Raw genomic sequence first — 60,948 nt, 5'->3', positions numbered from 1 at the left:
GAGAGGAGAAGAGATCCATGAAGGTTTTAGGGGAGAGGATGGTCCAGGTGAGGCTTCAATCCCACATCTGACCTCAGGAAACCATTTGGTGGCTCTGATTCACATGCTTCTGATGGAGATAACAGCACAGGGTTTCTCCCCTGAGCTGGGGGGCTCTGTGGCTCTCAGCATTCAATATTTTGATGATGTTTCCTCCAACTGGTCCAGGGATGTCCTTACCCAGGGCCAGGGAGGGTCACCGTGCCCACCTGGTGCCACCGATGCTCCTGCCTCCCCCCTGGCCCCTGCAGTGCCATGCTGCTGGACCCGGTGTGAACACTCATCCTCCCCGCAGTGCAATGCAGAAACCTGTCGTGGCAAAGCTGGGGCTGCTCCCACGTCGCTCCCTCCTCCAGAAATGCTGTTCTTTGACTCACCGAGGAGCTTTTGTGAGCAGCTCTGTTAGGGGCTGGGCATGCACAGAGCGCAGAAGGAGCTCTCTCCCTTGCTGTCCATCACATGTGAGGTTTTACAATGGATCCACGTAGGCACAGAGGTGAGGACGAGGGAGTGGACACTGCTCAGTGTGTCGGCTGCTTGGCCAAAGCCTAATCTGATGTCAGCAGGGACACAAGTCTTGTGGCCAGAGGCATCTGCTCAAGCTCATCTGGAAGCATTCAGGACCCTTTGGCCTCGTTGCACGAGGATCCTGGCAATGCAAACAGGAATCCACGGGGCCAGGGATGAGTCCCCAGGGATGACCCCAGTGCCAGAAGGAGATGCAGAGCCCCGTGTCCTCAGAAAACCTCTGAAGGCAGCAGGAGGGCCTCATGCTGCTGCTGAGCTGCCTCTCTCCTTGGTGGGCACGCTGCCCTCCTCCCCAGCTCTGGTGTGGGATGGAAGGACACTGAGCAAATGCTATAGAAGGTGGGAAAGCAAGGAAGAGACCTGGAAATGTCCTGAAAAAAGCTGGGAGACCGGCTCATCTGCTCCTCTCCCAGCTTCCGGCTGGATGGCAGCAGTGGGGAGAAGGGAAGTGGGGTGCCTTGTCCCCTCTCCACAGCTTAAAAGCCTCCCCAAGCTGCTCTGTGTCTCCTTTCCCCACTCTCAGCAGGGAAAAAGTTTTCTGGGCTGGATGTTGGTGGTGATGGCTGCACCCCATGGGCTAGAGAACTGCTGGGTCTGACCAAATTTCACTTCCCAAAATACCCACTGTCACCAAGGCAGCGATTTGAAGAATCAGTGGGGTGAATAGAAGGTCTTGAGGCTAAAGGCTACAGGGAGGGAGCCTGGCTCCATCCAGGCTGGTAAACAGCAGAGGATGGGGCTGGCCTCCAGGCTTGAGGGGTATGGGGTATGGCATGTCTGTGCCCAGATGGTTGACCCCTTTCCATCCCCAAACCTTTGGTGACTGTACCCAAATAGTCCATTGGGACTGGGCTGTCTCCTGCACAGGGTCTGGGAAGTGAAAATTTGGCCTCTGGGGTGCACTGATGGGCAATTTTGTGAGCCTGTGCCCTGTCCTTGATTTATTTTCTGGCGCAGAAGTAGGCTTGCAGCTATTTTTTTGTTGTCAGAGCACTTCAGTGGGCCAGCCAGGACCCTGCATCTCCGCTGTGAAAGCCATGCCTGAAGGAAGAAGGGTGAGGTTTTGTCTGCCAAATGGGTCTCCATTTCTGAGCCACCCCAGATCCACTTCTCTTGGCTTTTCCTTCATCCCAAACCCCTTTTTATAGGGAAAAAAAAGTGGGGTTTTCCTCCATGCAGGGAGGCAGGAAAGAGCAGCTGTGAGCAGAAGCTGGGCCTGGCACCAAGCGCCGTGTTTACAGCTCGGAAATGGGAGGGCACTGCTCTGTCCCGTGCTTTCAGAGAAACGAAAGCTTTGAGGGGCCTCTTTTCCCCAGATCAGAGATCCCAATTCCTTCCCCTCACCCTGCTCCTCCAGCAACTTCCTTTAGCGGCTGCGTTTGAGGAGTAAAAAGCCCCAGCTCTCCTGTGCCAGAGATTTTTTCTCAAGCTGGGAATGGGTCAACCCCCCAAAACTCAGTGCATGCAATCAAAGCGGGGGTGAGTTGTTCCAGCTATGCCCTTTCCTTGTCAAAGCAGAAGGGTGTCTGCAAACCCAGGGTGGTTTTCCACCCTGGTGTTGCTTCTTGGCTCTGTGTGGGTGGCTTTTGGTTCCCATGCCCTTCCCAGGCGGGTATCCACGAGGTTTTCAAGCCTTCGTGCTGTGTGGCTGGCGAGCTGGGCTTGCAGAGGGTTGTTGCCAACAGATGGGATCGATCAGGGCAAGGAAGCTCGCCATAGCCTGGAGCAACAGGGATGGGGTTAGAGGAGCCAAAACTTGGAGGGGGCTCCAAGCATCTGCAGCACCCAGGAGTGCTCTGGGGAGAGACCGATGCTTTTCCCTCTGCGTGACCACCAGCACAAACGTCCCCCAGCAAAACCACACCTTTATTTTTCCCCAACAATAACAATATTGAAAAACACACACACACACAGAGCTTTGAGTTTTTGGCTAGCCCTCCTGGGAAAATACCCTTTTTGCTCGCCCCGTGAGGAACACGATCGTGTTCCCAGATATCCTGTGTTTGTTCCCCTGCCCTGCCGAACACACCCATCAGCTGTGTTGGGTGGTTTCAGCCGGGATGTTTCCATCATCCACAGCTCCTCCGCCTGCTGTGGGCTCTCCTCCTCCTCCGGGGTGAGCCCCGCTCTCCGTACCCTCCTCGGTTGCCTTTGCTGGTGCGGTCGTGGAGGTTTCAGCCTGGCTGTTACCCAAGGTGTGATGAGTTTCTAGACGTAACCAAAGTGCCTGGTTCTCACCAAGCAGCTGGGGTTTTGGTGTCCTTCCTGGCTGGGTCAGCAGGAGCAGGTCAGGGGAGAAACCGGAGCATCCTGATCTCCCCACGCCTGTGCTGAGTTTTTCCACTCTCAGCCTGTAAAAATCCAGACCCAGAGCCCCTAAAAGCAATGAACAGAAGTGGGGTTGTCTGCGGAGCTCATCACAGCTTTTCCTCCACCAGAGATAAAGGAGGTTTTCTCATTTCACTCTCAGCTCTCACCTAACCTTGGAAATTTTAGCTATCGGGTTGCACAGCACAGGATATTTCCAGCCCTGAAATACCCATCACTCAAAAGCATCGGATGAGTCAAGAACCTAAAGCAAATTAAAAAAAAAAAAAAAAAAGAGCAATTTTGAAAATCATGACTCTTTCCTTGCCTTCTGGGGAAGGAGGGGGTGTGTGGCATGCTGGGAGCCTTTATAATGGGTAGATAAGGGAAATTATATTTCTTACAGAAGCAAAATGGATAAATACATTGAGACTTTCTTGGTGTCCCTGTGGACGGCTGCGGAGGCTCTCTCAAGGCCAGCTGCTCCCCCAGCTGTGTCACAGATGAGTTTCTCTCATATCCCTGGCCTGGCAGCTCCAGACATCTGCTTTCTACACCACCACGTGTCTCCAGGATCTGGAATTTCAATTGGAAAAATAAAAAAAAAAAAAAAAAAGACAAAAAACACAGGAATCAGAAAGACAGCAGTGATATCATGCATTCTCTTCCTGCAAAGGATCGCCAAAATTATCTGCGGCGAAGCTTTAGGTTGGCTTTTCCTTAGCATTTGCACTGGCACAGTTCATATGTTTATCACATCCCAGAACTTCCAAAGAAATACCAAAGCTCTGCTTGTTGGGACCAGCAGGAACATGCTGCGTGGAATGGCCCCATTTTGGTGCCAGCACCTTGACAGTTCACGTGAAGGAGAATCAGCAGGGCTGGCCCTGGGATGAGGGGAAATTTCCCACTTTCAAAGAAAAGGCAATGACAGATTTGGGAATTATCAACAGAGCCCTGGTACAATGGCAACTTCAGTAACCTGTGGGGGGGTCATTTCTCCCCAAATGTGGGTGTTCTCCTTGGAGAGGACTGACATTAATTCCTTAGGGGGTATCCTAAGAGGGTAACAGGATTTTCTCTTTCACCTCTTCTTCTTCCCAGCCCTTCTTCTTCACCATCCTTTTTCCTTTGGGCCCTGCAGGTCTCTAATATCCCCCCTCCTGGCTGCACAGACCCCGCCACAGACTAATAAACCTTCACCAAGGATCCAAGGAGGATGATTCACATCCATAACCTTTTCCCTCTGCAAACAGGGCGGTGCCCAGGAGCAATCCCATGTCAGGACATGCGACAAAGCTGGTTGGGGTGTGCCCAAGCCATGCTGATTGTCCGACCCGATGGCATGGGTGGCCTTGGGGCTGGGCTTGTGCCCTGTTTGGTGAGCTGGTTGGGATCTGACCCTTCAGCCAGGACATCGATGGGGTTGTGAATCAGAGTGTTTCACCCCATGATACGTTGTTTGGTGTCTCCCCAGGAGCCTCCAAGCTGACGGGGATGAATTACCTCTTAGGACCTTGGAGGTTAAGGGGATGTGGGAGGATGGATTTGGTAGCTTCTTGGTTGGAGCTGTGGCCCTGAAGGACTCAGGTTCGTCACCCCTGTTGAGGCAAGGCCTCTGTGATGGTCACAGCTGTCACACTGAGAAGAAAGTCTACCTGGATCTCCTTGTGTTTCAGCCTGATGTGGTGGATTTGGCCAGCCCTATGCTTCCTAGGGGAGGTTTGGAAGCCTCCATCATCTGCCACAAGGCTGCCTTGAGGAGCTCTGTCCTGTTTTGAGCCTTCCATGTCAGACGGAGTCCTACCTGTTCTTCAGGGAAAGGAAGAAGAGCACAGGAGGCCTGAAACAGAGAGAAAAGGCACAATCTCATGTGCAGGTCTCCCTCTTTCCTTGAGGTTTACAGCTCCCATGATCTTCTACTCTCCAATAACCCCATTGCCCAGATGAAGCACTCTCTGGCCTCCCAAAGAGGAAGGAGAGGGCATGACCAGACCAGCCTGTTGCTATTTGGGGCTGATATGTCCCTCTTGCCTCCTATGCTTCATATGAGTGACTCAGGCACACCAGGAGCACAACTCATGGCCGGTTCCTTCCCTTCTTGTCCCATGGTCTCTCCTTTCCCCCACCGAGGCTGCACTTTTTACATCCCCAAGCTGAAAGGGAGAATTTCCTCCCTGCTGTCCACGATCGAGGCCACCCTCCAGAAGGAAGAAGGGGGAGCTGACATTAAAAATTCCCCGGGCTTGGCAGCTTGTTCCACATAGCTGCTCCATCACGGGCTGAAAACCCTCTTTGTCTCACCCTGGTTACACAAAAGGGGACAAGCCTTGCACAATGTGCTCCCAAGGTCTGGCACAAACAGACACGCTGACCGTTGCCAAACGCAAAGGGAGTTAAAGTTTCTTCCTTCAGATTCCCATGCTCTGTTAACTCTTTAACACCCTCCTTGACCCCACCAGGTTTACACCCACCTTCCTGCAGGAAGCTTCACCCCGCTGCCCTCCTCTCTTTTTTTGATGTCCCTGGGTAGGTATTTTTCACACCTTCTCTATCTTCCCACCTTCCCTGAAGTCTTCTGCCACCATCTTCACTCCCCACTGCCCCAGTTGTCTTCTTCTCCCTGGCCTTTTTTTATTTTTTTTCCAGCCTTCTTCTTCCTTAGCTGAAAAACTGGGCTGCTCTGTGCTACACGGGACACCCGAGCCCTGGCAGTGGCCCTGGGCGTGACTGCAATATCAACAGCGTGCAAGAAAACTGTCCTTTGGGAGCTGGCCAGACCCTGGTAGACAAGACAGGACAAAATCGTTTGTAATTTTCTCCTTCAGGGACATGGGGATGGGGGCCAGCGGTGCCCTAGATGCCTTCTCCATCCAGGCTCCACAGGAGGCCCGGCAGTCTGACTCCAGCAGCTGGTTAAACTGGGATTTGTGGAGCTGTAGAAAATGCTCCTCAGACCTTGACAGGCTATGTTTAATACCTAAACAGCATCTGCATGCAAGAACATGTGCACTTTGCACCCTGATAAGTAATGCCATCACAGGGGACGTGGTGAAGGACCGATCCTTCCCTCCCATCCCATTTTCTTACCTTCCCCGTGCCTGTCTTTAATTATTTCCCTGCTCAAGCTTTGCCTGTTTGCTGTGATTTATTTTGCTTTGTACCAATAATTCTCAGCTCTTTCCTTCTCTCTTTCCAGTTCTGGGTTAAATATTAATCTTGTTTATTATTATTAACCTTCCCTCTCCCTAATCTATTTAAATGCTTTCTCACATTTCCACTTCCTACAGCCCATTTCTCACTTGTAGATTTTCTATTCAGCTGCACTTTGCTTTAACAGTGTCATTTATTTACTGCTCATTTATTTGTTTTAATTTCAAAGCCTTTCTCCTTTCTTATTGTGGGCTGTGTTCACACATTGCCCTCTTCTTCCTGCTGAGGAGCAGCATTTTTCTGCTCGGTTGGCTCCAAGATGAGCTGAATTCAGAGTAATAATTTAGTTTCTTTTCTGGATTTTCAAAGTGGATTGAAGGGAAATAAGTTTTGCTTTCTATTTCACCTGCTGGTCAATAAAAGTTAAACAAACTTGTCGAATATTTATTCTTTCCCTTCACATTCTAGCAGATTGTATTTCCTTCCTGATGTCATTTGAGGATGTATTAGTACAATGTCTTGTTCAGAGTATGGCTTTTTAGCAGATTATTTCCTAAGCATAATTGCTACATTAGCTGCCACGTGGGTCCATCACAACCTTGTTAAAAATGAGAATGATTAAAGATTCATGCACAAGGTCAGGGCAAATCTAGAGATCAGAGTGGAGGGGGTGAGCATCCAGTTTACCACCCTGGTACGGGCAAAGCAGAGATAGAAATCATTGGGGGCTGAAGTTGCTGTAGAAAATGAAGAATTGGGCAAAAGAAGAATGAGTAGAGGAAAATGAACAGTCACAGGGGTTGGGCAAGGAACCACCTGCCCAGGATCCTACAGATAGGGGACTGGAGGAAGAGCCCATGGACCAGCTTCTTGGGGAGCAATTTGGGGAAAAGAAAGAGCAATTGGAAATTCTTTATTCATTTTCCATGTGTTTTGTGACCTTGCAAACCTTGCTTATGAACTTGGTCTTTTCTCTCTTTAAAGATGAAGGGTCCTGGTCTGATGGGATCCCTTCTTGACCAGAAAATGTTTCATTTCTTTACCATTTTCTCTTCCTTCCATTCCCAGTTTAGCTCCTACAGCCATTCCCATGCGCTTGCTGCCTCTGCCGCAAGCTGAGCAGTTTGGCAAGAGACGGTGACATGGTGGTGGTGGGAGCAGAAGGAGGGAGCCCAGACAGACTGGGAAGGTCACCAGGGACTGGAAAAACCTGTCAGAGTTCAGAGCTGGCCCACAGGTAGCAACAAACATTGTTACCTGGAGACCTCGGTGGCTTTTGGAGGACAGAGAAGCAAAGCAAACAAAGGTGTTGGACCCCATCCATGCCTGGGCCCTTAGGAGCCCCTGTGACAGTCTCCAGGCACAAAGAAATGGAACGCTAAAATTCAATGATTTTCTGCTTAAAGCACTTAGTGCAAGTGAGTTAATTCTGAATGACTGTGGGCAATGCACTGATTTTTTTTTTCCCTCATAGAATTCTTTTTGGATTATAATAACCAAAACAATAGATTTTTTTTTTTCTTTTTTTTTTTTTTTTTTTTTTTGTAGTCCTCTCCCACTTTGCAGTATTACAGCTATGAAGCTTTATATCATGGTGGAGAGGAAGGATGGAGGGTGCCAGGTGATGCCTGCTGTTTTGGAAACGATGAGCCACACTGGACTGGCACAGCTGCCTCTGCCTTGCTCCAAGTTTCGTGGTTCAGCCCTGCCGAGTTAGAAGGGACTCCCGTGCTTGAGTCATAAATTGTTCCCCCAATTAGCCAGGCAGACGTTGTCAGCAGAAGTAGGTCTTGGAATAACAGATTGGATCTGAAGGAGAGGGAGAAGAAATTGCTACTTGTAATGGGCTAGATCCTACGCACAAACACACCCAGCGCTGATTCCATGTGATGGGCCGTCACTCCCCAAAACCTCAAATTGCTGTAATCAGAGGAAGGCAAAGGAAACACAGTCCCAGTATAAAACCTTCCGATGGTGCCCCGTCCCGCACCGTGCAGGCTCTGAGGGAGCACCGACCATGAAGGCTTTTCTCATTGCCCTGCTGGCGGCAGTCCTGTGTGCCGAGCGAGGTAAGATGCTACAGAGGCTGGGGAAGCCAGGATGAAAACACCAGAAGATCAGATAGAGATAACGCAGGAACAAGAAGGTTTGACTGCTTTTGCTGCAATCGCTGAAGCCTTGGTAGTGCAGTTTTTCTTTGGTATCGCTTGCTTCAAATGATAGTGAGGTTGGGTTTTAGCCTCTGCTTGAGCTCTACCAAGCAGCTCATAACCCAAAGAAGATGAATTCACCACCCTGCTTTCTCACACCCTGGAGTACCGTGCTCCGAGCATCTGAAGACAGACACACGAACTGAAAAACACTAACAGTCGAGGAATAGAACTGGGCTCATGGTTTTGCCTTCGGTTTTACTTTTGTTCCTGAATGAAACTGCTGGAGTTGTTGATAAAGATAACAGGGCTGGTGTCGAGACCGCATCTTCTGCCAGCATTTTACTTTAGTTCCCACAATGGCATTGCAATTAAGAAACCAGGCTGCTGGCAGACACTTGAAAGCCTAAAGAGCTCTTTGTTCATAGGTTTGATGAGCTTTTTTAAATGTCTTGGAGTGAGTGTGTTTGTAATGGGATCCACAGTGCGTTGCGCTTGGCCTCTTTTGAAAGGAGATGCAGATATGAGTAGAAAATTGTCTAGAAATATCCAGATGAGAAACAGCGGCTCTGTGCACGTCTGTAATCCCACGGAGTCCTGCAAGGCTTTTTTTTTTTTTTTTTTTTTTCACTGTTAAAGCTACTTCTGGCTGCATTTGCAAAACCAGAGCTAATGGAGGATGGAGGCCAGATATAGTAGGCAAGGCTTCACAACAGCGATGAGGGTTTAAGTGGTTTCCTGACTGGGAGGGCTTTTTCTTGCATAAGTCAGTGCAAGAGAGCATGAACACATTTCAGCTGATTTTGCACATGTGCTGGGGTCTTGGCTCTATCTGCAGCAGGAAGTGGTTTGAATGGCTGTGTCAGATTTGTCAGGAGAACGAATTAGGGACAACCAGAGGGGCTATAAAATGCAATCACGTATTAGCTAGGCAGCAAGGATTGCTCTGGCATGGTATGCAAAAGGGCAGCGGCGCACAGCTGAGATCAGAGGACTCCAGAGGGAGCAGTGAGAGGTTTAACTTGTCCACGCGTGGAGAAGCAGTGAGTGCTGACGAGTCTGTTAAAAGGAGGTTAGAAGCAGGCTGCAACACGGCTTGTTTTGTCTGTTGGTATGGAGAACACCCACACTAACAATACCTGGCACTAGAAGAGAACATTTGGGTAGGTTTCTACCAGAAAAAGGCAGTCAGTTCTTTGGTGAGGACCAGAGGTGGCTCCAGAGACATACCCAGGGCACCTGAGCTCCCTGCAGCAGAGAGGTGGCCTTTCCCTCTCTGTCCTGGGGTATCTGGGGCATAAAATGGGTTCTTATTTTCTCCTAAAGCTGCTTCTGGAATTGTCTGAGCAAATGTCAAGGACAGGTTCAAATATTTGAATCAGCCGAGCAGCTGGGCTTTGGAGAACGTCTGGGAGGAGATTAAAAAAGCAGGTTCAAGTTCAACTGAAAAGAGCTGCTCTGTGTTGAAATAAGAACCTTTCTGGGCTGAGAAAAACAAAAGAATATGAACTAGGGGAATTTTGGTCTAAATGAGAACCCTTCCTGGGTTGTCATTCAGTCACTTTTGTCCAGGACCGGTGGTGGCAATGGAGCTGGCTGTCCTGAGAGCTGCTCAGCCCCTCTGCCCCCCTGGCCAGGAACATTTCAACAAACATAAGGAACGTAAAGAGCATTTCAACAAACTCCAAACAGGAGGGAAAACATTTCCACCAATTGTCAATCAACCTCCAGGGAACACGACGGCACGTGCCCGTGCTTCTAGCTTGGCCAGCCGGCCAGCCTGCAAATTCGACTCAATTTACTGCAGTTTTTGTTCAGAAACAGATATCCTACCTCCTTCTGGCGTTGTAATAGCCCTGGCTGAGACCTGCTAATAATATCACTGAGGACATGTTGTTCCAGGCGATGGCTGAAATAATCTCTCCATTGTTCAGAGCAACCTCTCCCAGGGAACTCCCTTTAACGTGACTCTGTGCTCAGTAATTTACTTCACCGGGGTGTCATAGGCTTTAATTAATTCATGTTTGTACAGCGCTTTGGAGATGCACTCTGAAAACACTAAAAACTTGGTTCTCACCTGAGAACGGTGCCAGCTCATCCTCCACTTGCCAAAACTGTACTAGACTAAACTATACCAGGTTGCAAGTTCTGCTTCTGCAGGCTGGCTGTCAACCAGGCCAACGTGGACCCGGGGGAAATGGAGCTCAGTCTGGAAGAAAAGTCACGCGAGAGCGCTGCTCAGGCTGAAAAATGTGTTTTCAGATTTAATCACCAAAAATTTCAAGCAAAGAAAGAGAACTAGTTTTGTTCTGTTTGTCTTTTCAGCTTCATTAATCAAAGCAAACCAACTTCCTATTTCACTTTTAAACTCGTTTTTAACATACTTTTTACCTTGCATTTTCCAAGAAGGGACAGGGCTTTTGACACTTTCTTCCCAGGAGGGCATAGCTGGAAACTACTAACGCTTGTCATGTATGCTTTTTTCCAGCTTCCTCTCTGTTTTGCTACACATGTGATAATGAGCACTCTAACTGGAACTGCCTTAAAACCTACAAGTGTGAAGATCATGAGAAATACTGTATAACCACATACAGCACTTCTGGGTTCGGTGAGTAGTAATAACACATCAAGGCTTTTCTTATTTATTATTGTTATTATGATTTTTTTTTCTTTTCTCCAAGGACACTGATGGGCAATAATATCTTCAGGGCAGTAGTTGGTCTGGTTGGAAAGAGTTGGTCACTGAAGGTTAAGGCTCACATTGTGTAATGTGTGTGTATCCCCAGCAGTGCCTTGTGAGTCACCACCTGGGCTATGTTCCTCACCACCTTGTGGCAGGGCTGGCTGGAGCAAAGAGATTTTCACAAGCAGACCTTCTTGCTTGCTCTGGGAGCTCACATCCACACCTCGTAAAAGAGGACAGAAAGGGGTTGGCCATAAGAAAAGTGATTTTAGGAATTGAATATGCATTGGGAGTGGTTTTTGCTGTGCTACATGAAGCATGGTATGGGTTTCTAGCAAGGACTTTCTAGTGTCCTCCGTTTGAGCCAGGTTGAGTGGATATTCACCCAGCACTCAACAAATCCACTGATCTCTTTTATTGCTGCATTGCAAATTAACCGTAGAGCAATATACCTCCTCCCGTTGTCCTCTGGTTAGGACTTGCAGAGGAATCTTAAATCACGGCTGTCCTTTCTCGTCTGCTCCCCATCCAGGCAAGGACACGGGATACCGCATCACCAAGAAGTGTTCTGCAGACTGTCCTGAGACTAACATGAATTTTGGCGTGGCGGCCATTTCCACCAAATGCTGCGGTACCTCCCTGTGCAATTTCAGCGGGGCCAACAGCGTGAAAATCAGCTACGCTGTGATGCTCCTGGGGATTGTGGCCAGCTTGGTCTGTGTCATCAGGGCAGGTTTGTGATGAGGGTTGCAGGTAGGAGAAGACAAGACAACTCAAGGACCTGCACGGTCTTGCCAAACCAAGAAACCAACACCTTCTAAGTGTCTCCACCAGGGGCTGTGCTATTACATTGTGTTTTTTTTTTCTAAGATCTCGTTTCAGATCCGATCCACAAAATGGCATGGCAGTATAGCTCCTATTTTTCCCCTGTGTAATTTGTTGTTTTGTACTAATTTTCCCCAAGAAAGCTCTTTTGATATCATGTGTGTGACAATTGTCAGCCAAAATAAAGATTTATGTTATTCTACAGCCTGTTTGATATATCCACACTAAGCTCAGCTTGAGAAAACCGGTCTTCCAGAGAAATGGCTGTGCTTTGAATCTCTACTTCACATCAAATTCCTTTTATTCTTTTAGCATCTGGGATCCTCCCTTGGCTGCCTTTCTCCATTGACTTGGTTGCATCCAGCAGCTCAAGAAAGCCACTCCATAACGCCCCACGTTATGCCTGATGACTCAGAGCTGATGAATGAAGGTGTCAATCTGGAAAGGTCAAAGCCATTTGCGCTGTCCCCATTGCAAGGTGGCGCTTGCAGCAGCAGAGAGGAGTTTTGTAACTACAGACACGCGGGAGCGGGGGGCGGCAGGTTGCGCTCGTGGCTGCGCCAGCAGCTCCTCATGGGATCTCTGCAAGGTGGGTGATTTTGTCTTTTAAAACAAGTAAAAGGCCCTCCCCATGGTGCTGGGGATGTCCAAGATGAGGACGGTGATGTTGGAGTTGTCCTCATTGGGAGGCAACCTACCTTGAGGAGGAGCTGCTGCCGAGAGATTGCTCCTGATTTTCCTATGGGGAATAGGGAACGGGTAGACGTGGTGGTGCCCGCTCAGGTGGAGATCTCTCTGCTCTGTTTTTCTGCATTTTCTGCAATCTCTGCTGCATTTCCAGGCTTGGGGATGGGAGAGATGATGTGGAGATCCCTGAGGAGCTCTTGGAACAGAGCTACACGTAAGATGATCAAACAACATGCATTCTTGGATCCTCTCTTGTAATTCCTCTCTTTTAAATCTGCTTTTGTAATTCCTGGCTGAGCATCCCACAGGCACTGAGCTTCAGGAGGGCTGGTGGAGAAGCAGCACCTGGAAAACCCTCCCTTGTTCTCAGCCCAGCTGGTTTTGAGGGGAGCCCTGCTCCAGGCAAAGGGTCTGGGCGGCGGGGAGAACTCGCAGCGCTGGCTGCAGGCTGTGGGGATGGACGGGGTGGTGGTTAGTCATTCTGCAAAGATGTAGTTTCTGGGCAAGGCGGATGTCCTGGCATTTGGTTAAATACACAGTATATATGGGCTAGCTGAAGAATGGCAGTGTTGTGGCATTTCTGTTCAGAGAATCCCATGGAAACTTGGCTTCCGCACTCTTTTTTATCACGGTTACCATCTTTTTCTTTCCCCGTATGCTAACCACAGCAATTTCTGAAATTGTTCTTAAAGCTTTAGGCCAACTGGAAAAATCCACAAACAACATTCGAATTAAGCATCGTGGTTAGTTTTATATTTCAGCTTTTGTTTCATGAAAAATACACGTTTTCACCAAAATAAATTGTTCTTCCTTCCTTCTCACATGACAATTTCAATGAGGTTTAGAACAAGGCAAGAAAAACACTCACCCCCTTCACTCTCAGTTATATCCTTTGTTCCTCTTTTCATAACTTCCCGATAGATACTTGTAAACTGTAATATTATCTTCTCTTTGCCTGGGCCCTCCAGTGACCTAATGATCTGTGTCCTTTCTGTCCCCCTGGATTCTTTTCAATCTGTCTCACATGGTACTGGTGAGGGATGAAGGTAGCATTAACATCAGAGGGACGCATGGGACCAGTTGGAAGAGTGCAGGACCATCTAATGGCAAATCCCATCTGACAGAAAAACCCTTCAATAATTCCTTTAAAAAATACACAGCCTCTCCATATCAAAATCTCAGCAGCTTGCAGGAGACAAGAGATATTTTAGTTTTTGCTTGGATGAGACTACAAGGGAGGGAAAAAAAAAAAAGTGCCTGGCTGAGCTGCTATTTCTGTACCTGTTAATGGATGCTGTTGGCTGAAATAAATCTGAATGTGGGCTGCCTCTGCAGTGCAATGTACAGGCTGCAGAACGGCATCGCCTGGTGACTGGAGCCCCCTTTTCTGCTGTTACCTCGAATAGTCTGCAATAAAAAGTTGATTTACCAATAAAGACTCATGACGTCTCTTTTGGACTGGAGCAAATAAACTATTTCTCAAGGAGATGAGGGCTGCAGTCCCCGGTATGGAGGGTGCAAGCTTCTGTTTTCCTCATTCTGGTACGTTACAAAGGCACTGGCGTTACAATGCCAAACAACACCCCTCCTTTGAGCTTTCCTGGGTAATTGCCACCTCTGTTTCAACCGAGTTTCATGCTCTACCTATTGAGAAAGCAGAAATTTCCTCACCTTAGTCACACAGGTTTCCATACTAGCAATATTTGTATTTCCAATTTACAGGGGCTGGAAAGACTTACATCACCTGAAGAGCTAAGGCATGCTTTTTCAATGAGATGATGACTACAGGCGGGTCATACCGAAAGCTCAAATATTTAGTGGGAGACAGAAATCTGAGCAGCTCTGAGGCTAAGAAAAAAGGGGAAGTACAACAGATGGAGAGCAGCAAGGGGCAGAGTTCCTGGCAGAAGCTTGGGGCACGCAGGTTGCTCAGGCTGCCATGCGAAAGGGATCCAGACGGGTCATTTTTTTTGGGACCATGCCTCCGTCCCCACGATCAGATGGCAGAGAGGCAATGGTGGGAGGAAAAGGCAAGGGAAATCAGAATAAAATGAGAAACATTCTGAGTTTATACAGAGAGAACACGATAAAAAAAGGAGGAATAAAGAGCACTGTATGGAAACCAAGTGGAGTATTCTTATTTGGCATTTCAAATAATTTTGGTTGGCTGTAATTTTTATATTTTTTTTTCCTAAGACTTAATGAGTTGAGAAACTTGATCAGGCAGCCCCTCATTCTCCATGCTTTCATTGTTTTGTGTTCTCCTTGACATTTATTTTTTTGCAATTTGTGAGAAAATTCACAGCTTGTTCGATGTGATGGGGGTGGGTGGGTGTTATTCTTATTTTTTAATTTAGGTGGTCATTTTCAATGCCCAGTGGAATTTATTTTCCAATAAGGCAACATTTTCCCTCACATAAAATATCCAATTTCTGAACAGAAACATTTAGGATTTTGAACTGCAATATTAAAAAGGCCCACAGAAAATTATCTCTGGTCCCGTATGAAATGCAGTGGAACGAGATTGCTCTTGTGATCTAGCTGCACTGACAATCCTGGGAGACATTTTGAAGACGTTTCGATCCCAATTTCCATTTCAAATTCAAGCCATTTCCATACGCACAAAAACAGTGTGCGAGGACAGGATCCTCAGCCGGCGCTGAGACCCAAGCGAGCCCGGAGAGGTGAACATTCCTCTTCTCACGTGGGCGCCGTTTTGTTTTTGTGTTTTGCTTTTCCTCCACTTACCCAGAATTAGAAACTGTTGCGTACTTAGTACCAGCTGAGCAAGACACATTGTGAAACAATTCAGAAAGGAAAAGGGGGGGGTGGGGGGGATAGATACACACTCGTTTAGATTTCCAACGTATTTCCCCACACAAGCACTGACACGTCCCTCTCAATCATTCATCATCTGACACTGCAACCCCATAGTTATTATCCCGGGATCAAAGCAAACACTGCCGAGGTATAAAAAGTGCCCTGCGTGAGTCCTGCTCGCTCTGGAGGCTGCAAGACCTGCAGAGGATGAAGCCTTTTCTTCTCGTCGTGCTCGCCGTAGCCCTGTGCGCGGAGAGTGGTGAGTCGCAAGGGATTGCTTTGTGCTTGCAAGACCCCGGAGCTGGGGCATGCCTTTGACTTCTCAAGGGAGACGAGGGGATTTTGCAGCATGGATGGCAACGCTGAGCCTCGTTTCACTCTAGAGGATGTTGCATTTCTCAGAATAAGAAGTAGCTGACCTGTTTCATTTAGCAGATGGTCTTCCAGCCAGGGGATGTATCCGCACCAGGAGATGTTGGAAGGATGCTGAGGGGATGAAGTGGGGGATGAGGGACCCCCCTCACCTGGCCCAGCTCAGCCCTTGCAGCAGCTCCATGCAGGGAACCCTGAGACTTGGTGCAGCTCCATGAGAAGGGGAGTTAATTTTGCTTTATGCAGTTGTGGATAGGGAAGTGGTAACATCTGCAATAAGGCTGCAAATGTAACATAAAGTAAAGCATGACTTTTTTTTTTTTTTTTTCTTCCTTGCTTGTTTATTGGAGGCAATTACAAGGTTTAATTGCCTGAAATTGTAGAGATGGTAATGCCATAAGAAAATGCAGCCTGGCTCTCATCCCTTTTTTGCAGCTCATTGCTTTGAGCTATAACATTGCCAACAGTAATCCCAGACCTGGAATTGAGATGCAGAGTCCCATTCTCACTCTGATAACTTTTTCCCTTTATCTGAACATCCCTCTGACTATTTCAAGGGAAATATTTGGTTCCCTCTGCTCATGTGGCTTTTGCCTTATTGCAAACTGAATCTTTCTCTGGCTCTGTTGTAGGGCTTTACCTGCAAATTAACGGCCATTCTGGTCTCCACCTAGCAGAGCACTGAGGCTCATAGTTAATTTGAAGCTGTAAATGTTCTTAGCCCGGGACTTCAGAGGCTTTAAACCTGGCGTGTGCTAAATCATTGTGCTCAATGGGGTTGAGAAACTTGAGAGTGATAAACGGATCCTTTCCTGCAGCTTATCAACTGTAATCACATTTTTTACAAAGATCACGTAATGAGACAGCAAACTTACTAAAGGAGTCAGTGAAAATTAACACATAGGCAGCACCACTTTTGCTGTGCAACGTAGCCAGAAGGCTGGTAGCTGTTCCAATTAATCCTGAACCTCACCGATTTTAACGGTGCAAATCCTGCATCTGCTAGTGCTTGCACTTGCTAATGCTTTACATATGTAAGCTGTTTATCTGGGTGGCTCGAATTATTCACGTGAAAATCTTCCTTGAGGAATGTTCCTTTTCCTCTAGAGCAGAGGTCTTCCTGGGCACAGGCAGAGGACCTTCAAAGGCAGCCATGTGTCTCCAGAGTTGTCTGTAGTAAATGCTGAGCACGAGAGAAACCTCCTGAGCACAGAGGGAGGTTGGCAAAATCACCTTGCATGTGCCTGCCCTCCTCCCATGGCATCTAGACTCCTAAATTAGCAGCTTTGGGAGGTTGGGATGAAACAGGGCTTGGGCATCCAGAGAGCACCACTATTTTCTGTGTAGATTCAGGAAGTTTCTCTTTGAATGGGCTTGATTAAAGAAGCTGCATTAATTAATGAATAAAATGAATGACACGTCTGGAAAACCCAGTTTGGGAACTTGGTTGGTAGTACAAAGTTATCCCAGGAGGAAAGGGTGGGTCCTTGTGGGGTGGAGTGCTTGTGTGGGGTTTGCACAAGAGAAGAGAATGAGGCATTAGCAGTTTGCATGCAGGTGGCCTAAAGGAGGGTCCCAGACTCAAAAATGTTGCCTACAGCATCAGGACAATGCTGAATGATTTGTGAGGACTAGAAGCCACAAGAGGACAGTGAAGGTCAGTGCTAGATGGCCACTGAAGGAGCAAAAGGGATGCTGTTAGCTGTGGTTGTAGAGGAGGCTGTGTACACAGAGGATGACTATTTATATGACTATTTTTTTTATTATTTCTTATTATTATTTTGTGGCTTCCTGTGAAATGCAGTGCACGCCCTAGTCACTTCAATTCATGACCTGAGATGGGGTCAGGTCCTGACTGGCAGCACCCTGTGCACTGGGGATCCTCTTTGGGTCAGATGGCCTTGTCTAGGGTCAAACACGGGCAGAAATGAGGTTGGGAAATTGCTGGAAAAAGCACCAGAAAGGGCAAAGAAGCTTGGGCAAGGAAGAAGAAGGGCGAGGGAGATGAAGAGCAGGGGAAACAAAGCTAAGGGCCAGTGCTGGTACAAGAATATGATGAATATTAACTGGCCACAGATAGGGATAGTCCGGGAATGTGAAGAATGAGACTAATCCCCATTGGGTGACATTACTGCAGGAGTGTTTGCTGCAGATAAACAGATGAGCAGGAAATTCCTCTTATCATGCAAAGAAACCTTCCCCGAGGATCTCTTTGCTATGAATGGCTGCTTGAGCCTCCTTGTGTGCAAACTGTTTTCATTCAAGCAGATTAGCACAGCGCTTTGCAGATGCAGTCCTACAGATGTACAAATTTTGTACAAATGTTGTGGTGCTACAGTCTTCACACACTAATGGCTGTGCTGCAGCTCAGGGGCTGGTTTGCTGAGCCCTGTTGTCTACAGGTCCAGGATTGCCTCCTAGCATACAGGAGAGCTCCAAAACTGAACCAGTCAAATGCAATCATTCACCTTCCCACCAAACAGCGAGGTGCAGAGCAGCATTGCTCGTTCCTCATCGAGATATGCTGAGGAGGCATGCAGCAAAAAGTTCCCACTCTGCATGGCCACAGGGGTTATTCTCAGATCTCTTTTCCTTTTGGTATTCAAAAGAGTTCAAGAATTCACTGTTGGTCTGCCTGTTCTGAGAAAGGTTGTGTAGGTCAGGGCTCTCCAGATACCTCAAAGAGGTTGTGAAAGGAAGTGGACGGGACTCAGCGGGTCTCTTTCCGTGCAAGAACTGTTGGCCACCCAATGGGGCTGGAAGAAGCCAGGTTAGAAAGGGCTCAGAAGGACTTTGGGCTGCAGGTAGTGTTAGACTGGGGAGCTATTTCCAAAAGCACCCTTGGGGATGCCAAAATTTTAAGAGAGACTCACGTAAGTATCCAGAAAGGAGATCCCCGGAGGGTTGCTAAAAAAGCAAACCACATCAGTGTCAGGAATCTGAGCTTCAAGTAATTTGGATCCAGGAGGGTTTCTGAGGGGAAGTTTCATACATTTTTGCCCTGTTTTTATGCTTTCCTGGTCTGTCCGTGTCTGCTGGGTTTGCCAGCCCCTCAGTCTGGGCCAGCACCACCATTTTTGTGCTCCTGGGAATGTCCCTAGAGCTGAGCCATGGTTGCTTTGTGCTTCTCTTGCAGCTTTCTCCCTGACATGTTTCACATGCAAAGATGCAACATCCAACTTACAGTGCCTGAGTACAACCACGTGCTCTGACCACGAGAAGTACTGCCTGACGACATATTCCACCACAGGACTCGGTAAGTGTGCAGCTTGTCCTAGGGTTTTGATGACAAACGGGGACCGCGTTAGGCTGACTGCAGGGTGTCCTCCCACCATAAGGTGTGGCAGAAAAATTAGGGATCATGGCACGCAGAGGAAATCTTGTGGCAAGTGGGAACTCAACGTAGCACATCTCTGTCGCAATGATACCATGCGTATTATTAAGCACACCTAGGAGAGGGAAACAATGGAAAAGAAAAGATTTCTCTGCACAAATCTCTTGTATAATCTGCAGGCTCACATATATATTTAAAATGTGGTGGAACTGGAAAGGACGGGGTGCTGTGGAAGGAGCAAAGCCAAGGCATGGTGACAATGAAGTCTTGCAATCTTGCTCTGTACAAATGCATTAGATCTCCAAATCCCTGCTTCAGGTTGCATTCAGCTGGCCCTGAAAAATAAACAGGAGTCTTCAGGTCTAGGGATGGTCTCCATAGGTCACATATAAACAAATCATGATGTGATGTGCCAAAGCCCAATGGAAAACCAACGGCATTAAGTATAGAACAATATACTCCCTAGTGGATATTGTGCAGATAGATATTTAAAAAAAAAAAAAAAAAAAAAAAAAAGATAAAAAAATCTGACATTTCTTCTTTTTGTCTCTCTCCTACTTCAGGCAATGACCGCAAGCATCACATCACCAAGAAATGCTCTGCATTTTGCCCATCCATTGACGTGAATATTGGCATTGCTGGTGTTGCCACCAGCTGCTGCGAGACTTCCCTGTGCAACATCAGCGGGGCCAGCAGCGTGAAAACCAGTTACACCATGATAGCTGTGGGCGTCTTGGCCAGCCTCGCCTGCATCCTCCGGCTCGGGTTTTAAAGGGGCTGGGGGGAAAGGAGCTGCCTGGCCTTGCATTGCCAGGGTTCCGGATCTCATCTGTACATAAGTTTCTTTTGGGGTCAATGTTGCCCTGCCCTGTTTCTCCTACTTGGTGTGTCACATCCCATTGGCAAATATTTATGCTCTTTCTGTGCTCTGATGAGCAAGCACAAAAGTATGGCCCTACCTCAAAATGGTGTTCGGAAGAGAAAGGGATGGGAGTACCATATAGGCACCATCTCTTCTACTACAAAACTTAATAACTCCATAGATTTTTTTCCCCTTCATTTTGGCCTTCCCATTCCCCTGTGCCATTTTTCCCTTTATACTATTTTCTGCCCTGCATCATTTTGCTGAGGAAGCCTTTGATATTATAGTTGTTAAGCAGAAGCTGGGCACAATAAAGTGTTATTTTAGACTATTGTGTGCGTGTGTGGTATGGTACATTGGACATAGCGGCTGGATGCGTTCGTGTTAGCAGCAACAAAAGTGGAGGCGTTAGTCTGCAAACTGAATTGAAATAATGCTGAAATATATTGCAATTGCTTTGCATTCACTTCAGGAAGCCTCTCCTAAGGCTTTCTTTTTTTATTTTTTCTTCTCTATTGGCAGAAGTGTCATTTTGTGACTCCATTTCAGAGTAAACTGCATTCTATTTGACTTGCATTCAATTTCTCTTCTGGGTCAGCTGGTGGAGAGGAAATGGCTGCTGAGCTCTCCAGCAGGCAAACAGAGGGGACAAGGAGGGACCAACACGAAAGGATCTTGAGCATTAAATTTTCTTTAAAGTGATTTAAGATCTTCCAGTGAAAGTTGCTTTATAAGCATTACAGATTATTTGAAAGGGAAGAAAAGTATCCTGCATGGTGTTTAAAGGAAACTCCTCAGAAAAGACAGGCAGTTTCTACCATGTGTCTGCTGGAATGTTGTAATTTCAGCTTCATCTGTAGCAAAATATTAACTCCGAAAACAAATCTCTTACGTCTGATAGTCAACTTTTCTACCTGGGTTAAAATTTGAAGGAACACATTCCTTTGTGCTGACCTTCCTTGTAGATAATCCTAGCTGTGACTGAGACGTCTGCTCACTTAAACCCTTCCGAAGTAAGTCGTGTGAGGCTGAAATGCTTTCTCCTGAGCTGGGGAAGCTCTTCATTAGGGTTACTGTGACGAAGATCTCCCGGAGTAATTAGCTGGGTGCAGCTCACCCAGCTGGTTCTGGCTCCATAGGCTCACCGCACAGGGAGAGCTGTAGGGATGTGCCAAGAGCAAAAGGAGCAAGGCTCACAACTCCCAGGTCTTTGTAGCAGGTTTGCAAAGGAAATGTGGTCTCACAGCTTCCTCTTACCCCAATTTACTGCAATCCCTTCTTGCCCACCCTTCCTCCCCTCCATGTCCAGTGCCTGGCAATGCAGTCCCTGGCTGTTTTCTTTCATAGCCTTCCTCACCATCTTCTTTATCCAGTCTTGGCCTGGGCTTTGCTTCCAACATCTATTTTCTTGCTATAGCTTCATCTCCTTCTTTTTTCTCCTCATTGCAACTGAAAGGTTGGCCAAGTTTACTCCATTTTTAGCCATGAGACTCTTGGTTGTCCCAATGGTTTATATTGTGCTGCCATCCCTCAGCTGAGCTGGCTCCAGTCTTCTGTCCCGTCTACCCCTTTCACCTTTCTTCCCATCCTGCCAAATTTAGAGATATTCATGTGGAACACACATCTAAACATCTCGAACACACAAGAGCTGTTCTGTGCCCTTGGATGATCATCCAATGCCCCGCACCCAGACAATATGTTGGTGAAGACCAAGCTATTTGAAGTAACCTCCAATCTTTGCTATTCACAGGCTTAGGATTTCTTAGTGACAGTACTAGTTTGTACAAGATTGAGCTGGGGCAGTATTGGTGACTGCAGGACAGGTCTTGTCCCGCTCAGCTTGTGAGTACAAAGCCGCTCTTGGCACACAGGTTTAAAATAAGGTCATGTCCTGTGCTACTTGGGCTTGGCAGGAGCCTCTGTTATGGTATGGGAGGGAAGCTGGGACGTGAAGGAAGAACGTGTGGGAAAAGGGGATGAACACATTTTTAAGATCCTGCTTCTGCCATGCAGGGTTTCATGGTCTGCTTACGGCCATTGCATGGAGGAGTTATGAACAGCACTGAGAAGCCAGGACTCTTGTCCTGAAGGAAGCAGCTCCATCTGCGGGCCACGGCCTGCCTCCCTCACACCTGGTTTCTCCCTGACCCCACAGGTTTTACATTCCCTCCTGCCCAGCAACACAACCCACTGAGATTGAACAACATCTCTGGTTACATAAAAGGTTCCTTATCTGTCTTATCTGAATTGTCCTGAGGCACAGGAGGTCCTCAAACCATGAAAGCTTCCACTGGGAACCCTCCTCGGCAGTAGGCATTGTGTAAGAGGAGACTCCACTCTGCCAGCCTCCCTGAGAAATCCTGAGGTGACATCTGGCGGGCAGATACAGGTGTCTAATTCCAGGTCCCTCCACCCCAGCTTTCTTATTTGTTGGCTCCCATGGTTGTGTACTCCTCCCATGAAAACACCAAGGTGCCCTGCAGAGACATTTGGGGTGCCTGGAGGGCTCCTGGGGAGGTGAAGGGCGTCTCACTCAGATAGTTGGGATTGCTCCTGGGAGGCAGCTGGCTCTCTCTACCTGGATTATATAAGAGTTCGTTTTTTGGTGCTCTGAGTCACCGTGCCAGGACCTGAATCAGCCAAGGAGGCCTTGCCCTGCCTAAATTAGGCACCTGTGGGAGGTGATGTGACCTTGGTCCTTGTTTTCCCTAACTCAGGGCTTTATCACCATTGATATGGAGGTTCTATACTGCCTTCTGCTCTCCTTGAATGCTTTGGTTCTGTTTTCCCTTACAATATCAATTTTCTTCTCTTCCTCTTTTCTTACTTGTCCAGATCAGATCAACACCCAGCGCACCAGTGACAAAGCAAGAGAGAAGATGGATTTGTAAGATCAGGAAAAGGTCTTCACTGGGCCTAAAATGCTCCTGAAAGTCATGGAAAGTGGCAAAACAACCCCTTTTCACAATTAGCTCTGGCTTTGTTGTCATGTGGCCAACTCATGGCTCCATTTTGAGGTCCATTTTCGTTTTCCCAAATGGGTATCGATGAGGTCACTCAACAGAGGTGACTCAGCCCCCATAGTTATTTTGGTCTTCCTCAATCTTACTTCTTCCTTGGTGTCCCTGCTTGGCCTGCTCCAGACCTTCCTTCAGGCTGATGTCTGTGATGATGGTCAGCAGGAGACGCCTCCCCACTTTGGCTGCTTAATTATTGCCTCTGACTGCTTCAAGTTTCGTAATCCGTCCTCTTGAGAAAGAAAGAAGCACTACAACTTAGTCACTGGGCTGCAAATTAGCCCTCTCTAGATGCTGTGAAGAGAGCATGCTCCAGCATTACAGTAGGCCTAAGTAACAACCAAGACTTTAATATCTTGAGGACAGCTCCCAGATAACTGTTTGACATAGAAGAGCTGGTTTCCTATTCAAATAGGAAATAGTAGAGCTTAGGGATATGGTTTAGTGGGGGGCTGTTAGCGTTAGGTTGGAGGTTGGACTCGATGACCTTGAGGTCTCTTCCAACCTAGAAAATTCTGTGATTCTGTGATTCTGTGAAATTTCTCTTCTTAGATTCAGTACACACTTGTTGGCAGTGCTTAGCCTCACTTGCTGACTAATTAGCTGGTGACTTGATGAATGGACCGAGCCAAAATCCTGTTGCATGAAGGTTCATGTAGAAACAAACGGGTATTGGCAAGGTCAGTGTGATGGGGGATATGGCAATAAGTGGATCAGTCTTTCAGTTATGGAGAAAGGGGAGCAGGAATACACGGTACAGAAGTCTATGGGGAAATTAATAGGACCAAAACAAAGGAAAAACGGTTGCTTCCTTTTATCCATATTGCAAAATACCAGCAGGAGGAGACACCCACTAATTAGGAAGAGCAACCTGTTCCTAACACATTTGGACAGTAAACCTAATTGACCTCAGAAAAGCAGAAGGTTCAATCTGATCATCACCAGCATGACCCCTGCTGACCTCACCAATTTCCCAAACCAAGAGCAGGGATGTCTGTTTTGACATCAGCCTTGAACAAGTCTGGAATTCACCTCCTGGTGATGTCGTTCCTGGAACTGTTCTAGGAAGGCCTGAGAAGTGTCAGAAAGTCATGAGGATAAGGAAATCATCCAGTGTTTAAGTAAATCATATTAGACACAAAGGAAACAACCCCTTGTGCTGCAAAGACCAAGCAAATACCCTACTAATGGCTGCTCCTAGAGAACCACCTGCAGTTTATTCCATAATTACCAGAAAAAGGAAGTTTTGGCAACGTTTTCTTTTGTGTGTTCTGCTACCTGCTGTGCAGGACTAATCTCACCTTTGAGGAATATTGAGATGGCAGCACGAGCTCTTACAAGATGCAGCTCCTATTACGGTTTATTTCCCAGAATGTCAGAAACAGATCTTGAGAAATTCAGAAGAGGGCAACACAGAGGAATAGAGGGAAATGGACTGATTTAAGAGGAGAGATTGAAAAAGATATTGTGAGAGATGGCTTTTTCAAAGTAGACTGGCAATTCCAAGATGCCAATTTGTGGTACTACAAGCAGAGGTCTGATTTCCAGAAACTGCTGGGTGTGGAGAAAAGCAGACCCTCTAAAAGATCCCCAAAATAGAAGCAAAACATCATTAAATAAAACATTTATGGGATTTTGAAAGGTATTCGAGAAGTACAACCAAGAGAGGAATGAGCACAGGGATTATCTATAGGCAACAGAAAAATGATAAAGATATGAAGACCGGCATGAAAATTTGAGGAAAAATTTGTGTAAAAAAACATCAGCTAATTTCATTTAGTGTAAAATTGATGTTATTGGAGCTAAATCAGTATAGGCCAGTTGAGAATCTGGCCTTCTGGTTCTGCAGAATAATTAAAGAAAACGGTATGAGCCCTGGTGCATCATGCATGGACAATCTAAGTGGATTACAAAAATGCACTGCGAGGACTATTTCCCTGTGCCTGCAGGCTCCACTATTTCATCAGTGCAGCTGTTGCTTCCCTTGAGAAGAAAGATAGGAGGAAGTGAAGGAAGCCAGAGGAGAGAAGAGCTCCTCATTTCCCATTACTCATAAGACTGGAAGAGCAATATACGGGGTGCTAAAGGGACTTTTCCCCAAGGTGCTATCCCGTTCCATGGGCTCCAGCATGGAGAACTCCCACATGCACATTACACACCCTTGGGTTGATTTCATGTCCACCCGCGAGACATCTGGAACCTGTAAAACTGCTGCTGTTCCAAAGGTATATAACCTGTCCTCCGAACACCTTCCCAGTCTGGCGGAGAGCGTCTGGTGGAGATGAAGACTGTTCTTGTCACCTTGCTGGCTGCTGTCCTGTGCGTGGAGCAAGGTGAGCCTCTAATACTGTTACTAATTAAAATAAGGCTTATAGAGAGGATGGCGTTAATTTTTCTATGTGGCAGGAAGAAATAGAATTTTTCTATGTTGGGGGGCCATCACCAGCTTTGCAGTATTGCAACACTGCAGCCACATGGCTGCCAATTTCCATCTATACCTTGATTAACAATGAGCTCTCTATTTGCTGCAGGAATAAGATCCTGATAAAGTTAATTCTTCCACCCAGCAGGTGGTACCAAGTGATAAAGCTCTAACTGTGTTGCACCAGATGCTGTTATATACATGCAGTCGTCTGTGGGATCTTTCCCAATGATGCACGTTGAAAGTGCCAGAAGTCATAACAAGACATATTTTTTACCCATATTGGTTTTACATGTTTTACAGACTTCTCCTCACAGCTGCTTCTTTCATTGTTTCGAGCTGCGTGGTGTGGTGTGTGTCTTGCTCCCTAGGAAAAGCAACACTGAGAATTTTTATAGGTGAAATCAGAGTCAGAGGTGAAAGAACTTTTGCATGCATATGTCATGCTAAAGGCATCCTCCTTCCGAAGCAAAGTCTGCGTTATTCTAGATGTGTGTCCTCCTTCTGGGACTGATACACGTGTATTGCTACATGCCACTTGCACGATCAGTTTGCCAGTATTTCCCCCACACCTGATGGTTTCCCAGAAACCATGATACGTATCTAGCAGGGGTTGAGAAAGACATTTAATTAATTCTTGCTCTCTGATGTATCAACCTCTTACTCCCACGTGTTTTTGGACAGATGGCACTGCAGCATGCCTGGAAGATCACACGTTTTGGTCAGTTTTGGGGTGGGGAAAAGGGTATGTAACTGAAAAGAGTGCTATCCTGAGTGATATCACACAAAATGCAGACAGGAGAGTAATTATCAAGGGCAACATCCTCAGTATTACATAGGACAATGTGGAAGGCTAACAGAGACCCAGGATGCATTTCATGATGGTGTACCTTATTGTTCTAGTGGGTTGATGACATTTTATATTGGCATTAGCTTGCAAATGGACATTAAGACAGCTTTTTGTACAGCAGCTTTCTGTAGCCCAGTCTTGATCAGAGACAGCTAGTTGTTCTAATTCAAGTCTTTCACATTCAAGATAAAAAGATCACAACTTTCTGGTCTAGTACAGAGACAAAGGCAGTGTTGGACAGAACTATTTGATTATTCTCTTGTATCTGGGGCTCCATTCCATTTCTGTGCCAACTTTTGATCAAAACTCTTGATGTCGCAGCCCACCAACAGGGCCTGTTGTCATTTGCTACCATGAACTTGACAGTGTAGAAATATGTCCAGAAGAAATATTAAAAGGTCACGATCCTTTTCCCTGGTCCAATGCTGAACCAGACCAGGTAGATGTTTGTCTGATGTGGCCTTGAAAATTTCCAAAAAAGAAGACTGAACAGCCTGGAACTGCTCAGACGCTTTTCCCTTTAGGGAGTTAATCTAAATATCTAACGCCCCTCTCTTTTTGTACAGTTCTCTTGTGTTTTCAACATAGGCTGTGAAGAACAGTTTACGACCTTCTTTGCAGTTTCTTTTTGCTTGCTTGAAGAAGGTCACCGTGTCTTTCCTCAGCATTATCTCACTTTGACTAAACAAACAAAATGCTTCCAACCTTTTCTACAAGGCTGTGTTTTCAAGGTCTCTGACCACCTCTCCCTCTCCTCTGGTCCCTCTCCAAGTGCTTCGCATATTTTTGAAGTGTCGCATACAGATTAGGACATCGGTGTTTCAGATGAGGTCTTGCCAGAGTGGAAAGGGCACTTTGCATATCTTGCACATGACGTTGCTGCCTGTGTTCCCTTGAGTGATATTTGTTTTCATTTCTGTAGTGTGACACTGTTGGCTCCCGCTGTTTACACTGCAGTTCTTAATTGTACCCTAACCTGTTGTTCCTCATCCTTTATTGTGTGGCCAGTTTTTATTTTAGTGCAATCTGTTTCTCTTTTTTGAACTGAACCCATTCTTTCCTTATTTATTTACTTATTTGTTACATCCATGTGTCAAAATCACCTAGAACTCTCCTTACAGTACTTTTTCAGCTAATTTCTCCTTGGCATCACCTAAAAATTTGAGGTAATCCTTCTATTGCTTCCCTAATGTTACTAGTGATGATATTGTGTAGTACTGAGCCCACAGCAGAGCTCATGGAAAACCTTATGAGCTGCACTGTTCAAATTGCTTTGACCAATAACCATTGTGAGCTGTGCTGTGAGTGTATTTTAATGGCTGGCTTTGCCCCCTTTCTGTTGCATTTTCACTGGATTGTGTCTCCTGAGCTTGGTCATAAGCACACCATGAAAGCATGTGTCAACAATTTCGGTAAAACATTATTATATTTTAACCAAAATTTATGCTATTCTAGCATGTTTTACCCTGTATATGAAGATTCATCTAGCTTAATTATGAAGAAAAAAAAAAGCTACACAATATTATATATTAAATATATATATTATATATCTCAGCATCAGCCCAATCCCTTCCCTTCCCTTCCCTTCCCTTCCCTTCCCTTCCCTTCCCTTCCCTTCCCTTCCCTTCCCTTCCCTTCCCTTCCCTTCCCTTCCCTTCCCTTCCCTTCCCTTCCCTTCCCTTCCCTTCCCTTCCCTTCCCTTCCCTTCCCTCAGACTTCTCATTTAATGTTCTCTCTGACCTACGTTGCCCTTCCACATTTTTGCTGCTGACTTCTTATCAGGCCAAACTGCACTCACAGGAACGTTGCTTTCTGCCCTTTCTGTACTGACAGCCTCCCCAGACTTACCAGGAACTTGGCAAGCATTCTGCGTTGATTCCCCTTCCAGAAATAACTGTGTTTTTAAAGAAACTGATCCTCTCTCCTACACAGTCCTGTTTCTGCTCCTCTTCCTTTGTATCATCACTTCCCAGAACCTTTTCAGAGGTCTATCCCACCACCTTCTGCATCTCAGGGCGAGGATGAGCATCCCTGACAGACAGGACAGCTCATCATTGTCTGACCTTGCTGCAGATCATCTTCTGTATCTGTATTCCAGACGTCTGAAGTATACCACCAAATCTGCATTTTCCAGTTAAATCCCACTTTTGGTTAAGACTTCCCATTTATTCTCCACCTTACAGCAGCATGCAGAAGTTCAGCAGAGCTTCTGACTAGTCACCCCAGACTTCCTAGGACTGAGGTTAGGCCAGCTCAGCTGGTGGTGTTGGTCCTCACGAAAAGATCTGTGACTGTACTCACTCTCCCAGCCAGATAAAAGACAAGCAAGATGCTTTTCCCACCTCCTGCATTGCCCACCTCCTCAAAATGCTGTGGGTCTCAGTCATCCTCACATTCTCCTTGGCGAGCCTCGTGTACACCTTGCGCAGGAAAAGTGACTGAGAACTAATGGGCAATGCACATGGCAGAGTTACAGGACAGAGAACCTATTGCTCAGCAATAATCTCCATCATAAAAGACCCCAAATCCTTGAATTCCACTCACATCTACTGCTGCCAGAGATTGCAAACAGATCGATAATACTTCGCAGTCTGAGGCGTATGAGACAGAGAGGGATTTAACATTGCTGCCACGGGTCACGGAATAAAGTAAGTCACTGGTCATTCACACACAAGCATTCATCAGGCTATAACGAGGAAAATGTAGATATTTGGTTTGCAGGTATTGTAGTTCCTAAACCATGAAATTTGCTCTTTTTTTATTTATTTATTTTTTTGTCGTCCCTCCAGCTTATCCATTTATGTGCTATGTGTGCCAAGAGCAGGAGTCCAACAAGAACTGTTTGACCATTTCCATGTGTGCAAAGGAAGAGAAATATTGTGTGACTATACGTGACAACATCGGAACAAGTAGGTTTCTGAACAATGCTTTTGTTTGGGCTGTAGAGCAGGAGTCCCAGGAATTCACGTAAGCAAACAATTACCCCAGTCACCAACTGTTAGGAGACACTGACCCTGTTCCTTGTTGCAATCACTACAGCATCACTAAATATTTGATATTATTACCAGGAGTTGGGGCAATGCTGATGCTACGTATAGCAACACCAGGGAGTGAACTCCAGCCTGGGGCTGCATGCACTGCTTCATGGTTTTCTCCCCCAGGCTTTGCTGTGACCTCTCCAGCTAGCTCTTGCCATGGCAATATTCACTCCCAGGGTTGGTTTTCAAAAAGGTTTGGAGAAAACTGCTTCACAGCTGACTCCCTCTGCCATGCACCACCCTTCAGGTTTGCCTTTGAGGTTCTGCACCTTCAAGCACCTCCATGTGTTCCCATAAAATACACCCACAAGGTTTTCCACTGCAGGAGAACCATCCTGGTGGGCAGCGATCCCACCTGAACATTGCTTTGGGCAACCTGATCTGAAAGCCACCCACACAGGATAACTTCACCTGGGACAGATGTACCATGGAGCCCCAGGAGGACCAGTATCATGTTGCAGCAGTGTGTACATAGCCAGACTGCTGCTAGTCCAGAACCAAAGACATATTTGCCTTGGGCACTGTTCCCTGGCTTTTTTTTTTTGTTCACCAGTGCAGATTTAGAACACCTTACACTTAGAAATGTGAGAACAACGATTCTTACATTTGACCTTCTTTCTTTTTCCCCCTTCATTAGAGCCCAACAAGCCTAAGTATGTCATCTCTAAGATGTGCTCCCCAACGTGCCCAGCAGCAAGTCAGCAACAAAACCAAGCCTCTCAAAGGATTTCTTGCTGTGAGAAACCATTATGCAATGTGAATGGAGTCAGCAGCAAGCGAAGCAGCTACGGAGTGATGTCCCTGGGTGTCCTGGCCAGTATCACTTACATCTTTGTATGTGGACTGTGATGGGTTAGGAAAAGCTCCCCGCAATGGCCTTGTTGTCTGAAATAAAAGTGTGTAGCTCTGGGATAATTACTGCTCTCAAGAGTTGTACTTTGCAGACGAACTTCCCTTGCGATTTTTGAGAGTCTAAATAAGGTAGGTGCTGAACTCTCATTGATTTCCTAAGCTTACTTGAATCTTAAGTGTCCCCAGACATTCAAGTCACTCAAGGAAACACATAAAAGATAGCCCTTTTGACACGTTCAGGCTTCACATCATTACTGCTCTGAAGAGGTCCTTGAAGACATATTTTTGTCACTTCGAGTTTCTGAGCACTGCATGGAATAACAACCCACCCGGCCTGAAACACGGGTAATAGCCTGATAGTTAGGCCAGCACTGAGGGGACATTCAGCATCTTCTTCTGGCCACAGTAGGTTGATTATCTCACGTCGGTCAAGCAGCTCGTAAACAAATAAAGAGGGGTAAAATGTATTTCTGGAAGAATTTTGGACATTCCTCCAGCCTCAGTGGGCAACGATTTCTGGCTCCCCTGGATCTTTGCTCTTGTAAGTGTATCACTTTTGAAATGAGCATTCTTCGTCTCCCAGCTCTGACTCGTCAGCAGGGTTTGGGGAAAAGGCAGAGAGGAACAAATGTGGCTGAGAGAGGAAACGCAATGTCTGGTAGCGGGGAGACAGAGGGAGGAGGGAAGGGGGTGGCATGGATGGGGTCCATCTGGAAAAGGAGATGTCTCCATATCTATTTCCCTCTTTTTTTTTCTTTTTTTTTTTTTTTTGCAGGGCCAAACCAACCTGAGAGCTGTTGCCAAACCCCAGTCATGTAGAGATCATGCGATGGTTTCTACAAAACCATGTTCCTGGCACAGAAATGATTGATTGTGCTGGGCTTTGTTCGGTTTTGCACTCCAGGCTCTCTGCTCCCTCCTCTCCCAGCAAGAGCTGCAGCTGAGGGGAGACAGAAACTCTCTGTAGAGGAGGCCTGGGGGTGTCTACAGAGAAGAAGAAGGGCAGGCAGCCAAATACTATCATAAACAGCCCAGAGCTTCCTGGTCATAGCCCCTGCTGCTTCTCTGAAAAAATAAAAATAAAAAGGAGAAGAATTGGCAGTGCCACTAGCTCAGCTGTGTTCTAGGGGAAACTAGAACTTGTCCAAACAATTCAAGGCCTTTGTTTTGTGGTTAGTAGTTTTTTTTTTTGTTGTTTTGTTTTGTTTTTTTTTTGAGATGTACTTGGTAGCTAAATGAGACCTTTGGTTTGTCTAAAGCATCGTCTTGAAAGTCTGCCATGTTTTGGTTGCACATTTTGGGAAGGATACACATTTCTGAGATGTTTTATGCTGTCAGGATTATGAAGCAACTATTTTCCCATGATGGCACCTGTAGATCTACTGGCACCCATAGATCTGAGCATACTGGTGAGACCAGCCCAGGGATGAAAAACAGATGTCGAGAGGGACAAACAAAAATTTGCTGTTAAGTTTCTTTTGCTGAAGTCAACCACAAAACGGAAGGAAAGCTATGAGGGAGAAATGGGAAGGGAAAAACTTTTAAATGGAGAGGAAGGAGGAGATGCCCAGCCGCTAAGGGAAGGGGCCGGCAGCTGTGGTATGGGCTGTGGTGGCCGCACTGCATCCCGATGCCACGAACATGTACATCAATAAAACCCCAAGCAGAGGGAAGTCCCTTCTTCCCATAGGCCCTGCAGTATATTGGGTGCTTGCAAAAAACTCCAGGAAAGTTGGGCTCAGGGCCAGAGCCATTACTGCCTTTACCGCCAGGCAAGTTGGCGCAGGAAAAGGGAAGCAGACGGAGCAATTTATACCTCAACCAGTTTCACTGCACGTGAAAAATCAAAGAGCTCATGGGTGAGGTCAGATGGCAGGGAGGGAAGAGTCAAGGGCTGAGAAGTCCCCTGGGGCTGGCAGCGTGCAGGGCACCAGGATGGGCAGGAGGGAGAGCAAACCTTAGCCAGGTATCTGCCACAGCAGCAGTGCTGCAGGGTCTGGAGGGCAAGGTGGGCTTCTTAAAACCCACCAGCTGTTACTGAGGACTCCCCTTTGTGGTCTTCCACTTCTGTGCTGGGATCAAGCTGATAAGCAGACACTCTTTAAAGGAACTGCTTGGTTCTGCTTACAGGGACTTTCTCCTGCCAGCAGATTTCTGCATTTATCGCTACGTGTCCCCTTGCAGGCCCCAGCTGCCTTCCCTTCCTCTTCGCCACACCGGCTTCAGTGCTTCCTGTTGACAGCACCCAAACGGATGCTCCAGCAGAATAAAAGGGTCAGAGGAGTTTTGAGGTCTCCCTATCTACAAATTTAGAGGAAACCCCCTTCTTTCCTGAAATTTCTGGTTGCCAGAGCACCTGATCTTACCAGGATTATGCTGATTAAACCTCCGCAGGTGAAGTGCCTCCAGGTTTTCCATGTGTTTAAAAGGATTTACCAGTTGCTCTACCAGACACACCAGCACCCATGCAGCTCCTGGACTGAAAGCCCACAGCTGTGAATGAGAAGCCAAAGTCAAAACCAGTGAGCACATGGGTAGGATTTATGAAGGAACTTTGTTAAAGCTGATGCTCTGAGTGGGAAATCACAGAAACTTTTTGAGAGAAACAAAGAGGGAAAAGGATTAGCTGCAGGATTAGCTGCAACTTTCTGGGAGCAGACATCTAGACGGTGCTTCGAGGCGCTCCTTTAGCACAGGATCTGCTCTGCAACCCCAACAACTTTGAGTTCCACACCCAGACTCAGAGATGTTTTCTCTTGCAGCCTGCAGTACGTGCGCAGTGCAGGGGAGGCAGGTGGAGACACCAACCACATCTAACACGGAGACGTTTTGCTGCTGCTCGTGTTCCTAAGATCAACACAGCTGAGCTAGCGAACACATCAAAACCCAGAACATTAAAAGGAAGCAAGCCACAGGTCTGAGCAAAGGAAAGGTGGCTTTTCCAGTATGAATATGCACAGCAGTAAGGGATATTAGCCAGGCTAAGTGGTGACCAGGCGCAGAGGCAGTGGGAAAATTAATCTTTGGCATCACAGCAACCAAACCCAGCCTGTTTTACCTGTTCCTGTGTCTTTACAAGAGGAAAATCTGGGGATTTCAGAAGACTGGATACTGCCAAACACAGCACCCACTGTCATAGAGGGGATAGGGGAGACTGGGCAAATACAGAGCAGTCAGCCCAGGCCCCAGTCTTGGGAAAAAATACCTGAAATAAATCACTAAACCATTTGTAATGCTGCAGGGGCTATCAAGGAGAAGGGAACAAACAGCAAGAGCCTTGTGACAGATGGGTGTTATTCCCACCTGTGGCAAGGTGGCAAAATCTGTAGTTAGGGTAAAAATGGTATCTGTCACATACCTCAGCGTTAATAAAGCTTTTGGCACTGTATCACATGGCAGCAAACTAAGAAAATGCAGTCTAGCTAAAGTCACAAGCAAATAACTGTCAATGGCTTTGCTGTCAAAGCAAAAGGATCTATCAAACAGGGTTCTCTGCAGCTTGCCATGGCTCTGGTATGATGCAATATTGTAATTAAGAGTTCAAATGATGGATTAGAGAATATGTTGAATGAGCTTGCAGGCAACAAACTGGTAAAATCTGCAAGTCAGAGAATTCTGGGCCACTCTGGTAAATGTAAGTGACGGTCTGAGAAAGAGGATGCAGTTTGGTAAGGATAACACAAAGCTCTGCAGTTAGTGCAGACCCGTTATCTGCACAAATACAGGATGAGGAAATATCCCTTGCAGCAATTTAGCAAAAATAAAGAAGTAGTAATGGGTGCTATAAGAGATCACAAGTTTAACAAATGTCAAACTGGGAGGGGAGGAACTGGGACAGAAAAAGAAAAAGGCCCTGATGGAATTCTGCAGTCCATTGAAAAGTTGCATACTTCACACTGGGAAGCATAAATGGGAGTGTGATGAGATGAGATCCTTCCACCCGGACTGCTGCCTTCTCCCCGGTTTTGCTCTAGGATTGGTTCACATGGCCACAAAAGGACCTTGTAGATAGGATCAGAAAAGTTCTTCACATCTAAGGAATGGTGAAGAGCTAGAGTCAATTGCTGGGAGAACTGCCTCCAGCATCAGCAGCTTGAGCATCATTATCCAGGTGCATCAAAGCACGATGGAAAATATTGTCCTCAACATATCATTAGTGGGGAGATAGGGATGGAGAGTGAACTGGGGATAGAGAATGAACTCGTTTGCCTTTCCTGGCCCCCTCCATCCCCCTTCTATCATTGCCATGGAGATGCTGAGGTTGCTGGCCACCTTTCCTTCATTACAGCATAACTGTGCTGTTCAGGCTTGACTTTTATACACCAATGCCTAACACCAAACATGACACAAAGATCCTCTTCCACTGATATCATGTAGGAACCTCATTCCAAAATGTGTTCAACCCCCCAGAATACCTCCAGGCTTCCCAGGATCTCAGTCAGCAGTACAAGCTTTAGATGTGCTGAGCCAACGAGTGGAGAGAGCTCTGCATAACGTGAGTGATGCAGGGTTTTCTCCTTATTTCATCCAAGAAAATCCCTAAACGCCATGCAAAGCACCCTCACCGTGCATGATGGGGTTCATCATGCATGGCCGGGGGATCAGTCCTGGTGCAGCAGGGCCAGGAAGCAGGCACTGGCACTGTGCCTGGTGCTCACAACAGCTCACATGGGACCTGCCCCTGGCTCCAGGGCCTGCTCCAGCACCAGATGCAATCAGCGATTAGATAACCTGCAGACTCTGCTCCCGGGAACAAGAAACTCCTTGCCGTCATCTACAGTGCAATAAAACTCAGTGCAATATTTTCTGGGAGGAAAAAAAAAATCATACAAAATCTCTAAGAAAGTTGATTTTGCCTTCTTACACTTATTCTTAGAGATTTAGGTTTCTCACACGTGTGTGCCTGGGTGATCTGGCCAACGTTATCCCTATGCCACACTTAGACAAGAGATGACAGCTATGAAGTGCTCATCATGCCTCTGAGGTTCTTGGCAGAGCACAACAAACTGATTTTGGATTTGACTTTGTTGGCCTTTAGGGGGGAGGATGCTGTTTTGGCTCACTTTCCCTTTTATTTTGCCTCTTCTAGGCAAAAAAATTGTGAATTTCCCAGTTCATTTGCTTTCTTTATCTGGATGTTTTATTGCTCACACCCTGTTCTCCATTCTTTTACGTAAGGTCAGTTCCTTGGTCTTCGTCATTTGAATGAAATCAGATACTGAATGCTTAGAGCAGAAAACACATGCCTTTCCGCTTAACCCTTGCACTGCCATTTCTTCTAGTTGCTTACACATGGACACATCATATCCATTTGTATTTCATTTGTGCCAAATTTAGGATTTCTACTGCAAAAGTCCACTAGTCCAGCACCTTGTTTACAGGGTCAGTGTGGTCCATGTGGCCTCCCTGGAGCCTGCCAGATTGCTTGTTTAAAGAGGCACATTTTTGGTAGATGGGATGGGAAGGGTCTGGAATGCCTCTTCCCTCTCCCAAACTACCAGGCATTTTAGGTCTTGGCTTGGAGAAAAGAGGCCCCCCCTGCACAGGAACCATTGCAGGGGGCTGCAGAACCTCACTGATGGTTCAAAAGAAGCCAGGAATGGAAAGAAGGCTACACAGCATGGGTCCAAATTTCACCCAGAGGATGGAGATAGGACTGGAGATGGGTATACCTACTACACAGGTCCAAGGCCTGATAGCAGATAGGACTGGAGACAAGGCCACAACTCAAGTCCAGTGGCCATCTAGGAGATGAGTTAAAATACTGATGGTAAAGGTACAAGGTCTTTTCAGGACACAGCTGGAGAAATGCACCCCTACCACACAGTCCAGGCAAGGACAAAAGGCTCAGGCTTGGGCAGGGGAGTCAGTTTATAATGCTGGAGGGCATAATTCTCGAGCAACTTTTCTTTGGAGGCAGTCTGGTCACTCCAGACAGGGACGTATCCTCCAGCAGACTCCCAGCAAAGTGGAGAAATCACAGCAGCACCCAGAGCTTAACTTTTTGCCTGAGTCCTGACCCCTGTATTAAGCTTCACAGTTCGTTTCCTGTCAAAAGCCTTAAATAAACAAGCAAGACAAGGGCTGAGTCATGCAGACCCAAATTAGTAAGAGTGATTTCTCGGATACCGATTCAGCATGCAGCAGCCAGGGGACCACCTTCACCTTAAGAGTTCTGGAAAAGAAGGAAAAATACGAAATATTGATATCAACCAGAAATGAAAGTTCATAAATCCGACAGCCTGACTGTGACTGCAGGTTGTGCTTGGAGTGAGCAGATGAAGGTCTTATTCTAGTAGATACTACAGCCCACAGATCTACCTGATTACACACACACTTTTTCAGGAACCTCAGCAGCTGACTGCTGTCTCAGGTGTGTCCCCACAGGCTGCAGGAAAAAGTGGCATGGTGACAAGGACAACAAAGATATTGATGTGTCAAGGTGACAGAGGACGGTAGGCAAGGAGACTCCAATGCAAAACAAACAAAGAAAGAAACAAACAAAAAATCTTGTGTCTGGAGCTCCCTTGGATGAATGTGCCTGAAGATCTGCTGGGCAGCTCTGTTCTGGAGCAGCCAACAGGGGTTTCAGGAGGAGAAACATCCAGGGGTGGGATGATGGGGCTGGGATATGAAATCAACCCAATCAGGTGGAGCTGGATGGTGTGAGTGGAAGCCCTGGGGATGGTGCGTCACGGCTCCAGCACCATTTTCTGTGGCAGCACCTAGAGCAGAGAGAGGTTTTATGCCATGCTACCTTGCAGCAGACTGCTCCGGGCAAAGAGGTTTGTCTGTCTGGGGGAAACACACCTTGCAGCAGGGATGAAGATCCTGGTCTCCTGCTCTCCCAGGCAAGGGACCTAAATGCCAGGCTAGAGAACAAATTGTGTCCTCCTGGCCCTCTGCTCTACTAAATCAATATCAGCGTTTAACACCTTTGGCAGGTGGGATGGGACTCTTCCACAGAGCAGCCCCTATTCTCTCTGGCAGCCCAGAAGTCTGAGCTTTTCTCCTAACCTGCAGAGAATGATGTAACTAGTGAAAAGAAAGGAGGTTGTGCCCTTCCTGTGGAATCTATGCAAAGTGGCTTTATCAGATTTGCTCTGTGAAGCCCCTTCTGCTCCACTGAGCAGGGGAAACACCTCATTTGCAAACTCCATTGGGGTGTAGGTGCCTCACAGAGCCTCTTGTGCACATCCCTGGCCAGGTTCAGGTAGTTCCCCCCAAGCTCTGAAACAGAAAAGTGGTGGTGAAGGAAGCTCTCTGCATGCGGATGCTTAGCAAGCTTTTAGCAGGCCCACATTTCAAACTCAAACTCCCAAAACGTCAGTTCAGCAGTGAAGCCTTGCAGACCTAGTAATTCCTGTTTTAATTGCTGCACTGATCCCTGCTAACCCACTCTCTTGACCTGTGAAGGGAGCTGCCATTATCTTAATTTCCTTATTTTAGAACTAGCCATTTGTCCCCAGCACACAAGCAAGCCATGTAATGTTTACTCTAGCATCACTTTGTTTTCAGTTCCAGCCACCTCTCCGTTTCCTTTTACCTTGAACAAATCTTTTTACCTGCACCCACCTTTCCCTCGCACAGGCCAAATTCCTGCTGCCTTTCTTATCTCCCATGCCATCTACCACAGCAAACTGGTCCCTAGGCACTCTGCCCACCTGCTCCACTTGTAAGTAGCCTGTAATTATTGTTGCCCCTGCCCAGACATTTCAGTATTACCAGGATGACTACAGATCCCGTGATGAGTTGTGTCCTGTCACTCTGAGGTCCTCTCTCTTCCTTCCCAGAAGTAGACAGGATCCTATCCATGAAGCAGTGGAACTGCTAATGCTAGATTTGGGGTTTGGGGAGGAAGAAAACTAGAAAGTTGTAGGCCTTTGTCCATGTCTGCTGGGAATGGGTGGGAGCCTACAAGACACCAAAGGAACAGGGGAGCAGAAAAAAGCATGCTATGCCTTCCTGACACCCAGAAATTAAACCTTTGATGCTGCACATGATGACATGCCATGAAGTTACTCTCATGTGCACCACAAAAAGCCAGATTGACTCTTACAGACAAAAGTTGAACTCGGTTGTTGGGCACTCTGTGACACAGACATCTTGTGAGCTTATCTGAATGATGGTGCACAGACAGGCTGAATTACAGTTACTCAGGCTACCGCAAAGTTGAAACTTCCCAGATTTTTGGCATTTGAGTTGCAAACCAGAGAATGAAACAGTCCCAGCTGCCTATTTCAGTGGAAGGTATTAGACCACAGAAAAGCACCACTCTCAGTCAGTTCCTGCTAGAATAACTGGCAATGAGAATTAAAAATGAGTCTTAAGAGAGATGGGGGAAGTGGGAGCTTGCAGGCATGGATTTGGTTTCCAAGTAGAGGTTTCTGAATGCACTCTGAAAACATGGGAGGTGGAATTTCTTCCGACAGGCGCATTTGCCAGGGAATGCTGATTCTGCAGAATTAAACCCATCTGTGGTATACAGTTTGTCAAACTTGCATTCCCAGGCTCCCTCAGCAGCCAACTTCACAAGCTCCCTCCCCCAGTACTCTCTGTCCGGCTCATTTTCTGAAGGGCTTTGCTATTTTTGAAAATTTTCTAAAAAAATCCGAATTTGCTCAGCCGATCCTGGGTTGCTCCTGACAAGCTTTCTGGTAGACCACCGCATGCTTTGAAGATCCATCCTGTCAAGCATCCCAGGTCATCCCACGCCACTCCTGCTACTGGGCTCTGCACCTTCAAACTTTCCAGCCCTCTATGTCTAATCACGTTTGGACTCCAGTAAACAGGTCAGGAAGTTGGTTACCTACTTGCATGCAGAGGGCTTTGCATGCAGCAGGTCTGTAAATGAAGAGGAGGCATCATGTATGCAGGGGTCTAGTGTACGTACAAGTTTGTGTATGCAGTGTTCCATGTACGAAGGGAGTCCTGCACACAGGGATTTCCACACACATGGTAAATATGCACACGAGGCAGTTGTGGATGTGTCAGGTGTGTGTGCACACAGGAGATCTGTGCATGTACAGGGGCATAAATCATGTAATCATTAAAGCTGGAAAAGACCGTCAAGATCATCTGGTGCAATCATCAGCTACTACCAATGTCACCCACTAAATCACATCCCTAAACACTATGTCCAACCTTACCTTAAACACCCCTAGGGACTCCACTACCTCCCTGGGTAACCTGTTCCGATGTCTGACTGCTCTTTCTGAAAATAAATGTCTCTTAATTTCCAACATAAACACCCCCTGGTGCAACTTGAGGCCAATGCAGTAGGTCCTCCTGCATGCAGAGTTGTGGATGCGGGGGGGGGGCTGCTCATGAAGCACGTTGTGCACGGGTGAGGCCCCGCATGCGGGGGGGGGTCCTCCAGCTGACGGCTCTTCCCCCACGGAAACAGAGGCGACCGGAAAGCGGGGAGGAAAAATCCTTGAAGGGAAAGCAGCGAACTGCAGGACCAAAGCATAACTACCTCTCCACCCGCACTGCTAACGGTCACCCAGAGTGCATAAAAAGGGCATAAAAAGCCGCACCCGCGGGGGTTTGGTTGGTTGGGGTGGGTGAGAGGACGACAGGACACGACGCTTTCCCCGCTCCGGTTCTCCGGATCGGGGAAACGAAACCTGGCGCGGCCGGAGACCAGGAGGGGGAAGGCGGTGCCGGGCGCAGGGGCGGCCCGCTGGGAGGAGCTGGGGTCCTTCCCCCGCCTCCGCCGCCCAGCCCTGCCGCCAGCCTTGCGCGCAGCCCATCTCCCTGCGCAGCTCGCCGGCCCCACCGCCGCACCATGAAGGCGCTCCTGCTCGCCGCGTTGGCTGCGGTGCTGTGCGTGGAGAGAGGTAAGAGGTGGGGGCTGCTTCTCCCCTCCTCCCACCTCTTTTTTTTTTATATATATATATATATATTATTTTTTTTTTTGCCCAGCCCCCGGTTGGGGGGGAAATTATTGCGAGGGGGGGATGCTGTGGGGGAGATGCTGCGTCTTGCAATGGGTGCTCTGGAAGTTGGAAGAATGCGGGAGGTGGGGTGAGGGTTGCGGAAGGGCTGGGGGGGGCAGGACTGAGCCGTGCTGGGGGTTGGCGGAGGTTTGGGGTGGTGGGGGTCTTCCCAAGACCTGCCGCTCGGCAGTGTCCCCCTTGCAGCAGGAACTTTGGGGCTTCCGTGCATGTATTTATATGGGTGTGTGTCTCCAGCTGTGTACGTCTATATTTTGGAGCTTTTCCCAGTTGCAGCTCGAACAAAGACCAGGGATGGCTCCGCTCCCCCTTTCGGTGCAGCGAGCCGGGATAACGGCGCTGAAATGGGCTGAGATGCTGCCGAGGGGAAGAAGGGTGGAGGGGAGATGGAGCCCAGCCCCGACAATGGCAGATGGAGCAAAGTCTGGGTAGAACCACTTGTGACCCTGGCTTCTGCCGTTCCCCAGCATCCACAGGGACAGCCTGGGGTAAACAGCGTGTGGGGAGGTGACCCCCAAGGGAAAGGGCCCTGTGGAGCACTCCTGGGGCTGCCACTGAAGCTGGGGAGAATATGCTTCCTGTTGCTGGGTGTTAAACTGCAAGTTGGCCAAGTCACAGGTCCGTAATCCCCATGACTCCATTTCTGCCTTTCCAAACTCCATGGGGCTATGCAAAACCCTGTATTGTTTCCATATGTCACTGCTTGGAGAAGCCAAACAAAGAGCAAACGGGAGAGTTCTTGGTCGTCTGAGACTCTGGCTCAGTGAACACAGACCCTTCCTGCCTCCCGAGGACACCAATAAGAAGAAACTAATTGTTTTCTACCCTTCTTGCGCCCCCCTCTCCATGGGGTCCACGAAGCAACTGGCAGTTCAAGATCTGGGTCTCCATCAGAGCCCAGCTGGTGTGTGCTCAGTTCCAGCCGGGCAGTCCAGGCCCAGGCAGGAATGGGGTTAATGCTCTCCCCCTCCCCCCAAAAAAACACCTTGCAGCATAAGAGTAAATTCTCAGCCAAGCAAAAGGGTTTCTTAACCAGGTTGCCTTTTCCCCGAACACTTCCAGCATATGCAGGGAGTTTTTTGTTTGTTTTTTTTTTTAAGAAAAGCTTTGCCCACTGTTCAAAGTGCCCCGAAGATCTGGCATATGGATCTTGTCTAAGACCAATGTAAAGGAAAGAACATTTGACATAGAGACCGAACGGAATTGCTGCTGAAGCAACAGCATTTTTCAGTGGGGCCGCTGAGCTTTGGAGCGAGCTCTTAAAGGCTTTTTTTTTTTTTTTTTCCTTTTTCCTGCATTGCTCTTTGCAAGAATGGATTCAACCTCTTATCTGAGGAATTACCCCAAATGATCTGCTCTTGGAAGCCCTTTGTTCCTGCAAAGAGCTGAACAGCAAACAAATAAACACATACATTCTTCACATTGAAGAAAACTGCCTTTTCTAGTTGGCGAAAATGAGGCTTTTCTTATGCATTGTTCAGACTTAGGCTTTTTTTTTTTTTTTTTTTTTTTTTTTTTTCAGCCTTGAGCTCCAACTCTTAGCTCTGTCTCCAGCTGCGTAAAATAATTCTGCTCCCCTCTTGTGCCTTCTGTCTAAGGCACGCAGCCTGCTTGCTCTCTTCACTCTGCAGTGGGTCCTTTAGTTATCTGTTTTGCTTAAGCAGAAAGCAGCAGGAGTTAAAACTGAATGGTTCCTCTCCTAAACTATACCAAAGGGCTCACCCATCCCGGAAATATTTAGTCTACATTAAGGCAAGGAGTAATAGGTGTGAAAAAGGACAGGGTGTAGACAGGACAGCGTGTTAAGAATATAGATTTAGCAGTAGAAAGTGTCATGCCTAGAGGCGTTTTTGTTTGCATATACAAATATTTCAGATGTGTTCACATTTGAAATCTTTAAGGCTTAATGTATTAGCACTGCACCGCTCAACTTGTGCATTCAGCATGGTGAGCAAATACATACGGGGACACATGTGCTGCCATAATGTCCATGGGAAGCCTATAATCCACTTCATTCCTGCTTGCAGATGATTCCCCTGAGGTGGGATGAGTCACTTTGCCTCCTTGGGCCTCAGTTTGCCATCAGGGTGGTTGCAAGGGGAAGGGTTTGGGACAGGTCACCTGAGACTTGAGAGCAAAGACATGGGGAAGAGGGGAAAGGGAGAGAGCCAGGCTTCTCTTCAAGGTCTCAGCCTGAGTTTGCAGCTGAGTTTTGGCCAACGAGATCAAAAAATACCACGCATAGAAATGCTTTGAGGTTTCAGCAAGGGATGACAACAGCCTGCAGATGCAGTGGTTGGCTCCCTCCTCCTCCCCTCTCCCAGGGGCAACGTCCACTGACGAATCTCACCTGAGGCCTTTGACTCAACCGGTGGCCCTGTAATCCTGGCTGCACTGTGTAGGTTGTGGCTGCCGTGCTGGCATGCTCAGGTAACTCTGCTTTGTTGCAAGGATCGTTGGCAGACTGATGATCATGGAAGGCTGTATGAGACAGACCAAGAAATTCTTGCTAGGGGGTTGTGGTGTTGGCTTTGTCTCCAGAGTCAGCCGGCTGCTCTGGCGTGACATTCAGGACCTCCCACTAACCAGCTTTAATATGTTTTCATGAGATATGCTATTATGTTTTTGTTTTCATCCCTTGCCTTGGCCGTGGCTGCTCAAAAGTCATTCTTCTGAGCACAATTGTTATTTTTTTCCAATTTTCCTGTAAAGGGCTTTTTTATATTTTTCTGAGAGAAGCAGGATTGAGAAGGACCTCAAGAGGTCAGGCAGGCCTGTGGCGGAGCAGGACAGCTGTTATTAATATTTATCCAACTTGCTCTTCAAAATACACCACAGCAGGGACTGCCAAGCCTTAGCAAGCGCTATCAGGGCTTCTCCAGCATCACCTCCTTGGGAAAATCTGTTTGTCCTGGGGTTGGAAGGGGTAGGAGCAGGAATGAGGCAGCCTTGCGCTTCCCATCCTGACTTTGCTTCCCCTCCATTTTGGGTCCTATAAACACAGAAGAGAAAGGCAGGGCCTCACTGCAAGGTTTGCAGAGGGCTCCAAAATCAGAGCCCGTCAAGTGTTGGGAATGGCCCCGATCTGTCTGCATATGTAGGTCAACAATTGCAGTGTGGATGTGAAGTTCTTAATATGTAAAATACAGAGAAGATCATCCATTCACTGCCAAATACACACGTCCATGCTGAGTCACTAGTCCAGGCAGTTTCTGCGACCGTTTCCCTCCGCTGAATGCCATTTCCCAATCTTTCCCCTTCCTTGGATGTGGGATGGGAACTAGTTGGTGCAATCCATCCTGCTGGTGCAGGGTTGACCACATTGGGGAACCTGCCCTGTAGGAAGTCGTGCTTCTCTGCTCTTCCTCTGCTCCACATTAGAAAGGTTGGTTGAAAGCAGCATGCTTTCATAGTGCTGTGACTCTCAGGGTAATGGGGCACTACAAGTCCTTGCAGGTCTTGCTGCAGCGCTGGGCTTGCTTTGGCTGGGAAATCGTTTCTACCATGTATGTTAGCTCAAGTGTAGCCTAAGCTTTGTGCCCTGCTGCCAAAGGCAGGCCACGAAAAGCTCGAACCTGTAGTCACACCTGGAGCAGTTCCCATTGGTGTCCAGGGTAGCAGAGGTGAATAAGCCCAAATCTCAGTATACAACCTGCAAGCTTGAACCTGCTTTCGGGTTGGCAGCCACTGCTTGGACCAGCTTTTGGTGCAAATAAGAGCATGCCGTGAAGCACCAGGCTGACCCGCAGTTGCATTGAGGCTTTAGCTGGCAGTTAACCCAACCGAAACCTTAATATTTATCCCTTGTGCTTGAACCCTCTGACAAATTTGGGGGGCAAAAAGGCTATCACAGATTGACGCAGCCTGAACAGCAAGTATGGCCTGTGGCTGGATGCCGTGAGTGCTGTGTGCTGGAGGTGGGGACCTCTGAGCAGTGATGTCTCCCCACCAGTCCCTAACTGAGCTGTGCCTTTCTCTTGCAGCCCACACACTCGTCTGCTTTTCCTGCTCGGATGCATCCTCCAACTGGGGCTGCCTGAAGCCTGTCACGTGCGGGGAGAATGAAAACTACTGTGTGACAACGTACGTCGGAGTGGGACTTGGTGAGTCTTCCTAGCTGCTCTCCGGGATTACATGGGGAAGTGCGTGAAGGTTTTCCTTCCTTTGGCTGGAGAAAGGAGAAAGTTCTGTGTGGCAGCTGTATTGGACCACCCTAAAGGCATTTTGTGAGAGATGTGCTGCCAAACCAAGTCACATTAAAGCCCACGTGTCTGCACTGATGCCAGGAGTCCGAGGGGAACTTAGGGGTGGAGAGAGGAGGTTGCTGGTGAAAGGGTCGAGGTTGAGGGTGTTGCAGGCTTCCTCTGCAGGAAAGGTACAGGGTTACTCTTCCTGCTTTTGCTCTGTGCTAGCTTGTGTTGTTTGTCTCTGGGTCCTGCCTGTGATTTTTTGCCCTCTGTAGGCATGGTGGGATTGCCAGGAACTTGCAGCTTCCCTCCCTAAATGCCTGCTTTTCACAGAAGAAAAAAAAGCACCAAGAAAGCTCCGGGGGATCTCCCAGAGAAGCAGCCTGCTCTGGCAGGTCTCCTGGTGGCAGTGCAGAGCTCGCATCCCACCCTGGCTTGCCCTGCTCTCCCTCAGCCTCTCCTTCCAACACTCAGGAGGGAAGAGTGTTGCATGCCCGAGTTGCAGAGCCCATAATGTGGGCGGCTTGTGCATGCACAAATGGAGGCCAGGAGCTTTTATAAACCTGTCATCTTAGCACACAGTGCTAATGGCTTCCTATTTCTTGAGCTCGCTGCTAAATGCGAGCTGCGCCTCGCTCGCAGCTGAGCTCGTAACGCGGCGTTCACTCACGAGTCCCTCTCTGGCTTTCCCCACTTCACTTGAGGAGCCCCAGGGTCAAGCTTGAAGTGGGATTTTTGACATTCTCCACTGGAGCTGTGGCAGACAAATTTTGGCCAGCAGCCTGGAAGGGCTGTCCCTGGGTTGTACGGTCTCTAGGGGCAGTGTGGAAAGTAGGTGGGGGTGTTTCTCGAAGTGTGTGGGCTGGCTGAAGTTGACGAGAAGTGCTACATCCTCTCTGTGCTGCATGTGACGCTCTAGCTTTTTTGGTGCTGTTGTTTCCTCTGCAGAACAGATCAAAAGGCTGAAAGGTTTTAAACCCATCTGCTTTCTGTTTTTCTTCCTCTCCCCTTCCCCACTGAAATTCAGGTGGCAAGTCCGGCCAGTCCATCTCCAAAGGATGCTCTCCCATTTGCCCCAGTGCCGGGATTAACGTTGGCATAGCGGCTGCCTCCGTTTACTGCTGCGACTCCTTCCTCTGCAACATCAGCGGCTCCAGCAGCGTGAAAGCCAGCTACACCGTCCTGGCCTTGGGCATCCTGGTCAGCTTCTTCTACATCCTCAGGGCTCGTGAGTGATGGGGCTGGCCGAGGAAGAGCCGGTGCCCTGGGGACGGTGGGGGCACCCCCGGCGAGCCCACCTCTGCAATGTGGTGCCCCGTCTTCCACGGGCTGCCGCGGGTCTCATTAGCCAATATTTTCTCTATCGCTGCCCACAAGGAGATCCTCTACTTCTCAGCAGGCCTCCGCGGTGGTCGTTTCCCAGACTTTATGCTCTTCCAGCATCAGAGACCTGGGCGGTTGGGCCCAACCGTTCTCCTCCTCCTCCTTCGGACCTACCCCGCTGCACTCTTGCACCTCCCGGTGGATTGTTTCGGAAGGGTTTCTGCTTTTTTACCTGTTTCCCCCAGTTTCTAAGGTTGCTTAAATCAAGGTTGGGACTCACCACGAAACGATTGCCCCCAGACACCGTTCCGTCAAGCGTTCAGATGGTCCTGCCTCCATGGAGATGCCTGGCACCAGCGTGCCCCAACACGAGGGTGGCCCAGGCACGGGGAATGCATGACCCCAAGGGAGACACATTCCTGGCCCCTGCAGCTGGAGTCTCTTTTTATAAATTTCTTCCAACCCTGGGCTGCCTTTTTCTGGAAAACAAATAACGTGTACCTTGTCCCTCTGAGCTCTGTAAGTGCCAGACCTGAATAAACATGCTCCTGTTGTTACCTGAGCTGGGACGTGTGCTGTGTGTTTTTCCTTGGTGCCACCAGAGAGATTAGGAACACTGTTACAGAAAATACAAATATTTTGCACAGCACGAGGGCCTCTTACCCTATCGAGTGGCTTTTGAGTACTCCATCTCAGCAGTTCATCTCTGAGCAGCAAGCTCACCTTCTCCCTGTCCCTCACCTTTCTGATAAAACACCCCATGGGCAGCTCCTTTCACATCTCTCAAGCATCGCCTTTTCCAGGTGCATTTTAGTGACAAGTGCCAGCCGTGGTTCTGAGTCAACCCCGTTGCTCCTAACACTGGGAACAGGACCTGTACAAATTAGTCTGCCTGTTACAGAGACTTGGTGCCTCGATTTCCCAGCTTACAGACTTGGGATGGTGATAATGGAGAAAACTGCAACACCTAAAATGATCCAGGGCAACAGGTCTGTTTGCAAAATCTGGTCAAGTCTGAGGCAAAGAGGTCAGATATTTAATTTCAACCTGCAACCAGTGGATGGGCTGATGGTGTGTGTAAGGACTACGGAAGGTGACTTCACTGCCAAACCTGCCATTCCTGCTGTCCTCCAGATCCCAGGATCTTCCCAGGTGTCTCAACAGCGTTGCTTCTGGAAGCTCTCGGCTCTCCTGGGGGAGATGTGTCCTCCTGCTGCCTCTGCATTGTGCTGGTTTATGATTATCTTTTCCTACCTACTAGACTCCAAAAAAGCCAAAATTGACCATAAACTTAGGTAAAAACTCGCTGTCACTTCCACAGGTCAATCAGAGGTGCAATGGGCTTTTTTTTTTTTTATTTTTTTTTTATTTTTTTTTTATTTTCTAGCAGCAAAAGTTGGGTGTAGCATTGCCACTTTTCAACCTTGCCCTCCTCCCCTCCTTCGTATGTTTCTCCCGTTTCGTGTCCAAAAAACAAGCTCCCAAACAGCACGTGCTGTTCAAGTATGGAATCAGGATCATGGAATGGCCTGGGTTGGAAGGGACCTTAAAGATCACCTAATTCCAACCCTCTGCTGTAGCCAGGGATGCCACTTAGTAGATCAGGTTGGCCAAGGCCCCATCCAGCCTGACCTTGAGAATCATACCATTGTCCCCACTTAAATCACTAATGAGCAGCTTCTTTTCAATGAAATATGTGCGCAGTTCTACAGACATCTAGCAGCAAATGCATTATCATGTTCTTTCCTCTTCCTTCTCCCCATCTTTTAATTAAAGTGACATAGATGCTAATGACGGCATTTAGAACGGGAGTTACTGGTCATCGTGACATGACCCGCAATTAGGTGATGAGTCTGGTAAGAATGCACCATGCTCCATTATCTCATTGGGCTTGAGATGTGCCTTCCTCTGGTTATCTCATCCTCTGTCATCTGCCAGGGTCAGCAGGGCTTAATCCTGCTGGGACCACAGGGCTCAATGTCCACTGTGACCCAGAGTCCGGCCCTCTGCTATGCACATTAGGTAGCACAGGGCAAGCCAGGGAAGAAGCCAGCAAAAGTCTTGTAATTACTATTCCCTAGCTTCTCTGTGCCTAAGCCTTCTTCCTGAGAGGGTTAGAAACCTCGTTTTCAGGGTAAATTTGTTCCTTGCTGCATGGTGTGAGTAGGTGGTGAAGTTCCTGTGGGATTACTGTGGATCAGAGGGATGGGGATGCCATCAGGTGAGACCAAGACAGCACCCACAATGTTCTACTTTTCCAGCAACAGGGTTTTAGCTTCTCTTTCTAGCTACCTGATAAAGTTGGTTCTGGACTTAATTATCCTTGCAACAGCTCTACTGCAAGCAAAGAGCTCGTTTTAAAAGCCATCAGCATAGCTGTGTCCTCGTGCATGTTCGCGCCTTTACAAGTCTATCCCGAGGATGCCACACTGGACAATCCCATGCGATAAAGCTACAAAAAAAAAGTTTGGGAGACCTGGTTACTCCTTCCAATGGCCCATTCCTTCCTATCTTGGTATTTCAGAGTTTCCTTGTGCCAGGGACTTGGTTATGCAAGTGAGCAAGGGCTAGCGAAAGTGTGGTCAGCAGGCTCCTTGCCCTATACAAAGCTGTATTAGTGGCATTGCCAGGTTCACAATGGGTCACACATGTTCTTGACCCTATAGATGATGAGCATATTGCATATGGAGAAGTTTGTTTTCTTCCCCTTTCTCCCCCCTTTTCACTCTTGTTTTCTCTTTCCCTCCTTGTGCAGTATATTCTTGTACACTTCATCTATAGAAGAAGATATATTTGCAGTTTTTCCTTTCAAACACAGCTGGCAAAGATCTCCCTGAAAGATATATGTGTATTGGAGAGACGGAGAGGGTATGGCAGCCTGTCAAATGCAGGAGATGTAATTCAATATTTTAATCCCAGGCATTTTATGAACAGTTCTCACATTTCCTGGTCCCACTGTAGATATTTTTTGCCCCCAAATCCCCAGCACCTGAAATCATGTGAGAACCTCAGCTGTTGTAAAGCCCAGGAGTGAAAGGCCTGAAAATGTGCAACCGTAGTAATTAAAAACATTAATAATACAAATGAAATAAATAGTAAGAGCCCAGCATTTACAGAGCATTAAAACTGGAGGCTGTTAAACCAAATGCCTGATTTGGAGCTGGAGGGCCATGATGGGACTGCCCTGAAGTGCTTACTTGGGTTGGGGAATTAGAGATTGAAATCTCAGCAGAGAACTCAGATCTTCACTTTTTCTGACAAGAGGGGAGGCTTTGAGGGGAGGCAGCTTCACTCTGTACAAGCATAAAATATCCTGGAACAGTTTTTGCTGAAAAATGAGAACAGCTTAGGTCAAAACCTGCCCACTTTGGAGCACGCTAATGAGAAAATGGTTTCTGTGCTTCCATCCTGGAAATGGCTGTATTTCAACGGCAGCTGCTGCCATCTACCACTATGTTAACGTCACAAGGGCTCCCATTTTTTATGTACTGTCTGCAAATGCTCAAAGCTCACTGCAGCACAAGTCCTCTCTGCTCAGGTTCAACTGGGCTTGTTGTTTGCCAAAAGGACTTAAAAAACAACAACAACAACAACAAAAAATAAAACAAAGTTCTTCCAATGTTTTTTGAGATTTTTATATTTATTTCTTTTTAGCAAAACAGCAGACCTTCTCTGTTTGGAAAACACAGACTTGAGGTGACTTCCTTGAACAAACAGCCAGAACAAATAGGGCCAGTTACTTGACTGTGGTACTCAAAGAATGTCCTTGCTTGGTGTTGATTTACTGAAGTTATGTGCTACTAGAAGTGACTGTAGTCCTGGAGACTTTTGTAATGAAGGTGGTTGTTTGTCCATGACTCCTGAAGGTAGCCTGGTAGTTCTGGTCCATGGAGGCTGTGAGATAGAGGTGCCCAATGCTCTCCCTTCTCTGGGGAAGTCAGATATGGTGCACATCAGGATGCTTGGAGCTTTAGGGCCCCATCAGAAGGTTCCTGTGAGCCCAATGATTCGCACCTTGAAGCTGGGCTCTTTTACTGTCGTCCTCAGCAGTGAAGTGCCATCAGTCTTGGCTGTTTGGATGGAGATGTCTCTGAATCCTCCTTTGTAACTTCTGGAGGAATTATTTCTCCCCTGGAAAGCTGCTGTCTGAGGGTATTGAACTGAAACAGAGATAGACACACCCAAGACTGCATTTTGCTAGGAGTCTTCATGGTGTACAGGGAAGCGAAGCCCTGGGTCAATCCTGCCATCTACTGGCTTGTGGTAGACCTGGGAGCGATGCTTTTGAAGCCAAGATCTCACAGGTCAAGGAGAAACCCTTAACACAAAACTGAGAGTCAGGACCCAAGGGTGAGCTACCTTTAACCAGATAATTGCATGCAAAGCAGAGAATCGGAGGCATCAGAAGTTGATTGAATGTATTAATTTGTCCAGCTCTGTGCTCTTAGTGTAAATTGAGAAATGAAAGGCATAAAAGGCTTCCCAGGTCCAACATTTTCCAAGGGAACACTTTTCTAGCCCCAAACCTACCACTTCATCAAAACCGAAACACTTCATGAAATTATAATAAAGCCAATAAAGTGTTACAGAAAAAAAAATATAGTATTGACACATTTTATTTCAGCTTTGTTGAATGATCTCATTTCACTGGGATGGTTACATTGAAATGTTGATTTTACTAATACATATGTGTGAGCTTTGTAATTGTGTATTGCCTTTATTGCAACAGAATAAGCAGAATAAAGAAATATTGATTTCTTTCAATATATTAACATAAGTATATGTGTAGTGTATGTTACTTAATGTTTGTTATACTCTAATAAAACTATATGGAATTAATAAAAAAGGTACACTTGGAACAATATTTTTTTTTTTTCTGGATGGTTCTGTGTTACAGATATTTATTACAGATATTACCTCTTGCTTTGCTTTTTCTTTTGCTTTCTTGAAAGAAACAGCTCGGGTTGGGTTCAAAGCCCAGCACTGGGCATTACAGGCTGGTCAAAAAAAGCACAGACTTGAAGTTGAGCCTATAGACTATAGGGAGGGATAAATCTGTACTTGTCATCTCAAGGCCATTGGAGTCTTTTCCTGTTGATGGATAAAGAACAGAGATTGTCTTTGCCTTCAATAGTTGTGCTCATAAATATCACTGAATGGCCATGACCCTCATAGGAATGGAGATAGGATTTGTCCTTTGAGCCTGCACTCTTGTTGGAGAGGATGGCTATTTTGGGCACATAATGGCCCCTGTGTGGGTGTCTGTGGGCAGCTGCTCCTCTTCCTGAGCTCCTCGGGGCTACAGTGCTGTGGAAACTGCTCTGGAGCCTCCCCCCTGCTCTCCTGAATCGGAGAGAATTCCTGCTGCTTTGCCAAGATATGTAGTTGCAATTTTTGTCTAAAGCTTTGTTATTTTGGGGACCCCAAATAGCTCAGTCTCATGGGAGAAGGAGATTATGTTCCCTGGGGAATGTACGGTAAATGCAGAATAACAACAATGGGCTCTCAGGAGTTTCTTAGGAACAGCCGTAATCTGATTGAAACAAATAAAAATATCTTTCCTTTTCTCTGGATAACCCTAACCTGGACTTTGTCCTTCCTGGGAAAGGACCTTCTCCACTGCTCCCTCTCTTTTCAATCTGTATTTTGTAGCCTAAGAGTGTTTTTGGGAGAGGACAGCACTTCACAGCAAGTGGGGGCAGAAGAAACCTGTCCCCCGGAGGTTATACCTGCCTTGTGCCAGGCATTATTGTCCTTTCTACTCACATTGCCTCCCATGTCCCTGCTCCTGCTCTTCCACATGTGGACCTATCTGTCTCCAGGCAGGCCCAGGATGTACTGTCCCATGTTTCTTGTTCATAAAATTCATGTAAAATGGTGCTGTTTCACCAGATCTTAGAGGGGACACCATGAGTGTTTTGACCCAGAGGTACCAGAGGTGTCTCCTTCATTAAGGCCCGTATTTCCCAGTGAGCCTCATTAAGAGATGTAGTGATACCAGTGCCCGAAAGTATCTCTGGAAACAAAACAACATGGATTGCTGTTTCAGTTTCAGTTGGCTCTGCAGACCTTTCTCACTGGCATTCCAAGGACGTGTTGATCATCTCAGGGTATGAGACACCCTGCGCTAGAGGACAGGCTTGCAGCAGCAGCATTCCTGCCCTCCCATCCCTGCCCTTTTCTGTCCCTCTGGATCAGAAACTCATGCCTCTGCTATAGTCATGGTACATGCAGGTATTGGAGGAAGGAAGAGTTCTGCAGCTGGAGCAGAGTCTCCAGAAATCAGGTTCTTTTGCTAATTTAATGTAAAGAAGTTGAGATAAATATATAGATAGATAGCTTGCAAGCCAAAATTTGAGGTTTGAATGCTAAAGGAAGAAAGAACCCAACAGAATCAAGAGCTCTACCTCCCCGCCAGTGCTGTGTGTCTCCATTTTCTTTCCCTTGTTTCTTTTTTTTCCCAGTTTGTGGGCATTGAGGTCCACATGCAAGGCTATGGGGAACAATGGGAAGCCAGCATCCCAAGGAAGCAATGCTGAGCCCACAGTTTGAAGAGCAGCTGTGATGTAAAGAAGATGGAAAGATAGGAGGTACATCACTGTGGAAACATGCTCTGATCTTTCTGCTTATCATATCCCAAGGAAAAAAAAATGAAAAAAAAAAAGAGATTTAAAGCAAAGTACAATGGCCATATGGCTTGGTGGCCTGGCCCCTCCTGTGACACAGGGACATGTGGACATCTGAGCTGCCATTAAGTTAATAACACTTGTCCTTTATATAGCAAGAATCAATCTAGCACATCTAAAATATAACACATACATCATCAAAACCAAGGGGGGAGAGGTGTGAGTAGCGTGCCTTGCTCTCCTTCTCCATGCCAATTAACACAAATAATAACTGTGTGAGCTGTGTGTGATTCACACAGGTCCTTGTTGTGCCCACATCACTAAGAGCAATGTCACATTGTTGTCCCTGAGCACCAGGTGCTTCTGACTCCTTGGTTGTCTTCTCATTGCCAAAATTGTGGGGATGCAGTCACCCATTCCTGCAGGAGAGTCTGAGTTTTACACGAGGGCCGCTTGCTGAACGCAGACCATGCAAACCTCCTGCTTCTAGGAGAGGCACCCATGTAGTATCATGGATAAAACTGTTAAAAGAAAGATCACAAATGCCAAGTACAAGCAGTCAATAAGTGTGGGGCAGTGGTACTTTGTAAGTGACCACTTTGCAATGCTCAGGACATTTTTGAGGGCAAGGCATTGCTGCTCATCAATTGCAGATTGGAGTTCAACTCATGGTTTGTTCAAGACAGCTTAGGTAGATTGATTTTTTTCTTCTTTTTTAATTTCCATGTGTATACAACTCATCCTAAAGCTGGTTGGAGCCAATGGAATATGAAACACTATTTTGAAAACTGTGAAAATAAAAAAACTACAAAAATTATCCTAATAATACCTTCGTAGTGAGGGGAAAATGAGCTAGAATCATGCATTGGTATTTCATTCTCTTGTCAGAAGGTGGCAGTAGCAGGCCCTAGATCTGTCCTTAAGAACTTGGTAGGTTGTCCTGGGGTGGGTCTGTTGATCCATCAGGACCACAAACCCCTTCTGCTAAGGAACATCATGCAGCAAGAAGCTTATCTGAAGCCTGGAGAGGAGGAAGAAATGAATTAGCTCAGCATGCTCTTGGCTGCATCCCAAGTATGGAGACACCACAGGCTTTTTCTGGGCACTAGTTCCAAGTTTTGAACACTCAACATAGAGAAATATTTCCCTTCCTGAAATTTGAGGCTAGTGCTGCTTGTCTTGTCCCTGAGGATCCTCAAGGACAGCTCAGCACAGCCTTCTCTTTGATCCTCTCTTTTGGGTGTTGTTAGACTCCCTGAGCCCTCTCTTCTCCAGGCTGAACATTTTCAGTTCTCATAAATTCTTACATCTCCTGTGGTCAAACCCCTGCCCAAAATACATGAAAACATGGGATCACAGCAATGTGGCAGGACAGCTCACATAACGGCGTGCTACCAAGGATGGACACAGGCTGTTCAAGAAGGACAGACTGCAAAGGTGAAGAAGAGGAAGAGGAATAGCCCTGCATGTGAGAAAAGCTGAAGTACGTGGAGCTCTGCCTAGGGATGGGTGATGAGTCAACTGGGAGCTTATAGGATTAGCAGGTAGATCAACAGCAGTGATATTGTAGTGGATGTCTGATACAGAAAAGGAAGAAGAAATAGATTTGGCCTTCTTCAGACAACAGGAACAAGGCCCAGTTTTGCAAGTCCTTGTCCTCATATGGGGTCTTTACAACACAGCAATGGTTGGAGGTGACGGAGGAATCAACAAGTAGAGGTGCTCTAGTGGACATCATACTTGAAAACAAGAAATTGAAGAATTACAGACTCACAGAATGGTTGAGGTTGGAAGGCACCTCTGGGTCCATCTGGTCCAACCCACACTCAAGCAGGGCTACCTACACCTGTGTGCCCAGGCCCATGTCCAGGTGGGTTTTGAAGATCTCCAAGGAGGAGATTCCACAACCTCTCTGGGTAAAAAAAACATGGAGATGTAAGGACTGGAGGCAGTGCCAATGAGCTGGTGACATTGCAAGGCCACTCGTGATTATCTTTAAAAAAATCATGACAAATGGGAGAGCTTCTAGATGGCTGGAAGGAAGCAAATGTCAGTCCTTTCATCAAGAAGATAAAGTTGCATCTGGGGAACTGCAGGCTAGTCATTCTCACCTCTGTCTCTGGGAAGGTGATGGAGGAACCAATTCTGGAAATTGTTTTTGGGCACAAGAAGAGCAATAAGGTGGTTAGGAGTAATCCATGTGAATTCACAAGGGAGAAACCATGCCTCACCTACTCAATATCTTTCTATGAGGTGACTAGCTTGGTGGAAGATGGGAGAGCAGTGGATGACAGGTGCCCGTGAGCTGCTCTCAGACTTTTCTTTACTCATTTGCAAGGAGCATCAGAGAGGCTGAACTGCTCACCTGGCTGGGAAACCACAACTCCATATCTGCAGAGCTCCTTCCCTCATATCACTGGGATAAAAGCTCGAGGAGCCAGCAGCTTCTGATTCAGAAGCACTTTCCTGAAACATTCAGGCAGCTGAAGATAGCATCTGGTGGGAGAAGGTCCAATTCTATCACCTGGGCCGTGTAGGTAGCTCCAAGACTCTTGGGCTTTCTGCTGGTTTGAGCAGACTGAACTCAAGGAGACACTACTACCCGGTTTCAGCCAATGACGAGCAGAAGTTCCAGCTTCAAAGTCAAGCACTGTAGAGTTATAGGAAGCCAAAAAGACAGCCTGGAGACAAAACTACTTTCTTTCAGTCAGGCTGTTTTCTGTTTTACATGTATTGTCCTTTTTATTCCCTTCTGGGTCAATGAGAAGTGACTCAGTTAGGAAAATATCTCTTGTTCGTTGAATTAAGGCTTGAAGAAACACAGGGGATAATTAAACTGGGTGACAGAAAATCTGAGCAAGTGATTTACATTCCTGCATCATTAACAGTGCCTTGAAAGCTGGTTGGAGCAAATAATCTTGATTACTCCCTAAGTCAGGGGAGTAAGGTTGTTGAGAAGGGAAAAGATACTGGCTTAAAAGCAAAATAAACAAAACAAAAAAAATGAAACAAACAAAAAACCAAACAAATCACAAAGGCAGGAACTAAAAAAAATTGTTATGGAAGGAATATAAATTCACACTAGCTATAAAGATATGACTAATCTTTTCAATGCACATTATGAATAGAGATGGAGAACACACCTCGGTAGTTATTAACTACTGGAAAATCCTCTATAGGACCCCTATCTCCATATGAAGGTCACTGGCCAGGCAAATGACAAACATGAAGGTCCCACCCAGAAAGAATTAAGTGCTAGGCATAGATTAATCTAAATAATTACCTAAGGGTAAGAAGTCCCTGCATAGAGTTCAAAGGAAAAAAAAAAAAAAAAAAAAGGGCTTAAAAAAAAAAAAAAAAGCAGGTGAATCATTACAAAGAACGTGACTCCTTATAAAAATAAATCATCTTGTTCCCTACCTCTCCATATCCTGGTGATTATGTAAAACATCACTGATGCTGAGGCAGAGGAGATTGATTTAGTGAGGTCTGGTAGGAATTTGGGAAGAGCTGCAAACCCCTTAGACCCAGGGTCTCATCTGATCTGCCAGCCCCAGGTCCTGCACTAGCCAACAGCCCCCATGCCCTAGTCCAATATCAAGGTGAAAACCAGTGTGGAGAGAGTTGCCTAGACTTCTGGATTCAACTGCAGCTCCAGGCTATGGAGGAATGATTGTTACTAGGAATTAAAACCACAGCTCTCTGTCCACTACAGTGCTTTGAGCTTAAGGCTGGTCAGATCAGGGAGGCCAGTGCCCTTTCCCCAAGGGCACCTTCCAGCAGCTCAGTTCCAGGAATTACCTGACCTTTATGGGCTTGAGGGAGTGCTGAAATGTCTCACAAAGCTGTGCCAATATAATGGTTTTAAAGCCAGCCCAAAACGTGTTGGATTTTTGCCATACATTGTAGGGATTTGTAGTAAAATCAATTAGTAGGAATAAGGCTGCTGTGACTAATGAGCTAATGAGTGATGCCTGAGTGGAAATGGCTCCAAGAGAACTGCAGAGCCTGATACATTATTCATAGGGATAGACCAGATTCTGTCTTGGCACTGTTTATTTATTTATTTATCTTTATTTGCTTTTCCAGGTTTCCCTTTAAATTTTAAAGATGTTCCTTATCACAGGTGGAAATGGAGGAGGGCAAAGATAGATGTTTAGTTCCTCTCTTTTTAGGTGTGATGTGGCTCTCATCTCTGCAGAGTTGTGTCCACAAGAGATGGATGAGGGAGATGATGCATCAGAGGTGAAGTTCATATAACTTAATTCCTCTGCACACCAGCAGGTTCACAGATTAGTCAAATCCTCACTGCTGGCTTCTTTAAATGGCTTTCATAGAATCATAGAATGGATTGAGTTGGGAGGGATCTTAAAGATGATCTATTTCCAGCCCCCGCCATAGTTAGGGATGCCACCCACTAGATCAGGTTGGCCAAGTCCCCATCCAACCTTCATCACTGAGGTTATTTTGAAGTTACTAGGAGAAAACCATGAATTGTTTGACAAATCTCCCTTTTAGATTTCTAATACATAGCTTACGTCATGGTTATGATTCACCCTACAACGTGCCCTAACTTAATGTAAAAGATGAAGAAACTAAGATTATTTTTCCAAGGTCATCCGGTAAATCATTGTCGGATCTAAGAACAAACTTCTAAGAACCTGGTTTTAAGGACAACACTCGCTCCTGTTGCTTCCAGTAACTCGTGCACCTCTTATCAGGGCTGCACAAAAATAGCAGAAGAGTACTCATGAAAAAGAAGCATTAACTAGTGGTGAAAGCATGCAGAATACAATGACGGCTCTATTTCTGGAGTTGCTACTACCTTGATCCATAAGCCTAATTAACCTCTCTGCATCTCAGCTTCCTTATATCTGATCTTGATATAATATTTACTCATCTTGCAGGAGTATTATCAGGTTTAAGGTACTTGCAGGTGTGCAGCACAAGCTTAGTGCTAGCATGCAACACTGTTATATCAGCACCCCTCCACCTCTACCTTTGAATCCAATCATAGCTTTTGCTCATATGTCTTTCCTCTATGGAAAGCTGTGGGATTCCTAGCAGATATGGATAGAGATGAACAGAGTCAGGAAAATGGAGGGTTTAACATGATCAAGTCAAGAAGGCTCTAAATTGAAACCAGTACCTGCACTCCAAACACACATCCAGCCCATGCTCCCTGAAGCTCTGCCACAGAAAAGAGGGCATAACTTAGGATATCTTGTCAAGTCTCAGCCTGGTAATTGGGGAATGTGAGCAAGTCTTCTGGGAGATGAGGGGATTTGGAGGATATCTCTTTTGGAGTAAGCGGTGAGGTTATGGGATATTACCTGTATGGATGCAAGTGTCGCAGGACTGCTTCCACCAGATGAAGATGCCTTCTCCAGGAGACTGTTTCAGCTGACCAGGTAGGACAGGAAAGTGGCTTGGCACAGGTTTATCAGGTTGGAAGCAAAAATTCAATTGACCTTTTTCTTTTATTTATGATAAAACATGCTTCAAAAATGCAGCGAATTCTTGTACTTGTCTGCATTTGAGCACACACAGTAGAAAATGTCTTTTTTTTTTTTTCTCTTTCTTCTTTTTTTTTTTTTCTCAAATTCATCTTGTAAGTTGTTGAGGCAGATTTATATAGCTTGTGTCCTTTTTGTTCTTTTCCTTCTCTGTAATTAATGGAAAACCCCCAACACAACACGCTGTGAATACCCAGAAAAGAAGAAAAGGAGTTCAACAAAATGTTGTTTGGATGTTCCTATTACTTCTCGTTATTCCTTTGGTTGCTTGCCAACACTGCAAAGCAATTGCATAAGGTGTGTGTAAAAGAAGAAACATTTCAGGTGCTGCCTAAAGATGCAGATAGGATCAACTGAAACCGTAAACAAGTGACGTATGTTGTCACCCCCCAAAACAACCCTCCAAACAGAAGGAATGCACAGGATTTAAGCAAGGTTTCAGCATTATAAAGATTCTTCCATCCAAAAATGTAGAATGTAATGAAGATCAGATTTCAGATGCACATGTGAAACCAATCATCTAGTGCACATTTTCTGAGGCCACTTAATACCAGAAACTAGATACCACACCCCTTTCCATGTTTAGTTTTTTTCTTAAGAACAAAGCAAATATGATCAGAGTATTTCCCCTTCCTTAATAGGATTATAAAATTCTCCTCTGAACATGATGAATGTTAGACCAAGAATATACTGAAATACCTTTCCCTGGATAATTTAGAGCAGGAAATAACTACCAGACTTTTATAATCAGCATAATGACTTTATTATGGAGCTGCTGTGAAAACAATATGTCTGAACTCATAAAAGCATAGATCATCCAGAAATGTTGCTTGTAACCGAGGCTGGACTTGCTAAAATTATGAGACTGTCATTGGAGCTTTAGGTTTGGACAGATGAGGGCTGAGTTGTTTATTTGGGAAGAGAAGACCCTCAAGACTATTTATTTTTTAACATTTCAAGAACTCTAGTGATATTAGCCCTGAGTGAAGTTCCTCCGGTGGTGTGACCGATAACAAAGATGATGGGAGCATCTCTAAGAATATCTTTGTTTCAGCTTTCTCTTCTTTCTTTCCTTATTAAAAGTGTGTGTTGGGTGTGTGGGGAACATCTGGGATAACTACAGAAAGTCTCTTCTTTACTGGTATTTTGCAATCCCACAGTCCAACTTGCCCACCACATGCAGTAGTAGATAGAACTCACTAACATGGGTCTGGCATAGGAAAGGCAGGTTGATACCTGGAGCAGTAGGATTTGGGGATGAGAAAGACATGGTATCTGGCAAAGAAAGAAGTCATGGGCTTGTCACCATGCTTGGAGAGGGTTGGCTTAGAGCAGAGTGGCTTCTCCAGGCACTATGGTCCCTGAATGGCTTGGGATAGCAAGCCTGAGGGAATTCCTCAGCCCAGACTTTCATGTCCTGGTCCTGCTGCTTTCCCAGGTATGCTCTCACCACTTACACCCCTGAAGGGCAGGGAGAGGAGGAAGGAAGGCAGCTTGCTCCTATCCACAGCCCTCTTAATCCCTGCTCACAGCCTTGGGAGAGGTATTGCGCTATCCCAAACTCAACTGTGCTATTTCCAGTGAGTAAGGGATTGGAAGTCAGCTTTCCCCTTCTTATCCCAGTCTGGCTTCTGCTGAGAGCAAAAGCATGGAGCAAAAAAAGCACATGGGATTTAACACCTTGCTGTTCACAGCTACAGATGCTTTTTCTCAAGGTGTATGGAAACCACCCAGGTTCCTCTAAACATTACAGGAAAATAAGAAATATCAACAAGCTGCAGGGCAAGGCGGAGGTGTTGGAACGATTTAATACCCCCAGGCTTGCACATCATGCCTAGGCACAAAGGATCCAGCTTAAGCACCTCAGCTATTGTCCACCATGTAAACCCTCATTTTCTTCTCCAAGGAACATGAAAAGAAATGACGGTATAGCGGGAGGTGGGGCTTGCTCTGTGGATCATTCAATACATTTATAGCTCAATCAGACTTGTTTTTCCAGTAGAATTGGATCTCGGGTCGGAATCGGTACATGGCAAGGTACCAGGAGGTGTGCCATTAAAGCCAGTGGCGAAGACTGGTGGCAGCCTGGTGATCAGGCAACGAGAGCCCACGCAAGATGAAGCTGCTTCTGCTTCTTCTCCTTGTTGCCATCACTTGCATGGAGTTTGGTAAGTTCCCACTCCAATTTATCCAAACTGCTGCGGGAGGTGAAGGCTGAAAGGATGCAGTGTGCTCTGTTCCCACTGGGGCCTGTGCCTCCGACTTTGAGGAATTTTCAGCAAAAACCTGTCTTGGGAATATTTTCATCCTGTCGGGCATTCAGGATCATCATGGTCTCATTGGGACAGTTATTTCAGGCTCTGTAGGAAGTGTTAAATATGAAAGGTGATTATACTGCATCATTTCTTTAATGCAAATTTCAGTCCACCCTTTTTATGTGTTCTTGCTCAATCCGACTCTTATCCTTTTTTTTTTTTCCCTTTTCTTCTTAATTTATTCTCCTCTTTTGATATTTAACCCTGAAGCCAGCCAGCCTGTTTAATGCAGTGTGTGTAGCGGGTCTCTCTAATTATATGTTGCGCACATAATTCATTAGACTTCAGCCATCAGAAGTGGGAAAGACAGGCTGGGACACAAAGCTGGTGACCCACGTACTGCAGGGATGATTTTTCCAGCTCCATTTAGTAACACAATGCAGTCTGCATGAAGCCAGGAAAAATTTTGCCAGACCACCTTGGAAAAAATGAATGTATTTTGGGAAATTTGCTCCTTTGAGGGAAGATCTGGGGGTTTGTCACCATAGTGAGCGTGACCCCTACCACCCTCCCTGCCTCCTTTCTGTCCCCACTGGTAACCTGCCACCTTGCTGGGCAGACAACAGCAACCTGATATTGGGATCAGTCTGGGACATGGAGGTAGAGAACAAGCCCCATGAACCCCCTCTCTTTGGGGATGCTATGCAAACTTTACCCTTACATTTCCAGTGGGGAAATTCGATTGCTTCCCCTCCATCACCAGCTCCATGGAGCCAGGCATGGAGGGGTGTATGGCAATTAGCTGTTTGCATTCCCAAGGCAGTAGGAAATCCCCTTATCTCATCAGCCCCATATGAGCAGTGATGTGTAGCCTCTACTGGTGGAAGGTGACTGCATGGTGGTCAGAACATCCTGGCATAGACTCCCCATCCTTTCATACTGCCACCAGAGTAGCTTCTTGCTCAAAAATTGATTTTATATTGCTGATGCCAAGCTCAGACCTGCTTTTTTTTCTGGATGTCCAAGGCAAGTCCTATGCAGGGTAAAGAGCTGTGGTTGCTCTTGGGATATTCACATGCCCTGGACATCTCCAGATCCAGCCAGTGCAGGGTCTGGTTTTATGAATGCCTGGCTGGGACAATG

At 46.7% G+C, this 60,948-nt stretch overlaps 5 protein-coding genes across 5 annotated transcripts in view; all 5 read left to right on the top strand.

Moving 5' to 3' along the window:
• The first annotated feature begins 8,044 nt into the window (after window positions 1–8,044).
• Window positions 8,045–11,601, top strand: LOC116485317 (lymphocyte antigen 6E-like). The gene is made up of 3 exons (XM_032180584.1): window positions 8,045–8,096; window positions 10,666–10,785; window positions 11,393–11,601. The coding sequence occupies exons 1-3, from the start codon at window positions 8,045–8,047 to the stop codon at window positions 11,599–11,601; spliced, it is 381 nt and encodes a 126-aa protein (XP_032036475.1).
• A 3,625-nt stretch (window positions 11,602–15,226) lies between these two features.
• On the top strand, window positions 15,227–20,089 carry LOC116486187 (lymphocyte antigen 6E-like). The gene is made up of 3 exons (XM_032182217.1): window positions 15,227–15,451; window positions 18,701–18,820; window positions 19,462–20,089. Exons 1-3 carry the CDS (start codon window positions 15,400–15,402, stop codon window positions 19,668–19,670), a joined length of 381 nt encoding a protein of 126 aa, XP_032038108.1. The 5' UTR covers window positions 15,227–15,399; the 3' UTR covers window positions 19,671–20,089.
• A 4,969-nt stretch (window positions 20,090–25,058) lies between these two features.
• On the top strand, window positions 25,059–29,936 carry LOC116485678 (lymphocyte antigen 6E-like). The gene is made up of 3 exons (XM_032181167.1): window positions 25,059–25,110; window positions 28,839–28,958; window positions 29,725–29,936. Exons 1-3 carry the CDS (start codon window positions 25,059–25,061, stop codon window positions 29,934–29,936), a joined length of 384 nt encoding a protein of 127 aa, XP_032037058.1.
• A 9,733-nt stretch (window positions 29,937–39,669) lies between these two features.
• LOC116485502 (lymphocyte antigen 6E) lies at window positions 39,670–50,006 on the top strand. The gene is made up of 3 exons (XM_032180917.1): window positions 39,670–39,781; window positions 43,882–44,001; window positions 45,113–50,006. The coding sequence occupies exons 1-3, from the start codon at window positions 39,730–39,732 to the stop codon at window positions 45,319–45,321; spliced, it is 381 nt and encodes a 126-aa protein (XP_032036808.1). The 5' UTR covers window positions 39,670–39,729; the 3' UTR covers window positions 45,322–50,006.
• A 9,660-nt stretch (window positions 50,007–59,666) lies between these two features.
• Window positions 59,667–60,948, top strand: part of LOC116485429 (ly6/PLAUR domain-containing protein 2-like) — a 6,560-nt gene continuing 5,278 nt past the window's right edge. Inside the window, exon 1 of the mRNA XM_032180746.1 lies at window positions 59,667–59,718. Within this exon, the coding sequence (XP_032036637.1) occupies window positions 59,667–59,718 (52 nt within the window). The remainder of the gene's footprint in view (window positions 59,719–60,948) is intronic.

The sequence above is a fragment of the Aythya fuligula genome, chromosome 2, assembly GCF_009819795.1.
Source record: "Aythya fuligula isolate bAytFul2 chromosome 2, bAytFul2.pri, whole genome shotgun sequence".
Lineage (NCBI taxonomy): Eukaryota > Metazoa > Chordata > Aves > Anseriformes > Anatidae > Aythya > Aythya fuligula.
This window is presented reverse-complemented; position numbering and strand designations above follow the sequence as displayed.

What these genes read in the sequence shown, in the direction of transcription:
- LOC116485317 (XM_032180584.1), top strand. Translation starts at nt 8,045, where the DNA reads ATGAAGGCTTTTCTCATTGCCCTGCTGGCGGCAGTCCTGTGTGCCGAG. An exon ending in AGTCCTGTGTGCCGAGCGAG is followed by an intron (nt 8,097 to 10,665) that starts GTAAGATGCTAC and finishes GCTTTTTTCCAG; the next exon opens with CTTCCTCTCTGTTTTGCTAC. An exon ending in ATACAGCACTTCTGGGTTCG is followed by an intron (nt 10,786 to 11,392) that starts GTGAGTAGTAAT and finishes CTCCCCATCCAG; the next exon opens with GCAAGGACACGGGATACCGC.
- LOC116486187 (XM_032182217.1), top strand. Translation starts at nt 15,400, where the DNA reads ATGAAGCCTTTTCTTCTCGTCGTGCTCGCCGTAGCCCTGTGCGCGGAG. An exon ending in AGCCCTGTGCGCGGAGAGTG is followed by an intron (nt 15,452 to 18,700) that starts GTGAGTCGCAAG and finishes CTTCTCTTGCAG; the next exon opens with CTTTCTCCCTGACATGTTTC. An exon ending in ATATTCCACCACAGGACTCG is followed by an intron (nt 18,821 to 19,461) that starts GTAAGTGTGCAG and finishes CTCCTACTTCAG; the next exon opens with GCAATGACCGCAAGCATCAC.
- LOC116485678 (XM_032181167.1), top strand. Translation starts at nt 25,059, where the DNA reads ATGAAGACTGTTCTTGTCACCTTGCTGGCTGCTGTCCTGTGCGTGGAG. An exon ending in TGTCCTGTGCGTGGAGCAAG is followed by an intron (nt 25,111 to 28,838) that starts GTGAGCCTCTAA and finishes TCGTCCCTCCAG; the next exon opens with CTTATCCATTTATGTGCTAT. An exon ending in ACGTGACAACATCGGAACAA is followed by an intron (nt 28,959 to 29,724) that starts GTAGGTTTCTGA and finishes CCCCTTCATTAG; the next exon opens with AGCCCAACAAGCCTAAGTAT.
- LOC116485502 (XM_032180917.1), top strand. Translation starts at nt 39,730, where the DNA reads ATGAAGGCGCTCCTGCTCGCCGCGTTGGCTGCGGTGCTGTGCGTGGAG. An exon ending in GGTGCTGTGCGTGGAGAGAG is followed by an intron (nt 39,782 to 43,881) that starts GTAAGAGGTGGG and finishes TTTCTCTTGCAG; the next exon opens with CCCACACACTCGTCTGCTTT. An exon ending in GTACGTCGGAGTGGGACTTG is followed by an intron (nt 44,002 to 45,112) that starts GTGAGTCTTCCT and finishes ACTGAAATTCAG; the next exon opens with GTGGCAAGTCCGGCCAGTCC.